This window comes from Lolium rigidum, chromosome 3 (genome assembly GCF_022539505.1).
Source record: "Lolium rigidum isolate FL_2022 chromosome 3, APGP_CSIRO_Lrig_0.1, whole genome shotgun sequence".
NCBI lineage: Eukaryota > Viridiplantae > Streptophyta > Magnoliopsida > Poales > Poaceae > Lolium > Lolium rigidum.
In genome coordinates this window covers 60,529,558-60,601,646 of record NC_061510.1, presented here as the reverse complement: position 1 = coordinate 60,601,646, position 72,089 = coordinate 60,529,558, and the positions used below count along the sequence as shown (strand labels likewise).

At 45.0% G+C, this 72,089-nt stretch overlaps 4 protein-coding genes and 1 long non-coding RNA gene across 5 annotated transcripts; all 5 read left to right on the top strand.

Annotated features, from left to right (window-relative positions):
• The first annotated feature begins 33,191 nt into the window (after nucleotides 1–33,191).
• LOC124701376 (classical arabinogalactan protein 1-like) lies at nucleotides 33,192–33,545 on the top strand. The gene has a single exon (XM_047233430.1). The coding sequence runs from the start codon at nucleotides 33,192–33,194 to the stop codon at nucleotides 33,543–33,545; it is 354 nt and encodes a 117-aa protein (XP_047089386.1).
• Nucleotides 33,546–34,765: 1,220 nt separating this feature from the next.
• Nucleotides 34,766–35,137, top strand: LOC124701066. The gene is made up of 3 exons (XR_007001907.1): nucleotides 34,766–34,828; nucleotides 34,911–34,979; nucleotides 35,070–35,137. It is a non-coding gene; the product is annotated as an uncharacterized LOC124701066 (long non-coding RNA).
• Nucleotides 35,138–53,753: 18,616 nt separating this feature from the next.
• LOC124696358 (arabinogalactan protein 1-like) lies at nucleotides 53,754–54,402 on the top strand. The gene has a single exon (XM_047229096.1). It carries the CDS (start codon nucleotides 53,851–53,853, stop codon nucleotides 54,238–54,240), a length of 390 nt encoding a protein of 129 aa, XP_047085052.1. The 5' UTR covers nucleotides 53,754–53,850; the 3' UTR covers nucleotides 54,241–54,402.
• A 3,636-nt stretch (nucleotides 54,403–58,038) lies between these two features.
• Nucleotides 58,039–58,682, top strand: LOC124696356 (arabinogalactan protein 1-like). Its single transcript, XM_047229094.1, has one exon. It carries the CDS (start codon nucleotides 58,138–58,140, stop codon nucleotides 58,498–58,500), a length of 363 nt encoding a protein of 120 aa, XP_047085050.1. The 5' UTR covers nucleotides 58,039–58,137; the 3' UTR covers nucleotides 58,501–58,682.
• Nucleotides 58,683–71,381: 12,699 nt separating this feature from the next.
• Nucleotides 71,382–71,988, top strand: LOC124696355 (arabinogalactan protein 1-like). Its single transcript, XM_047229093.1, has one exon. It carries the CDS (start codon nucleotides 71,471–71,473, stop codon nucleotides 71,816–71,818), a length of 348 nt encoding a protein of 115 aa, XP_047085049.1. The 5' UTR covers nucleotides 71,382–71,470; the 3' UTR covers nucleotides 71,819–71,988.
• The last annotated feature ends 101 nt before the right edge of the window (nucleotides 71,989–72,089 follow it).

Genomic DNA, 72,089 nt, shown 5'->3' with positions numbered 1-72,089 from the left:
CGGTGTCGGAGCCGGAGTCGTCGGTGTGGTAGTGCCTGCGGCAGGCTGTGTCGTCGAACAGCTTGACGATCATCTCGCCGTCCCCCTCGTAGAGGAAGGTGAGCTGGCAGCTGGGCTCGAGCGTGAGGTCATGGGCGAACTTGTCCTACCCCGTGTGCAGGTACATCTTGCCCTGCCCGTCGAACAGGACTTCCACGGTCCAGCGACAGAAGTTGCAGCTGGCCTCCCGTAGCTGCAAGTGTGCCGGCTTGACACCGTCGACGAACTCGGCGAACTTGTCCGGTAGCCGCTTGATGGCGAGTGGGTCATCGTCGATGCGGAGGAGGAACTCGAAACAGCGCTCCTCCTGCGAGGACGAGGAGGGCGCAGGCGACGGCGAGCGTGGGGCCGTAGCTGCTCCACCACGGCGGCCCCTACCCCGGCCACGGGGGCGCCCAGGGCCGCGGCCTCGACCGTCTCGCCGGCCACCAGGACCGGCCATGGACTTCCTCGCGGGCTTGGCTGCGTCGCAGGAACACCTAGGCGGCGCTACGGTCGAGCTTTGTGGCGGCTAGGGTTTCTTTGGAGGAGTGGATGAGGAAGAAGAACGCATGCCCCCTTTATATAGGCCGGTGGCATGCGGTGGCCGCGTGGCGTCGCCATTAACGTGGTTGACGAAGGTGGGTGATACGTCTCCGACGTATCGACAATTTCTTATGTTCCATGAGACATTATTGATGATACCTACATGTTTTATACACATTATATGTCGTATTTATGCATTTTCCGGCACTAACCTATTAACGAGATGCCGAAGAGCCAGTTGTTGTTTTCTGCTGTTTTTGGTTTCAGAAATCCTAGTAAAGAAATATTCTCGGAATTGGACGAAATCAACGCCCGGGGTCCTATTTTTGCACGAAGCTTCCGGAAGACCGAAGACGTAACGAAGTGGGGCGACGAGGCGGCGACACGCCAGGGCCGCGCGGCCCTGTCGTGTGGGCCCCTCGCGTCGCCTCCTGGCCTGCCCTTCCGCCTACTTAAAGCCTTCGTCGCGAAACCCCCAGTACCGAGAGCCACGATACGGAAAACCTTACTGAGACGCCGCCGCCGCCAATCCCATCTCGGGGGATTCTGGAGATCACCTCCGGCACCCTGCCGGAGAGGGGAATCATCTCCCGGAGGACTCTTCACCGCCATGGTCGTCTCCGGAGTGATGAGTGAGTAGTTCACCCCTGGACTATGGTTCCATAGCAGTAGCTAGATGGTTGTCTTCTCCTCATGTGCTTCATTGTCGGATCTTGTGAGCTGCCTAACATGATCAAGATCATCTATCTGTAATACTATATGTTGTGTTTGTCGGGATCCGATGGATAGAGAATACTATGTTATGGTGATTATCAATCTATTATTTATGTGTTGCTTATGATCTTGCATGCTCTCCGTTATTAGTAGAGGCTCGGCCAAGTTTTTACTCTTAACTCCAAGAGGGAGTATTTATGCTCGATAGTGGGTTCATGCCTCCATTAAATGCTGGGACGAGTGACGGAAAGTTCTAAGGTTGTGGATATGTTGTTGCCACTAGGGATAAAACATTGATGCTATGTCTAAGGATGTAGTTATTGATTACATTACGCACCATACTTAATGCAATTGTCCGTTGTTTGCAACTTAATACCTGGAAGGGGTTCGGATGATAACTCTGAAGGTGGACTTTTTAGGCATAGATGCATGTCTGGATAGCGGTCTATGTACTTTGTCGTAATGCCCAATTAAATCTCACTATATTTATCATATCATGTATGTGCATTGTTATGCCCTCTCTATTTGTCAATTGCCCGACTGTAATTTGTTCACCCAACATGCTTTTATCTTATGGGAGAGACACCTCTAGTGAACTCGTGGACCCCGGTTCTATTCTTTACATCGCATACAATCTATCGCAATTGTTCTTTACTGTTTTCTCGCAAACAATCATCTTCCACACAATACGGTTAATCCTTTGTTACGAGCAAGCCGGTGAGATTGACAACCTCACTGTTTCGTTGGGGCAAAGTACTTTGGTTGTGTTGTGCAGGTTCCACGTTGGCGCCGGAATCCCTGGTGTTGCGCCGCATTACATTCCGCCACCATCAAACTTCAACGTGCTTCTTGGCTCCTCCTGGTTCGATAAACCTTGGTTTCTTTCTGAGGGAAAACTTGCTACTGTCTGCATCACACCTTCCTCTTGGGGTTCCCAACGGACGTGTGTCAACTGCACGCATCAAGCTAAATTTCTGGCGCCGTTGTCGGGGAGATCAAGACACGCTGCAAGGGGAGTCTCCACTTCCCAATCTCTTTACTTTTTTTTGTCTTGCTTTATTTTATTTACTAATTTGTTTGCTGCACTTAAATCAAAACACAAAAAAATTAGTTGCTAGCTTTACTTTATTTACTGTCTTGCACTCTATAATAAAAACACAAAAAAATTAGTTACTTGCATTTACTTTATCTAGTTTGCTTTATTTACTACTGCTAAAATGAATACTCCTGAAAATACTAAGTTGTCTGACTTCACAACCACAAACAATAATGATTTCCTATGCACACCTATTGCTCCACCTGCTACTACAGCAGAATTCTTTGAAATTAAACCTGCTTTACTGAATCTTGTTATGAGAGAGCAATTTTCTGGTATTAGTTCTGATGATGCTGCTGCCCATCTTAATAATTTTGTTGAACTATGTGAAATGCAAAAGTATAAGGATGTAGATGGTGATATTATTAAATTGAAATTGTTTCCTTTCTCATTAAGAGGAAGAGCTAAAGATTGGTTGCTATCTTTGCCTAAGAATAGTATTGATTCATGGACTAAATGTAAGGATGCTTTTATTGGTAGATATTATCCTCCCGCTAAAATTATATCTTTGAGAAGTAGCATAATGAATTTCAAGCAATTAGATAATGAACATGTTGCTCAAGCATGGGAAAGAATGAAATCTTTGGTTAAAAACTGCCCAACCCATGGACTGACTACTTGGATGATCATCCAAACCTTTTATGCAGGACTGAATTTTTCTTCGCGGAACCTATTGGATTCAGCTGCTGGAGGTACCTTTATGTCCATCACTTTGGGGGCGGCTACAAAGCTTCTTGATGATATGATGATAAATTACTCCGAATGGCACACGGAAAGAGCTCCACAAGGTAAGAAGGTAAATTCTGTTGAAGAAACCTCCTCCTTGAGTGATAAGATTGATGTGATTATGTCTATGCTTGTGAATGGTAGATCTAATGTTGATCCAAATAATGTTCCTTTAGCTTCATTGGTTGCCCAAGAAAAACATGTTGATGTAAACTACATTAAAAATAATAATTTCAACAACAATGCTTATCGGAACAATTCTGGTAATAACTATAGGCCATATCCTGCTAGTGGTAATGGTTATGGTAATTCTTATGGGAATTCTTACAACAATAATAGGAGTGTACCCCCTGGTCTTGAAGCTATGCTTAAAGAATTTATTAGTACACAAACTGCTTTTAACAAATCTGTTGAGGAAAAGCTTGATAAAATTGATATTCTTGCTTCTAGAGTTGATAGACTTGCCTCCGATGTTGATCTTTTAAAATTGAAAGTTATGCCTAATAAGGATATTGATAATAAGATTACTACTACAGCAAATGCCATCCAAGTTAGAATTAATGAGAATATAAGATTAATGGCTGAATTGCGTGCTAGGTGGGATAGAGAATAAAATGAAAAACTAGCTAAAGAGAATAATGTAGCTAAAGTTTGGACTATTACCACCACAAGTAATGTTGATTCCTCACATGTTGCTGCACCTCCTACTATTAATGGTAAAATAATTGGTGTTGGCAATGTTTCTGCTCCTAGTGCAAAGCGTACAAAACTGCTTGAAATTGCTAAAACTGCTGAAATTGCTTGTGATAAAACTGCTGAAATTTTTTCCAACCTTGGGGACAATGATCCCATTGCTGTAGCTCATAATGATTTAGATTTTGATGATTGTCACATCTCTGAAGTTATAAAGTTTTTACAAAAACTTGCTAAGAGTCTTAATGCTAGTGCTATAAATTTGGCCTTTACAAAACATATTACAAATGGTCTCATAAAAGCTAGAGAAGAGAAACTAAAACTTGAAACCTCTATTCCTAGGAAGTTAGAAGATGGTTGGGAGCCCATCATTAAAATGAGGGTCAATGATTTTGATTGTAATGCTTTATGTGATCTTGGTGCAAGTATTTCTGTTATGCCTAAGAAAGTCTATGATATGCTTGACTTGCCACCATTGAAAAATTGTTATTTGGATGTTAATCTCGCTGATAATGCTAAAAAGAAACATTTGGGGAGAGTTGATAATGTTCATATTATGGTTAACAATAACCTTGTCCCCGTTGATTTTGTTGTCTTGGATATTGAATGCAATGCATCTTGCCCCATTATATTGGGAAGACCTTTTCTTCGAACCGTTGGTGCTACTATTGATATGAAGGAAGGTAATATTAAATATCAATTTCCTCTCAAGAAAGGTATGGAACACTTCCCTAGAAAAAGAATGAAGTTACCTTATGATTCTATTATTAGAGCAAATTATAATGTTGATGCTTCATCTCTTGATAATACTTGATATACACTTTCTGCGCCTAGCTGAAAGGCGTTAAAGAAAAGCGCTTATGGGAGACAACCCATGTTTTTACTACAGTACTTTGTTTTATATTTGAGTCTTGGAAGTTGTTTACTACTGTAGCAACCTCTCCTTATCTTAGTTTTATGTTTTGTTGTGCCAAGTAAAGTCTTTGATAGTAAGGTTCATACTAGATTTGGATTACTGCGCAGTTACAGATTTCTTTGCTGTCACGAATCTGGGCCTAATTCTCTGTAGGTAACTCAGAAAAATATGCCAATTTACGTGAGTGATCCTCAGATATGTACGCAACTTTCATTCAATTTGGGCATTTTCATTTGAGCAAGTCTGGTGCCATTTTAAAATTCGTCTTTACGAACTGTTCTGTTTTGACAGATTCTGTCTTTTATTTCGCATTGCCTCTTTTGCTATGTTGGATGAATTTCTTTGATCCATTAATGTCCAGTAGCTTTATGCAATGTCCAGAAGTGTTAAGAATGATTATGTCATCTCTGAACATGTTAATTTTTATTGTGCACTAACCCTCTAATGAGTTGTTTCGAGTTTGGTGTGGAGGAAGTTTTCAAGGATCAAGAGAGGAGTATGATGCAATATGATCAAGGAGAGTGAAAGCTCTAAGCTTGGGGATGCCCCGGTGGTTCACCCCTGCATATATTAATAAGACTCAAGCGTCTAAGCTTGGGGATGCCCAAGGCATCCCCTTCTTCATCGACAACATTATCAGGTTCCTCCCCCGAAACTATATTTTTATTCCATCACATCTTATGTACTTTGCTTGGAGCGTCGGTTTGTTTTTGTTTTTGTTTTTGTTTGAATAAAATGGATCCTAGCATTCATTGTGTGGGAGAGAGACACGCTCCTCTGTTGCATATGGACAAATATGTTCTTAGGCTTTACTCATAGTATTCATGGCGAAGGTTGAATCTTCTTCGTTAAATTGTTATATGGTTGGAATTGGCAAATGCTACATGTAGTAATTCTAAAATGTCTTGGATAATTTGATACTTGGCAATTTTTGTGCTCATGTTTAAGCTCTTGCATCATATACTTTGCACCCATTAATGAAGAAATACATAGAGCTTGCTAAAATTTTGTTTGCATATTTGATCTCTCTAAAGTCTAGATAATTTCTAGTATTGAGTTTTGAACAACAAGGAAGACGGTGTAGAGTCTTATAATGTTTACAATATGTCTCTTATGTGAGTTTTGCTGCACCGTTCATCCTTGTGTTTGTTTCAAATAACATTGCTAGCCTAAACCTTGTATCGAGAGGGAATACTTCTCATGCATCCAAAATCCTTGAGCCAACCACTATGCCATTTGTGTCCACCATACATACCTACTACATGGTATTTCTCCGCCATTCCAAAGTAAATTGCTTGAGTGCTACCTTTAAATTTCCATCATTCGCCTTTACAATATATAGCTCATGGGACAAAATAGCCTTAAAAACTATTGTGGTATTGAATATGTACTGATGGCGTGTATTTCACACGTTCGTTGGGCAACCCCAAGAGGAAGGTATGATGCGCACAGCAGCAAGTTTTCCCTCAGAAAGAAACCAAGGTTTATCGAACCAGGAGGAGCCAAGAAGCACGTTGAAGGTTGATGGCGGCGGGATGTAGTGTGGCGCAACACCATAGATTCCGGCGCCAACGTGGAACCCGCACAACACAACCAAAGTACTTTGCCCCAACGAAACAGCTGAGGTTGTCAATCTCACCGGCTTGCCGTAACAAAGGATTAACCGTATTGTGTGGAAGATGATTGTTTGCAGAGAAAACAAGTAAAAACAAGTATTGCAAGTAGATTGTATTTCAAGAAAGAGAATTGGACCGGGGTCCACAGTTCACTAGAGGTGTCTCTCCCATAAGACGAACAAGCATGTTGGGTGAACAAATTACAGCTTGGGCAATTGACAAATAAAGAGAGCATGACAATGCACATACATATCATGATGAGTATAGTGAGATTTAATTGGGCATTACGACAAAGTACATAGACCGCCATCCAACCGCATCTATGCCTAAAAAGTCCACCTTCAGAGTTATCATCCGAACCCCTCCAAGCATTAAGTTGCAAAGCAACAGTACAATTGCATTAAGTATGGTGCGTAATGTAACTAGTGACTACATCCTTGAACATAGCACTAATGTTTTATCCCTAGTGGCAACAAGACAACACAACCTTAGAACTTTCTCATCATCGTCCTGGTGTCAATGCAGCATGAACCCACTATCGAGCATAAGTACTCCCTCTTGGAGTTAAAAGCATCTACTTGGCCGGAGCATCTACTAGTAACTGGAGAGCATGCAAGATCATAAATAACACATAAGCATAACTTTGATAATCAACATAACAAGTATTCTCTATTCATCGGATCCCAACAAACGCAACATATAGAATTACATATAGATGATCTTGATCATGATAGGCAGCTCACAAGATCCGACAATGATAGCACAATGGGGAGAAGACAACCATCTAGCTACCGCTATGGACCCATAGTCCAGGGGTAGACTACTCACTCATCACTCCGGAGGCGACCATGGCGGTGTAGAGTCCTCCGGGAGATGATTCCCTCTCCGGCAGGGTGCCGGAGGCGATCTCCCGGATCCCCCGAGATGGGATCGGCGGCGACGGCGTCTCGCAAGGTTTTCCGTATCGTGGCTCTCGGCATCGGGGGTTTCGTCACGGAGGCTTTAAGTAGGCGGAAGGGCAAGTCAAGAGGTGGCACGGGGCCCACACCATAGGCCGGCGCGGCCAGGGGTGGGGCCGCGCCGCCCTAGGGTTTGGCCACCCCGTGGCCCCTCTTCGTCTCGTCTTCGGTCTTCCGGAAGCTTCGTGAGAAAATAGGCCCCCGGGCTTTTATTTCGTCCAATTCCGAGAATATTTCTTTACTAGGATTTCTGAAACCAAAAACAGCAGAAAACAAAGAATCGGCACTTCGGCATCTTGTTAATAGGTTAGTTCCGTAAAATGCACGAATATGACATAAAGTGTGCATAAGACATGTAGATAACATCAATAATGTGGCATGGAACACAAGAAATTATCGATACGTCGGAGACGTATCAGCATCCCCAAGCTTAGTTCCGCTCGTCCCGAGCAGGTAAAACGATAACACAGTATAATTTCCGGAGTGACATGCCATCATAATCTTGATCATACTATTTGTAAAGCATATGTAGTGAATGCAGCGATGAAAACAATGTGTATGACATGAGTAAACAAGTGAATCATAAAGCAAAGACTTTTCATGAATAGCACTTCAAGACAAGCATCAATAAGTCTTGCATAAGAGTTAACTCATAAAGCAATAATTCAAAGTAAAGGTATTGAAGCAACACAAAAGAAGATTAAGTTTCAGCGGTTGCTTTCAACTTGTAACATGTATATCTCATGGATATTGTCAACATAGAGTAATATAATAAGTGCAATAAGCAAGTATGTAGGAATCAATGCACAGTTCACACAAGTGTTTGCTTCTTGAGGTGAAGAGAAATAGGTGAACTGACTCAACATTGAAAGTAAAAGAATGGTCCTCATAGAGGAAAAGCATCGATTGCTATATTTGTGCTAGAGCTTTGATTTTGAAAACATGAAACAATTTTGTCAACGGTAGTAATAAAGCATATGCATCATGTAAATTATATCTTATAAGTTGCAAGCCTCATGCATAGTGTACCAATAGTGCCCGCACCTTGTCCTAATTAGCTTGGGTTAACACCGATCATCATTGCATAACATATGTTTCAACCAAGTGTCACAAAGGGGTACCTCTATGCCGCCCGTACAAGGGTCTAAGGAGAAAGTTCGCATTGGATTTCTCGCTTTTGATCATTCTTCAACTTAGACACCCATACCGGGACAACATAGACAACGAGATAATGGACTCCTCTTTTAATGCTTAAGCATTCAACAACAGCTTAATATTCTCATAAGAGATTGAGGTTTTATGTCCAAACTGAAACTTCCACCATGATTCATGGCTTTAGTTAGCGGCCCAATGTTCTTCTCTAACAATATGCATACTCAAACCATTTGATTGTGAAAACCGCCCTTACTTCGTACAAGACGAACATGCATAGCAACTCACATGAAATTCAACAATGAGTTGATGGTGTTCCCCAGAAACATGGTTATCGCACAACAAGCAACTTAATAAGAGATAAAGTGCATAATTACATATTCAATACCACAATAGTTTTTAAGCTATTTGTCCCATGAGCTATATATTGCAAAGGTGAATGATGGAATTTTAAAGGTAGCACTCAAGCAATTTACTTTGGAATAGCGGGAAAATACCATGTAGTATAGGTAGGTATGGTGGACACAAATGGCATAGTGGTTGGCTCAAGTATTTTGGATGCATGAGAAGTATTCCCTCTCGATACAAGGTTTAGGCTAGCAAGGCTTATTTGAAACAAACACAAGGATGAACCGGTGCAGAAAAACTCACATAAAAGACATATTGAAAACATTATAAGACTCTACACCGTCTTCCTTATTGTTCAAACTCAAAACTAGAAATTATCTAGACCTTAGAGAAACCAAATATGCAAACCAAATTTTAGCATGCTCTATGTATTTCTTCATTAATGGGTGCAAAGCATATGATGCAAGAGCTTAAACATGAGCACAACAATTGCCAAGTATCACATTACCCAAGACATTTATAGCAATTACTACATGTATCATTTTCCAATTCCAACCATATAACAATTTAACGAAGGAGAAACTTCGCCATGAATACTATGAGTAGAAACCAAGGACATATTTGTCCATATGCTACAGCGGAGCGTGTATCTCTCCCATAAAGTGAATGCTAGGATCCATTTTATTCAAATAAAACAAAAAACAAAAACAAACCGACGCTCCAAGAAAAAGCACATAAGATGTGGCCGAATAAAAATATAGTTTCAGGGGAGGAACCTGATAATTTGTCGATGAAGAAGGGGATGCCTTGGGCATCCCCAAGCTTAGACGCTTGAGTCTTATTGATATATGCAGGGGTGAACCACCGGGTGCATCCCCAAGCTTAGAGCTTTAACTCTCCTTGATCATGTTGCATCATACTCCTCTCTTGATCCTTGAAAACTTCCTCCACACCAAACTCGAAACAACTCATTAGAGGGTTAGTGCACAATATAAATTGACATATTCAGAGGTGACACAATCATTCTTAACACTTCTGAACATTGCATAATGCTACTGGACATTAGTGGATCAAAGAAATTCATCCAACATAGCGAAAGAGGCAATGCGAAATAAAAGGCAGAATCTGTCAAAACAGAACAGTTCGTATTGACGAATTTTAAAATGGCACCAGACTTGATGAAACGAAAATGCTCAAATTGAATGAAAGTTGCGTACATATCTGAAGATCATGCTCGTAAATTGGCGTAATTTTCTGAGCTACCTACAGGGAGGTGGACCCAGATTCGTGACAACAAAGAAATCTGGAACTGCGCAGTAATCCAAATCTAGTACTTACTTTTCTATCAACGGCTTAACTTGGCACAACAAAACTCAAAACTAAGATAAGGAGAGGTTACTACAGTAGTAAAAAACTTCCAAGACACAAAATAAAAAGAAAGTACTGTAGGTAAAAACATGGTTGTCTCCCATAAGCGCTTTTCTTTAACGCCTTTCAGCTAGGCGCAGAAAGTATGTATCAAGTATTATCAAGGGGTGGAGCATCAACATTACCTTGGGCTTTACCCTTACCTGTCTTATTGTTTTTCTTTCCCTTTGGTTTAGGAAATATATGAGTTTCTCCCGGTATAGAGGTGAATTTCAAAGTGCCTTCTCCAATATCAATGACTCGCTCCCAATAGTTTCAAGCAGGGATCTTCCGAGTGTGAGTTTTCCTCGTTTCAACAACAAGATAATCAATAGATATTGTTCTTCCACAAATAGTTGTATGCACACCTGCGGCTATTCCTTTAGGGATTATAGTAGAGTTATCAATGAGATTTATCTCTTCTCCTCCTTCCTCAACTCCCCATAGTTTCAAAGATTTATAAATACTTTCAGGCATAAGGCAAAATTCATACATAATATCACAGTAGGCATGGAGGGTTCGATCACCGATAACAATTTTAACAGCAGGATCCCACAATGAGAGTTTAGAGTTCACTAAAACTTGTTCAAGACGATTACGAACGTGGCAATAGTTATCATTCAAGCGAGATGTACTTATCTCCAGCATTATTTAATCTACTATATATGCTAGTGAGGACTGAATCAAAGTTATTAGCTGAATCATATGATGCAACCAACTTCTTTATGGCATTAAAAGCTTGATCCCCATTGCAATGAAGGAAATCTCCTCCCACTAAAGTATCCAAAGCATATCTATAGCGAACCATAAGACCAAAATAAAAATTACTAAGGAGCAAACTTAGAGTCATTTGAGGTTCAGCTTTACGATAAGAAGTAAAAATTCTAGACCAAGCATCCTTAAAACTCTCCTCATCCCCTTGTTTAAAAGTGAAGACTAATTCTTCGAGCGAAGAAGTAACAGGTTCAGTAGCTAGACATGGTAACAAAAGTAACTAAATTTTTTTGTATTTTTAATATAGAGTGCAAGACAATAAAGTAAACTAGATAAAGTAAATGCAAGTAAACTATTTTTTTTGTGTTTTCGATATAGCAAACAAGACAGCAAATAAAGTAAAACTAGCAACTAATTTTTTTGTATTTTGATTTAGTGCAGCAAACAAAGTAGTAAATAAAACTAAGCAAGACAAAAACAAAGTAAAGAGATTGAGAAGTGGAGACTCCCTTGCAGCGTGTCTTGATATCCCAGCAACGGCGCCGTAAAAAGAGCTTGATGGCGTGTATTTCACACGTTCGTTGGGCAACCCCAAGAGGAAGGTATGATGCGCACAGCAGCAAGTTTTCCCTCGTAAAGAAACCAAGGTTTATCGAACCAGGAGGAGCCAAGAAGCACGTTGAAGGTTGATGGCGGCGGGATGTAGTGTGGCGCAACACCGGAGATTCCGGCGCCAACGTGGAACCCGCACAACACAACCAAAGTACTTTGCCCCAACGAAACAGCTGAGGTTGTCAATCTCACCGGCTTGCTGTAACAAAGGATTAACCGTATTGTGTGGAAGATGATTGTTTGCAGAGAAAACAAGTAAAAACAAGTATTGCAAGTAGATTGTATTTCAAGAAAGAGAATTGGACCGGGGTCCACAGCTCACTAGAGGTGTCTCTCCCATAAGACGAACAAGCATGTTGGGTGAACAAATTACAGTTGGGCAATTGACAAATAAAGAGAGCATGACAATGCACATACATATCATGATGAGTATAGTGAGATTTAATTGGGCATTACGACAAAGTACATAGACCGCCATCCAACCGCATCTATGCCTAAAAAGTCCACCTTCAGAGTTATCATCCGAACCCCTCCAGTATTAAGTTGCAAAGCAACAGACAATTGCATTAAGTATGGTGCGTAATGTAACTAATGACTACATCCTTGAACATAGCACTAATGTTTTATCCCTAGTGGCAACAAGCACAACACAACCTTAGAACTTTCTCGTCACTCGTCCCGGTGTCAATGCGGGCATGAACCCACTATCGAGCATAAGTACTCCCTCTTGGAGTTAAAAGCATCTACTTGGCCAGAGCATCTACTAGTAACGGAGAGCATGCAAGATCATAAATAACACATAAGCATAACTTTGATAATCAACATAACAAGTATTCTCTATTCATCGGATCCCAACAAACGCAACATATAGAATTACATATAGATGATCTTGATCATGATAGGCAGCTCACAAGATCCGACAATGATAGCACAATGGGGAGAAGACAACCATCTAGCTACCGCTATGGACCCATAGTCCAGGGGTAGACTACTCACTCATCACTCCGGAGGCGACCATGGCGGTGTAGAGTCCTCCGGGAGATGATTCCCCTCTCCGGCAGGGTGCCGGAGGCGATCTCCTGGATCCCCCGAGATGGGATCGGCGGCGACGGCGTCTCGGCAAGGTTTTCCGTATCGTGGCTCTCGGTACCGGGGGTTTCGTCACGGAGGCTTTAAGTAGGCGGAAGGGCAAGTCAAGAGGCGGCACGGGGGCCCACACCATAGGCCGGCGCGGCCGAGGGTGGGGCCGCGCCGCCCTAGGGTTTGGCCACCCCGTGGCCCCTCTTCGTCTCGTCTTCGGTCTTCCGGAAGCTTCGTGAGAAAATAGGCCCCCGGGCTTTTATTTCGTCCAATTCCGAGAATATTTCTTTACTAGGATTTCGAAACCAAAAACAGCAGAAACAAAGAATCGGCACTTCGGCATCTTGTTAATAGGTTAGTTCCAGAAAATGCACGAATATGACATAAAGTGTGCATAAGACATGTAGATAACATCAATAATGTGGCATGGAACACAAGAAATTATCGATACGTCGGAGACGTATCATGTACTTATGCACTTTATCTCTTATTAAGTTGCTTGTTGTGCGATAACCATGCTTCTGGGGACGCCATCAACTACTCTTTGTTGAATATCATGTGAGTTGCTATGCATGTCCGTCTTGTCTGAAGTAAGAGAGATCTACCACTTTATTGGTTAGAGCATGCATATTGTTAGAGAAGAACATTGGGCCGCTAACTAAAGCCATGAATCATGGTGGAAGTTTCAGTTTTGGACATATATCCTCAATCTTATATGAGAACACTAATTGTTGCCACATGCTTATGCATTAAAGAGGAGTCCATTATCTGTTGTCCATGTTGTCCCGGTATGGATGTCTAAGTTGAGAATAATCAAAAGCGAGAAATCCAAAATGCGAGCTTTCTCCTTAGACCTTTGTACAGGCGGCATGGAGGTACCCCTTTGTGACACTTGGTTAAAACATGTGTATTGCGATGATCCGGTAGTCCAAGCTAATTAGGACAAGGTGCGGGCACTATTAGTATACTATGCATGAGGCTTGCAACTTGTAAGATATAATTTACATAACTCATATGCTTTATTACTACCGTTGACAAAATTGTTTCATGTTTTCAAAATAAAAGCTCTAGCACAAATATAGTAATCGATGCTTTCCTCTTTGAAGGACCTTTCTTTTACTTTTATGTTGAGTCAGTTTACCTATCTCTCTCCACCTCAAAAAGCAAACACTTGTGTGAACTGTGCATTGATTCCTACATACTTGCATATTGCACTTGTTATATTACCTTACATTGACAATATCGACGAGATATACATGTTATAAGTTGAAGGCAACCGCTGAAAGTTAATCTTCTTTTGTGTTGCTTCAATACCTTTACTTTGATTTATTGCTTTATGAGTTAACTCTTATGCAAGACTTATTGATGCTTGTCTCGAAGTGCTATTCATGAAAAGTCTTTGCTTTATGATTCATTTGTTTACTCATGTCATTACCATTGTTTTGATCGATGCATTCATTACATATGCTTACAATAGTATGATCAAGGTTATGATGGCATGTCACTTCGAAATTATCTTTGTTATCGTTTACTCGCTCGGGACGAGCGAGAACTAAGCTTGGGGATGCTGATACGTCTCCGACGTATCGATAATTTCTTATGTTCCATGCTACATTATTGATGATATCTACATGTTTTATACACATTATATGTTGTATTTATGCATTTTCCGGCACTAACCTATTAACGAGATGCCGAAGAGCCAGTTGCTGTTTTCTGCTGTTTTTGGTTTCAGAAATCCTAGTAAAGAAATATTCTCGGAATTGGACGAAATCAACGCCCAGGGTCCTACTTTTGCACGAAGCTTCCAGAAGACCGAAGACGTAACGAAGTGGGGCGATGAGGCGGCGACACGCCAGGGCGGCGCGGCCTGGGCCCTGGCCGCGCGGCCCTGTCGTGTGGGCCCCTCGCGTCGCCTCCTGACCTGCCCTTCCGCCTACTTAAAGCCTTCGTCGCGAAACCCCCAGTACCGAGAGCCACGATACGAAAACCTTACTGAGACGCCGCCGCCGCCAATCCCATCTCGGGGGATTCTGGAGATCACCTCCGGCACCCTGCTGGAGAGGGGAATCATCTCCCGGAGGACTCTTCACCGCTATGGTCGCCTCCGGAGTGATGAGTGAGTAGTTCACCACTGGACTATGGGTCCATAGTAGTAGCTAGATGGTTGTCTTCTCCTCATGTGCTTCATTGTCGGATCTTGTGAGCTGCCTAACATGATCAAGATCATCTATCTGTAATACTATATGTTGTGTTTGTCGGGATCCGATGGATAGAGAATACTATGTTATGGTGATTATCAATCTATTACCTATGTGTTGTTTATGATCTTGCATGCTCTCCGTTATTAGTAGAGGCTCGGCCAAGTTTTTACTCTTAACTCCAAGAGGGAGTATTTATGCTCGATAGTGGGTTCATGCCTCCATTAAATCTGGGACGAGTGATGTGAAAGTTCTAAGGTTGTGGATGTGTTGTTGCCACTAGGGATAAAACATTGATGCTATGTCTAAGGATGTAGTTATTGATTACATTACGCACCATACTTAATGCAATTGTCTCGTTATTTGCAACTTAATACCGGAAGGGGTTCGGATGATAACCTCGAAGGTGGACTTTTTAGGCATAGATGCATCGTCGGATAGCGGTCTATGTACTTTGTCGTAATGCCCAATTAAATCTCACTATATTTATCATATCATGTATGTGCATTGTTATGCCCTCTCTATTTGTCAATTGCCCGACCGTAATTTGTTCACCCAACATGCTTTTATCTTATGGGAGAGACACCTCTAGTGAACTCGTGGACCCCGGTTCTATTCTTTACATCACATACAATCTACTGCAATTGTTCTTTACCGTTTTCCGCAAACAATCATCTTCCACACAATACGGTTAATCCTTTGTTACAGACAAGCCGGTGAGATTGACAACCTCATCTGTTTCGTTGGGGCAAAGTACTTTGGTTGTGTTGTGCGAGTTCCACGTTGGCGCGGAATCCCCGGTGTTGCGCCGCATTACATTCCGCCACCATCAACCTTCAACGTGCTTCTTGGCTCCTCCTGGTTCGATAAACCTTGGTTTCTTTCTGAGGAAAAACTTGCTACTGGCTGCATCACACCTTCCTCTTGGGGTTCCCAACGGACGTGTGTCAACTGCACGCATCAGTGGGCGGCCGCTCGGCAGCCGAGGCATCGTCGCCATTAACGTGGCACAGAGTGCCAAAGCGACGCAGCTTTGCAGTCGCTGGCGCGTTTGAGAAGACGCATCGACGCAGGGTCGCTGCCAGGCGGGCCCGCTGAAACGTCAGCCAGACGTGAGCGGACGTTTCCGGACGTCCGCAGAGACGCATCCGAGGCGTATATTTGGGATAGGTTTGCGTCTCCGCGGACGGCCCGGTCACTTTGCGTCGCCCCGCTGGAACAGGCCCCAGACGCATGTCCGGTCACGGCGGACGAAAACGGTCGCTCAGCGACCGTTTGGGTCGCGCCACTGGAGATGTCCTAAGGGCATCTCCAGCGGGGCGACGCAAACGGATGTTTTTCGTCCGTTTGCGTCTGCGCGGACAAAAAACGCCCTCCAGCGGGGCGACGCAAACGGATGTTTTTCGTCCGTTTGCGTCTGCGCGGACAAAAAACGCCCTCCAGCGGGGCGACGCAAAACGTCCGCAGTGTCCGTCCTGACGCAAACGTGGACCAAATATGCGCCAGGAATGCGTCTCGCGGACGCGTCCGCGCGTCCGTTTGTGTCCGGTTGGGCTGCATGCAGCTCTCTCTCTCCTTTAATCACGCATGCGCTTATTCCTAGCCACACAAACAGAATCTTTTCCTCTCTCTCCTCTCTAATCACGCATGCGATCAAATAAATGCGTCTCTGCCGCTGGAGAAGGGGCAGACGCATGCGGACATGCGGACGTTTTTTATGTCCGTGTCCGACGCAAACGGACATAAATATGCGTCGCCCCGCTGGAGATGCTATAAGACATGGGCGTGGAGGGTCGCAGCAGCGCGCGTAAACAAGGAAGCGAAGGGTGAAGCAAGGGGAAGGAGGAGCAGCTAGCCCCTGGAAACGTGTGGGGGACCTGCAATGTGGGAGGGAATCTATTCTAGCGCTAGTGTGGAGAGAGGTCTGAAAAGCAAGGCGGGGACGCAACCAGTTTTGGCCCCAAAAGTCGCAGGCAGGCAGGGGCGCTTGATTGATGGGTGCATCAAACAACTAAAGTGCTCACACGCACTACACTACCCCCTAGCCCTAGCCCCAGGACCGAGCTATCTACGACAGCGACCGCCTGCATATATGCTTGCCCTCTTCCATTGGCCGCGCCTCCCTCCCATCGGTCGCTGCTATGCTCTACCGTGCCGTGCCCAGCTCCACCCGGAGTGGAAAGGAAAATATATCACCGGGAAAGCGAGGCGTGCATGGCCGAGCTCCGGCAGCAAAAGCTGAGGCCCGACGGGTGGATGAGTGACAGAAAGTGATGCCCGCCTTGCCCAGGAAAAGGACCCTCCCCTTTTTCATCTCATCTCGTGCACCTCGCGGCTTCTGTTTCTGTTCCCACAAAGAAAACATGCTCGATCCAGGCCACCATCGCGATCTTCAACTTCAGACTGCAGGTGCCGCAAGCAGCCAGTTGTGGTGATGAACTCGGCTGCCCGTTTCGTTTCAACTGCCGAGACCGCACGGCCCGACTAGATAAAGCAGCAGTACGTGCACGACTTCGTCCTGCTACTGAGTACTGAGACTTGCCCAATCTTCTACTCACGCAACTTGTTTGTGCGTACCGATCATGTCCGGTAACAACACGATTTAATGCGCGCGGGGAAGCCGACGATCGACGGACGGTTCGGGCGATGGTGGTGTAGCACGCAGGCGCTGCTAGGGTCAAATCTGGTCCAGGCACATCAGGCTCCACCGTTTTCCCCAACGGACGATAGGGACGGGAGAGGACACGCCGCGCGCGTAGCAACAAAGAAGCGTCTGTTGAGCCGACACTCCACGAGACGAGCGGCGCTGGTCTGGATCATCATCTGCGACGGCGAGCAAGCTTTCGCCACGGAGCAACTCGATATCGATCAGGCAGCTGCTTGTTTCGGTGGATTTATGGCCGGTTGCACGGTCACCACTCACCAGGCGGCACAAGGCATCGGAAAGAAGCGCGCGGCAGCGGCCGTACGTGCGTGCGGCTTCACTGGAATCAATGAAGCCGAAAGGTGCGACCGCCGCATAGTAGGTACGTGTACGTGCGTGTGGTCACCGGAAGCGGACGAACGACGCCGTCAACAGTTGCGCGCGCGCGGCTCTCTGGACGCGGACTGGACCTGGACGGGATGGCGCGCGCTGGACACGGACACGGCCACCGCACGGGTCGTACTACCGTCCTGCATGCGCACACCAACCGAGTGACCACACGCGGCCGGCCGGATCGATCCATCCGCGGAGGCGAAGCGCGCGGCCGGTGCAGTGAACCGCGCGCGCCGCTAGCCGCCGGAGGAACAGCAGTGTCTCGGGGCTGGAGAGTCGCCGTCGGCGAAGCAACCTAGCACGGCGCGACACGTCTCGAGAAAACATTTGCGGCGGGACCGCGGCTGGGCCTGTGCTGCTGGATGGGTCGAGAGACCGGATCTGGTTAACTTCTCCCGGTCTACTGTGGTACGACCACGACTGAAGTCTTTTCTAACCACTCTCTCTTCTATCTTTGTCGAACCGCGCGCGGAGAACGTGTTTCAGCGTCTTGTGATGGCTCCAAGTGAATGTGCCAAACCAGCATTTTGCCGATGCCTCTATTATTAGCATTTTATTTTTCTTTTTTCTTCTTTTGTCCTCATAGCCATGCATGGAACTGGCGGTTCGGAGCCGGCACTCCGGCAAGCAATTGCCTCCAAGGCAACCAACTCCGTTGCGAGCCTATCACCGGAGAATCAGCCTAGAGCCGAGGCGCACCACGGAGCTCGGTAAGCCCAGGAGTCACGGCCATTGATCGTGGCGGCGCCGCGATTGTCCCCAAATCTAGATGGTTGAGGAATCATCCTCGCCTCATCCTTTGGCTTCTCCTCGCATAAGAAATCGGCCTCAAAGGCCCCAAATCGACGGCACTGTGCGTTTCTTCCCCGTCTCTGGTCGAGCGCTGTCGCGCGCCGATCTTCCCCTCCGCAAGGCAATCTCCGTCGCCACTGAACCTCAACCTCCTTTCGACATCCATGAAGACCCCAAACACTTCGTGCGCCTGGTGCCTCCGACCCTCTCCATGGTCCCGGCGTTGCTGTCGTGCCTCGCCGGAGGAATCCGTCTCCGCGCGAATGCGCTGGCCTCCGGGCCTCGATGTCTGTGTGAGTGAAAGAACAATAGGGAATGTTGGGAAAAAGTAAAAATAGAAGCAATTACGAATCTGACATGTGGGCTCTACTGTTAATGAGGGTAGCCTGCAATCCCGGTCGTCATCGCTGCTTTCCCAGTGTGCCAAACACGACTAAAGTTTGGAATAGACCGGGGTTCACAAGTTTGGTGTGCCAATTTCAGGGACTATGAGTTTAGGGTTCCATTTAGAACTACAAGTTTTTTTTTGCGAATATAAGAACTACAAGTTTAAGGTTTGTTTCGGACTTTTTCCATTAGACAAATACTCCACGTCAATTTATAGACGAAGGGTGTACATAACATGAACTTTTATCGTCACTCCACAAACAATTTTCCCCACGGATACAAGCAACCTCCAGTGACATGTTGCTAGTACACAAAGGCCCACCGCATCCAGCCCATGTGCGACCCGAAAAGCCGATTTCACTTTCTGCCGTGAGCGACACCACACTGTAAAAAGGCTACGCGATGTGATTTCTCCACATGCGGGCGAAGCATTCCTGTCCGAGGATGGAATCCGGGACCCACTCGTGCTCTCAATATCTGACCAGATCGGCCGAAACACGTAAGGGCATCTCCAACAAATGGACGCGTTGGATCGTTTTAGTGCCACGAGCAATGGCGGCAAATATAACTAACTGCTTCATATAAAAAAGTTGTCAAAAGTAATATGGTCAATTTTATATCTCCAAATGAAGCTATAACTTTAGTCAAAAAAAAAGACCCCACAAATATGACAATATGTATCTCTTTCTCTCACAAAAAAGCATGCTTTTTTAAAGCTTAAGATCCCACTTCCTGAAGAGGAGACTGCCTCTCATCCGAACCTAATTTGGACCACCCGAACCTAGTTAAAGGTATGAGGCACTAGCTCTAGGAAGTGCATTGGGCATGCCCTTAGGGCATGAGCAATGGAGGCAGCTGTCCAACTAGGCTTGGATAAAACTTTTGACATATGCATGCCATGTTATGGTCCCATTAATATGTCTTTCTCTCAAAAGCTGATTTGAGTTTTCTCTTTCTCTCTCACATTTTCCACTTTATGGCTGAAGAGGTTGCCTCCTGATGAAGAGGCTGCCTCCTCACCCGAACCTACTTTGGACCACCCGAACCTAGTTAAAGGTGTGAGGCAACACCCCTAGGGCTATGCGTTGGGCATGCCCTTAGCCCCTTTGAGTCGTCGCGTGGACATGCGGACATCGCCCTGCGTTCGTGTGTCGTTTGGATTGCACGTTGCGGTCAACGCGGCGACCCATAAGCCGCCACGTGGCTCGTCTTCCCTGAGCGGAAGAACGAGCTCATCGCTCAGGAGGCTGCCCGTCGCCTCGTCCAGATGCCCTCGCCCTACCGGCGCGCCCACGAGGAGGCTGCGGAGGCGGAGCTAGACCGGCAATAGCCGCAGCGTCACCAGGAGGAGATCAAGGATGATAAGGACGTCGGCCACGTCCACCTCGAGGCACGGGACGCTGTGGAGCGTGTTGTGCGGGAGCTCAGGTTGTGCGGGAAGCGGACCATGACGCTGCAGGAGGAGGAGGAGCACACCCGCGCCCAAGCTGCGAGGACGGACAGGAGGAGGGCGGCCGCGGAGGAACGCCGGAGGAAGGCCGTCGTTGGGCCACCCTGCTGGTAAGCTGGAGTGCAATCCTCACGAGTACAGGTCGCTTCGTCGAGTGAAATCCACGGCCGCGACGGCGAGTCGGTCACGAGTCCTGGGTAGCTAGGTTAGTAGGAGGTACTATTAAGAAAAATGTAATATGTTTTATTTTAATTAAAAAACTGAAGTTATTAAGTAACAGTATAACTTAACCACCTAGGAGGCACCACAGCGATTTTGCAGCCTGAACCGTCCGATCATGCACTTGAATGATCTAGATCTCCTCCACATCTCACCCTTCCCGCAGTGCCGTGAACCTGGTTCGCTTCCTTGAATCGCTCCGATTGGGCCAGCCCATCATTGCTGGGCTGCTACTCCGCTGGTCGAGCTAGGAGATTTCTGGTTAATCGGGCCGTGTAATTCTCGTATGGGCCTCTCCACTAGCTTCCTCTGAGTGATTTCCTTGAAAAGCCCGTGGCGCTAGCTTGGACGGACTGCTGGAGTACCTGCTCCAGCGACTATCAATCGTGAATCAATCACGCGAGAAACGGTGGTGTAATCATGGCGATGAATGCCGACGGTAGGCTTTTGGTAACTGCTACAGGTGTGTTAATTGGTGTCCGTTTGCCTTCTTTTGTTTCTGTAATGTTATATACTCCTTCACTTCTACAAGCAACCTCGGTCCTCGGCGTAGCTGTGCTAGGGGCAGTCCGGCAGTGGCAAGCCTTCCATGATCGCCCGTAGCGCCAAGACCAGGGAGTAGGTCACGCCCGCGTAGCTAGCTGTGTTGTGCTAGACTACTAGCTCCATAAGCACATTATTCGACTACCAGAGCTCGTGCCTTGCTGGTCAATGGCTACTCAGGTCTGAGCCAACCTGATCTTCACCAATCTTGTTTGATCTAGCCAACCTCAGGTACTTCCTGTTTATATTTTGCACAAATTGAGATGTACAGCTACAACATAAAATATTGTTATACTGAGACTGTACGACTTCGTCATTACCTGGGATCAAGAAACGTTATGTTGTTTTTTCAGGCCAAACCTTCAGATGTTCAATTGGCATGTTCTTCAATTACTTATTTATACCATTTGTGTTCTAGGGTTATTTTATTAATTTGCCAAAGCATTTTTCATCCCTCCAGTCTGCGGCTTGTCATCTAAAATCTGCTAAGTTGAGAGTCCTGTGACCCGTGTGCCTCGTACTATGCCTTTTTATGAAAAAAGAGGCGCCCCTTATTCTGTTTCACTGCTTTGTGTGCCTTTTGTTTTGTTTGCCAATACAGTTATTGATGATTCAGATATACAATCATGCCGAGTTGGATTATAGATCATATATGGCTTGCCTCTTTGGTCAGTTTTGGTTATCACCACATCAGGTATATCCTTTTTTTTTTCCAAAGAAGTACATATGTTAAAACAGATGCATCTTGAATCATTTGAAATTTCTCACGTATTTGCAGCTGTTGATGATTGCTCGTATTGAGGCTCCAATATTGAGGCTCCAGCTTCGAATTCACCAATTATGAAAGCCTTGAGATTTGCTTATGGGTTGTATTGACTCTATTTGTCATCTCTCATCCTTCTGTTGTTAGAAATTTATCTGGGTCTATTTTGCTATTGTGAACCGTTATAGAAGTTTCTTCACAACAAGTATAAATGTTGTTCCATGATTCTATTTGCATAATTTTCTCCTCAATATAAAGAGCACTCTCTCAAGATGTAGCCGCAGGTGCAATATTCTAGAGTAACTTCCGGCCCATATTTAGACTCACTAAATTGTGGGGGGAAAATTCATCAGTTGCCATCCATTATGGCAACGATTCTTTTGGGTCATGCATTGTTTGCTGCAAAATTGGATCAAGTCTACTACTTATTCCATTTATCGCGCTGGATCATGCTTACTTTTTGAGTGCTCTGTGTCAAGGCGTCTTCTCTGAAGTTTAATTAACCAATTGAAATATATCATACAAAAGCATCTTCTCGGCTCAACAAGATGATATGTACAATAATAATTTCAACATTTCAATTTTTATCTATTTTTTCTATCAAATGTCTATATTATTCTTTACACATACATGGACCGATGCGGTAACAAGCGCCTTCATGTTATTTCATATGGAGAGCTTGTATAGATATTACATCAGCAGCTAAATGAAGAATAACACCGGTTGTAGATAAATAAGTTAGGGAATGCAGGATTAAACAAGACATTGTAAATAGAAATTAGAACCACCAAACAATGCAAACTATAATTAGGAGAGGCGCAGGACACACTTCACTATACATCTCACCCACAATCTACTCATACTCTAATTTTTTCTTTCAACTTATAACCATTTCTAATTTCTTTTTAAATTTTTTAACTTATTATCCTTAGGATGGGCGGGCGCGGCAAAGCGCGCATTCATGGTCTAGTTTTCCATATGACACGCGGTCCAGGGGACGACATGGGAGGACGCGAGCGGGCAGCGCTCGGCATCCGCGACCAAACCTGGCCCAGATTTGGACCGGGTTTGGGTCGTCGCGGACGCCGCGACCATCCTTTTTTGGATGGGTCCATGCGCTGGACCGCAATTTTGTCCGGAGCGACCCATCCGGACGCGCGGACACGCTAGCCGACCCGACCACGTTTGGTTGCTACCCTGACATGGGCGACCGCGTCCCTTTGGGTAGTGACCGTCTTGGTGGAGGCAGGTCTTAGGCATCTCCAACGGGGTGGCGCATTTAAATCTCCGAGAGCGTCGCCCCGTGGATGCGAAAATGACCGTTTTTGTCCGCGCGTTCGTTTGCATCTGGGGGTGGCTCCAGCGGAAGACGCAGTGTTTCTCTCGTCTCCATTTAAACATAGTTCCAAACATTACATATTGGAACATGGTTTTACACAAACTAATACATAATTGGAAACATGGTTTACACAAACTAATACATAGTTTGAACCATGGTTGACACAAATTAAAACATTGTAAAATAAGGAAATCTAGTAGTGTTGGTTCTGTATGTTCGCTTCCAAGAAAGAACACTCTCAGGCACTCCCAGTCACCAAACTGGAAAATCCAGCTGGTGATGGTAGCCTGTTGGTTCTTTTGAGGAAGAACAACCAGAAACCTGAACTACTGGCTTCAACTGGCCCGTAGCCATATTCGTTGCAAAGAAACAACACTCTAACATTTTTAACTATCGGTGTCCGAGCTGGATTCGCCGGTGTGGTAGTGCGTGCAGCAGGCTGTGTCGTAAAACACCTTGACGATCATCTCGCCGTCCCCCTCGTAGAGGAAGGTGAGCTGGCAGCTGGGCTCGAGCGTGAGGACGCGGGCGAACGTGTCCCACCCCGTGTGCAGGTACATCTTGCTCTGCCCGTCGAACAAGACCTCGACAGACCACCGATAGAAGTTGCAGCTAGCCTCCCGTAGCTGCAAGTGCGTCGGTTCGACGCCATCGATAAACTCGGCAAACTTTTCCGGGAGCTGCTTGATGCCGAGTGGGTCGCCGTCGATGCGGAGGAGGACGTCGAGGCAGCGCTCCTCTTGCGAAGACGAGGAGGGCGTAGGCGACGGCGACCGTGGGCCGTAGCTACTCCACCAAGGCGGCCCCTGCCCCGGCCCCGGGGGCGCCCAGGCCCGCGGCCTCGACCGCCTCGCTGGCCACCAGGACCTGCCATGGACTTCCTCGCGGGCCTGGCTGCGTCGCAGGAAGAGCTAGGCGGCGCTACGGTGGAGCTTGTGGCGGCTAGGGTTTGTGTGGAGGAGTGGATGAGGAAGAAGAGCGTGCGCCCTCTTTATATAGGCCGGAGGCAGGCGACGCCCGCTGGACGCGTTGCGTCGCCATTACTACATTAGCAGAGGTGGGCGGCGGCCGCTCGGCAGGCGAGGCATCGCCAACGTGGTACATACTGCCGAAGCGACGCAGCTCATACGCAATCATAATGTTGGTCAACCATCCGAACCGGGATTCCAGTTATTCATACGGCGCCAAGTCGTTGGCGCGTCTGAGAAGACACATCGACGCAGGGTCACTGGCAGGCGGGCCCGACGAAACGTCCGCCAGACGCGAGCAGACATTTTGCATATCCGCGCAGCGTTCGCAGAGATGCATCCGAGACGCATATTTGGAGGGCAGATTTGCTTCGCCCGCGGCGGTCCAATCACTTTGGATCACCCCAGGAACCCCACTGAAACAGGAACCCGACACATTTTTCAGCCCGGGGACGCAAACGTACGCTTGTTCTCTTCGCTGTTTTGAGCTTTTCAGCACGAACACATCCGGACGAAAGGTCAGGTTCAGCACTGTGCAATCACTAGCTAGCTCGTCTCCGATCAGTCCATAAAAAGGAAGAGAGCACTCAGCACTGACACACTTCACTCTACAGTCTACACCGTGCCGCTGTCTACCTAGACTCCTCTCCGCCAATGTACGGTACGCGATAGGTCACCGGGATAAGTGTGTGTGTCACACGCACGCAGTGAAATCCAACAAGTAGCCAAGTTTTTCTTCCCGCATTGCGTACGGTAGCGGTGTGCCTGTTTAGCTTTGGCGGCCGTCATAGTGTCATACACCTGGAAGCCTAGCTATCTAGGGCGGCCACGGCTTGCGGTACAACTACTGCAGTGCTAATTAATTTTGACGTTGAGTGGCCGTTCAGAACAGTTCACGGTTCAATCAGCCAAGGCTCTGGCATCTAGCTTAGCTTGGAGGCTAGCTCGAGAGGTGCTCTGTTCTTCAAACATGGTCCAGAGATAACGCAGCGCCCGTACAATCAATTTGCTATAGTGGTACCGTCTTATCCGTTGTTGCAGAGTCTACACGATCAGTTAATGATCGCAGTGCAAATAACGTAGCGTCAACATTTCACGGGGGTGAAATTTTCGGTTGGTGTAACTAATGCATGTCTCCAAATTCTGTTTTGGAAATTTGAAGTTTTCTTGTTGAAAAGGTTAAATCTAACTTGTTTGCTCAATATCGGCAACATAGTTCAGCTTTGGGAAAAACGCAACAGAAGCTAAGCCTCGTGAAAACTAACTTTTTTTTTCTTAACGTTGAGATGTGTGGTGTTCACTTTTTTTCCTGGATAAACGAAATACGAAGTATATTAATATCATGTTAATACCAATTATAAACAACGTCTGCAACAAGACAATGTTCTAAAGACATCACGGATAAACACAAGAAAAAAAAGAAGATGAAGAAATAACTCCGCTACATTGATCTATTTCTTGTAGCTATAGCACATCCACTACCAGAAGTCCAAGTTCTCTAAAAGTGACACCTCAAAGAAAAAAATGATACACAAGTCATCGTCATCTGATCATAGATCTTAGCTTTTTTTTTATCTTGGAGAAAGTTCGAGCTCAAATAATTTGTACTCCTCATAAGCTACCGCCCCAACTTGCCGATGCTACCCCTACGAGTCACGAATCAACCAGGAAATTCCTCATCGCTCCAAAGACTTGGTCTACCATTACTAGGCACCAAAACCTTAGAATTCACCATGGGAATAGCAAACAACAAAGCTTCACGTCTAGCCCTCCTACAACCAAACGTGCATTAAAAAGGTGCACATGACCGAATCCATCCGATAGTAATCTACATGCATTAGGCGACCAATCGAGATTGCTAACGGAGCCTTACAAAACTCATCACCGACAAGATCAGTGAGGGCATACAACAAGTAGAACACCATCTTGGTGTGAGAACCCAAAAAGTGGATCTCGCGATGCGGACTAGACAGAGGAACGTGGTGGAACCGGCCACCGCACGGGTCGTACCACGTACCATCTAGCGCACACCAACCGAGTGACAAAGTCAAAGCGGCACGTGCAGTGAATCGTGCTGTTAGTCGTTGAAGTGTCTGTGTGTGTGCGGGGGGGGGGGGGGGGTAGAACATATCCCTCTCCTAAAATAACCTAGCACGGTGTGACACGCTTGGCCCCCTCCCATGAAAACATTTGCTTCGGGACCACAACTAGGATGATGCACTGAGACATGTTTTGTCCTAGCTCTCTAGGATGATGCCCTCCACGTTGTATTCAACACGGGTTTTAAAACATCCTTGGGTCATGCTCCAAAGTAACGGCTGAATCAACAGTTTTCGTGGAGCCTAGCCCATTGTCGCCAAAAACTACACCGCCGCATGCAACTGTTGAGAACCATGGGAGACGCCCCCATTATCTCCATGCATACACTCCACTCTAGTCACCGCTCTCTTCTCTCTATCTCTCTCTGTCTCTCTCTCTCTCTTAGTGACACGCACTATCACGCCACATCAACCATCCCTCTGATGTCTGCCTCGACGCCTCCGCCTCCGACCCTCCACCGTGTGCTACCTCAGCCAAGATTTCCCCCTGGTGGGCCGGTAGGAGCCCACTGATTATCCACGAGTTCGAAGCTAGCTAGGTCTGCAACGCAGCCGTGCCGATTAATCTTGTTGTTGTGTCGGTGTTAAATCGACCCCCCCCTTTAGCATGGAGGCTGGCGGCGAGCACGAGACAGGTGGGCTAACAAATACCTCGCACCAATGATTAGAAGACAAAAAGGATCATTGATTCCTGCCAATCCAGAAGGCGACTTCTGGTGGTAATTCTAAGTCATAGAAGTTCGTGAACGTTCCATGAAGGACACAAGCTGGCACGATCAGAGTTGTGTCAAACTGGACGTTCAATTTGTAAATCGGCAGCAGCGTATTACTAGTTGAGTGTTTAATTAATATTTTCAGGGGTTTGTCAAGACCCTTAAAGGCGACTTCCAGAAAGAAGCCGCACTAAGCCGCACCAATCACGGATAGACCCGAAGCGAAGACGGCCTAGACAACTTGCCTATTTACGGCCGCTTCCTAGTTGGGCTTGCACAAGATGAGATCTTGTGAAAGCCACAAATTTGTTTCATATTTTTTGGACATGTAAAAAGTTGAATTTTGTGAAGTGAGTGTGGTATCAAGATATTTTTCAAAGAAAAAGGGGGAGTTGAATCCCCCCTCCTGGAAAAGGTGATTTCACTTTCTGCCGGCAGAGACACAAGACTCCACTGTAAAAAGGGTCATCCGACGTGATCTCTCCACATGCGGCGAAGCATTCCTCGCCGGCTCCGCAATTCGGGAACCGCGCCCGTGCTCTCACCTCTGAGTCTGACCAGATCGGCCGAAACGACGTAACTCACAGTTTTCCTCTGGCCGACCACGCTTGGTTGCTAGCCTGACATGCGCGGCCGCATCTCGCCATTTTCGGTGAGTGGAGGCAGGCCTTGGCTTGTCCTTGCTGCTACTGATAAGCGATAACCATTTCGCTGTTGCGAGCTTTTCAGCACGAACAGATCCAGACGAGACGAATGGTCAGGTTCAGTACTGTGGAATCACTAGATCAGTCCATAAAAAGGAAGTGAGCACTCAGCACTGGTACACTTAACTTCTACACCGTGCCGCCATCTATCTACCACAACGCTCTCGCCAAGCGTACCACACGATAACGGCTTGGATCATCGTCGCCAGGAGCAACGGGTCGTGTACGGCCTGCACGCGGTGAAATTTAACGAGTGGCCATGTTTTTCTTCAGGCGTCGCGTACGGTAGCAACAGTTATAGATTTGGCTAGAGTCGGACCGCCGGTTTGGCGGCTGTCATGCACCTGGTGGCCTAGCTAGCTATCTAGGGCCGGCCAAGAGTTGCGGTAGAACAGTACAACTACTGCACTGCTAATTAATCTGACGTTGAGTGGTCGTTCAGAATAGTTCACGGTTCAATCCGCCAATGGCCAGCTCGGGAGCCTAGCGTAGCTTCGAGGCTACCTCCAGTTCTTCAAACATGGTCCAGAGAAAAACAGTGCCCCGATGGTCGGACAATCAATTTGCTATAGTCGTGAGTACTTACTACCGTCTTAGAGCAATTCTAATAGTACAGCTGGGTGCTGGCTATAAGGCCAGCTATAGTCAGTTTATAGCTAACTTGTATAGTAGTTGGCTTTAAGGATTGATAACTTTATGTATGAAAGGCCCACCACACATACTCACAAAGTCTCTAGGAGACGCGTACAGTAGACTTCGCTCTTTCATGAGAGCCCATCTCTCTTCTCTCTCCACTTCTCTCTCATCCACCTAAGCAAAACAACACTATTTTAATTCTTATAGCCTGCTGAGTCAGCCTTATTATACTTGCTCTTATCCGTGGTTGTGGAGTCTACACGACCAGTTAATGGTCACAGTAGAAATGACGTGACCTGAATATTCTGCAGAGCTCTGGAAATCGTGTGTAGACATGCATGTTTTTCCAAGTCGCTGTCTTCGACCTGAAGAACGTGAAACGCAGCGTAACTTCCAGATCTACATACTGGACATGACACGAAACGGTGACAAGTTAAGGTACAGACACGAAAAGTCCAAAAGTGCTACGGGCATGCATACTCAAACCAGCTTCGACATGATAAGGGCATCTCCAACCGGGCGACCCAAACGGACGCGCTGGACCGTCCGTTTTAGGCCGTTTGCGTGCCCGAGCGGACGCGCGGACAGCGCCCCGCGTCCGCTCGTCCGTTTGGGTCGCGCGGCGCGCCCAACGCGGCAGATTTGGGTCGCGGCGCCCTATGGTATGTTTTTCTTGTAAAATTCACTAGAAAAACGCAAAAAATATTATATAAAATATATAAAATAGTACAAATGCTCAAAATGTATTACACATTACATAGTCCATGTAATCAAGGATAAAGTATTATTCAAATAAAATGAAAAAACGATACAAATGCTCTAGGCTTCGGGATTTCCTTCATCATTGTTGTTTGCGAGCATTGTTGCCTACGTGCTGCCACATGTGCTCGACCAAATCAGCCTGAAGCTGGTTGTGTACAGCTAGATCTCGAATTTCATGGTGCGCATGAAGAATGTCCTGGAATGATGCCGGAGCACCTTGCTCCTTGGCCTTCCCAGTCATTATCAAAGAGTGAATCATCCCGCTCTACCTCAACAATCATGTTATGCATGATTACACAAGCGGTCATCACCTCCCACAGAGTTTGCACATCCCGGGCTGCGGCGGGGTGTCCGACGATAGCCCAACGAGCTTGGAGGATGCCAAACGCCCGCTCTACATCTTTCCGGGCTGCCTCCTGCTCTTTGGCAAACCTTGCCTCCTTGCTCCGAGTTGGGGTTTCGGATTGTCTTCACGAGTGTAGCCCAAGGTGGATAGATACCATCGACAAGGTAGTACCCTTTCGTGTAGTGGTGGCCATTGATCTCAAAATCCACATCGGGGACGCGACCGTACGCTAGCCTATCAAACACCGGAGAGCGCTGCAGCACATTGATGTCATTGTGCGAGCCAGCCATTCCGAAGAATGAGTGCCAAATCCATGTGTCATGTGAAGCAACGGCTTCAAGAATGACTGTGCACCCCTCGGAATGGCCGATGTATACCCCCCGCCAACCAAAGGGGCGGTTCTTCCACTCCCGAGTGCATGCGAGTCTATGCTGCCAAGCATCCCAGGAAAACCCACAGAAGCGTTGATCGACAACGGACGAGCTGTGTCCCTGCGCATTAGGTTGCCGGAGGTGCTGTTCTCCGAACGAACCGATCACGGCTCTGCGAGAACCCGTACATCGATTCCAAGCCGGATGACTCACTCATGCGCGTGTACTCATCTACGAAATCACCGGCAACGCCATATGCGAGCATCCTAATCGCTGCCGTGCATTTCGAGTACGAAGAGAGGCCTACCTTGCCAATTGCATCCACTTTCGCACGAAGTAGTCTTCGTAGATTTTCACGGCATCCATTATCCGGCGGAACGGCGGCTCGGTCATCCGAAAACGACGGCGAAACATGGACGGCACGAACAATGGCTTGGGTTTGAAGTAGTCGTTGTAGAGCTGGTCGTGGCCGCGTTCTCTTTTGCGGTCCAAGGCGGCCGCGCGCCCCGGCAAGGACCCCGATGCACGGGGATTTGCGAGACGACGTGCTCGTGGATGAGCGGCGCGAAGCATCCGTGAAAAATTCGTCGTCGGACTCCTCTTCGACGACGTGTCGATGTTCTTGAAGTAGTACTCGTCGTCGCTGTCCACCATGATCCGAAAAGGGACACATTTTAGTTCGAGCATTTGACCGAACACCTCGCGAGGCGGAGGCGATCCAAATGCTTACGTAGGGACTGCGAAGCGGCCGTCTCGGACGACGTCCGGTCCGGATACACGGTGCGGGAGAGCTCACCTCCGGCGGAAACGGCGCAGCTGCGAACGGCGGGAGGTGTCGCGACGGTGAGAGGACAACAGCGCCGGCGGCGGCGTCCTCCGACTCGCTACGACGTGGCGAAAGCGTAGCGGGACCTCGACCTATGCTTCCGCCCGCTTGCCGGCGTCTCGACGACGATGGCCGGCGGCGACGCGCTCCCAAATCGCCGGTCCGTGGGTGGCGGCGGAGCGGTGGGGAGATGTGGGCGACGGTCTTGTGTTTTGGGAGGCGAGACAGGGCGGGCCGGGGGCGGACAAGGGAGGACGCGAGCGACCAGCCTTTCGCGTCCGCGGCCACGCAAACTCGTCCAAGATTTGGGCCGGGTTTAGGTCGTCTCGGACGCCGCGGCCATCCGTTTTAGGGATGGGTCCGCGCGCTGGGCCGCGGTTTTGTCCGTTTCAACCCATCCGGACGCGCGGGCCCGGTTGGAGATGCCCTAAGTCCCAGAACAAATGGACAATCAACTAGTCCAGCTCTTGGCGCCAGCAGACGGTTCACTCGCCAAGTCTCTTAAACAAGGGGGCCTTGCTAGCACAGATCACTGGGCCAGATGCAGCTATGTTCCACAAGTACTTTGATGGCTGGCCCAAGCAGAGGCCGTGAAACCTCAACATGTGATTTGACCTGCAAGGCTGCAATGCTTCTCCAAGGGCCGAGCAACTCTATGAGCCCGTGTGATTCATGCTGTGCCGTTTTTTTCTCCTGGGCGGGCCTTTTGCGTCTTCTCAAGAAACCATTTGTGAAGGTCAGAAAAAAAAGGAAAAGAAAATCCTGTGTCTGATCTTTGAATATATATATTTATTTTTTTTCGGATTATTATTGAACATAATGTAGATTTTAAAACAAATATTAGATAGTCAAACTAACGTCCAATTTATACTAAGTTTCTATATTTTTTATGTAACGTTATACTCCCTCCGTCCATAACAAGATGTCGGAGATTAGTTTAAATTCAGATATATCTATACATTAAATAGTGTCTACATACATCTAAAACTGATATAAACTTGCGACATCTTTTTATAGACAGAGGTACTACTAGAAATCTCTCTATTAAAATATTTGCTTGAATATACCCAATAGATATATATATATACTAAATTAAAAAAAGATATTTAGTGGTTCATGTAGATGCAGGAGACGAGGATGTGTAAAATTATGTCAATGTCTACACGTTAGAAATTAATAAAATTTTGATATAAATTATAATTGTTTACCACACGATAACTGTAATAATTAATATAATTTACAATAAAAAGAATGATACAATTAATATTATTAACATTTTATATTTAATTAATTATGTGAGAATGTATGGTTATTAGTTATTTAGCAGTGTGTATAAAATTTTAGTGTAAGTTGTATTTATTAAACTCGCTTGTTGGAGCGGGCTAAGTCCATCCACGAAGAAAAACACCACTCAGTCTGAGACGGTCTGCCCAATTACACCGGGGAGTCATGAAGTTAGTTTGTGAGTTGTTGTTTGAGCATGACGCTTAATGCATGTAGTTAGTGAGATGATGTTTGAGGATGACGCTTAGTGCATGCACTGGACAATTCGATTCTGAAACTACCGAAGAAGATTGTGTTATATGTGCCCCCCCTTTTCCCCAGAATGAATTCGCCCGACATGACGAATCATGCTCTCCTGTCTTTCTTTCTCATTTAATGAACCACTGCTAGGGACGCCCCTATGCCTATGAATTCAATGATTTATGTAAAGATAACCTTCGGTTAGATCTTAATGGAAATGAAAAGCAAATCTTTTGCGCATTAGAGAAAACAAAATAAGCGTGTGCACGTTGCAGCTAGGTATTTTTTGCACAATAATAAAACTTCTAATACAACTTACTCGATCGCGTTCCAGCTCTGAATGAGTTTTTTTTCCACAATAATAAAACTTGTAATTGTACGGTGAAGCAAATGCCGGACGAACCTCAATATTCCCGAATCATCGCGCCGAACCGTGGAGTGGGGACCACGTAGAAAAATGCTATCTGTCAGGACAGCAACGGAACCTACCACAACGGCTAGTCGTCGTCCGGCCCATCGCCCAAGGGTCACATCCCATCTCAACGGGAAGACACGGGTGCATCCGGTACGTCGTTGCCGATCCAACAGCGGAAGGATCCGCCACGTGGCACCGAAACTAGTCGTTAAGACTCCGCGACGCGGTGCCGCGGCCCAAAAGAGTGGTTAACTTGGCCGGCGCTTCTTCGTGCTGATCACGCGGCGGGGGAGACTTGAACGTCACAGCTGTTTTTGCTTAGCCCTCACCGGACGTGCTTCTCCCGCTATAAAAACCAGACTCCTCCCCTGCGTCCCAATTCACAGCTCGCATCGCAGCTCAAGTCTCCCGCAGCTTCTACACACAGAGCCAGAGCACTACTCCGTAGCTTGTTGCCGCCGCCCTCCTCTTCCCCGAGTCCCCGTTCACCACGAACCAGATGGCTCGCTTCGCCGTGGTCGCCGCCATCGTCGCGCTCCTCGCCATAACAGCCGCCGCGCAGAGCCCCATGCCGGCGCCCAAGATGGCCCCGCTGCCAACACCGCCGGCGAGATCCCCGGTCGCCACGCCTCCAACCGCTGCGGCGCCGACTCCGATGGCCGCCTCTCCGCCGTCCCCGCCAACGGCCGGCTCGGCCACCACCGACGCTCCTTCCGCAATGACGCCCTCCGCGGTCTCCGTCGCACCGGCCGGAGCACCCGCCGCAGGCGCTCCCGCGAGCTCTGCTGTGTACGCCTCCTCCGTCAGCTTCTTCGCCGTCGCTGGCGCAGTCGCTGCCGCCGTCATGTTCTAGATGGAAGCCATATCTTCGCTCCACGGCCTAGGGACTCTGCTTCAGTGTATACAGCGAGATTCTTTCCATCTACGAGTATTATTCTTTTTTAGAGGCTGCGGACAGAGTTTATTAGTGGAGTACATCATCTCCTACTGCAAGCCACGAAACTTCAACGGTCAGTTGTGTCGATCGAGCGCTGCCAACGCGAGGTGTAGCCCTGTTAGTAACCTATGTTGTTTGTTCTTTTACAGTGCCGGCATGAGGGCATGGTCACATGGTAGCATGAAATGCTGCTGGGTAACTTTACTTTTCCTCGTGTTCCTTGTATCCGGTTGGGGTGTGCTCCGGTGTCCCCCCCTGGTGAACGACGTTCAGGTGGGATACCCGTTCGAGACGGTGGGGCCGTATTAGTTGCGTATAATTATACTCCACGTCATTTTCCACATAGATGATCGGATGCCACGTAGATATTGTACGTATCTTAGGTGACGACGGTTTCCGCCGGCCCCACGTCATTAGAATAGGAGTTGGACCCGAAAATTACGTCGATCAGGTGGAGTTGATGCCGGCGATAGGCGGTGGTTACGGGGAAAATATTTGAATCCTTGCGTGTGCGCCATTGCTGGTTTTCCTTAGGGTTTGAAAGGTTCTATCGGGAGGGAGACGGCAGGGACGACGACGTTGGGAACGGCAAGGCGTAGCAGTCTCGTTCGTGTGCGCCATAGCTCATCCTCGTTAGGGTTTGGAAGGTTCTGTCCATCGGGAGGGAGACGGCAGGGAGGACGACGTTGGGGCGGCAAGGCGTAGCGCACGGCGACGAGGAGTCCGGGCAAGGTCGGACGTGGAGGCGGGAGGCGGATCCGGCGACGAGGAGTGCGGGGCAAGGTCGGACGTGGAGGCGGGAAGCGGATCCTGCGACGAGGAGGCTGTGCAAGGTCGGACGTGGAGGCGGGAGGTGGATCCGGCGACGAGGAGGCTGGGCAAGGATCGCACGCGGGTTGTTCCTGCTGCTACAGGCGGCGTTAGGGTTTGGCGGATCATTGTTGGTTCGTGGTAGGTAAAGTAATTGCATGTTCATGATTTGGTTGATGATAGGGTTTGGGTTTGGAGCTCCTTTTTTGAGATGTACTTATTTTGGTTGTTACTTTGAACAGGCGATGGACGTTTCAGATTTGAGTGCAAGTTCAATGGAGTACGAAAGCGGAAATACAGATGAAGAGGAATTCAATATTTCGTACGCCAACTATAATGCACCTCGTGAAGATGAACAAAGTTTGGGAGACGATGATGTCGACGAAAGTGTGAGTGAAACGGAAGTACTAGTTTTATTTAGTACTTGCATGTAAGTAGTTAAATACTGATTGTGCATATTTTTGCTAATAGATGGATGCAGATGGTGTTGATGTAGAAGATGATAATGTAGAGCAAGAAGAAGATGTTGACACTGATAATGTGAGTTTGTAGTAATAATTGTGTGATTGCATAAAAATATGGAATGTCTGCTAATGTGAATTGATGTTGACATGGTTTAAAATGAATTAGATTCAGAGTGATGTTCTGGAGGAGGCAACTGATGACGAGAGATTGGACTGTGGTTTTGTTGATGAGGTATGCATTTTAATTTTATTAGGTGATATGTATGTTTAATTTATATTTAATAACTGAACAATGCATTTTATATAGTGGTGACATGGCCGTTAATATTTCTTGTTTGGTCGGGTCTTAGTTGGCGATAATTCTTCTTACGACTATTACGGTGATTCAGACTTGGAGACTATAGAAGAACCTTGTTAGAAGAAGACATGTAAGATTTATGAATTTATTCGTTGTATGACTCGCGGCCATGGCGTTAAAAAAATTGTTTTAAATGTTATCCAATTGTGCATGCAGGTGAAATCAGTTGGTAAGAAAAAGAATGGATCGAGAGGATGAAGATGAGAGTGATACGGAAGAAAAGAGAAAGTTTTATCGGGAAGTAATGGAGAAGACCTTTGTGTACGAGGCAGCTGCATATACTTTTTATAATGGATATGCTCGACAAGAGGGATTCAGTGTAAGAAAGTTCAAGTTCAAAGAGACTAAGGGTGCTAACAAAATAGTTCGCGAAGGCGGTTTGTGTGTTCTCGGGAAGGAAAACGTAACGACAAGTTTCGACTATGGACAACCGCACTCGTAGGTTGAGACCTTTGTCACGTTGCAATTGTAAAGCGGAGTTGGATGTGAAGCTTGATAGAGGTTCGGGGGTTTGGAGAGTTGCAAAATTTGTTTACAAGCACGAGTCATAAGTGTGCGAGAACCGAGCGAGAGCCCATTTTTATGGTCACATAGGAGGATAAAAGATTTCCAGAAAGCGGAGATATTAGCATTGGCAGCAGCTGGGGTTAGGAAGCATGTGATCATGGATACCTTCCTCAGCAAGTATGGTCGGTACACCACTGTTGGGTTTACGAGGAAGGACTTGTACAACATGTGCTGCGGGAGAAGAGAAAGTTACTTGCAGGTGGTGATGCTAGCTCAGCCATTGCCATGATGGAGAACCGGAGGAAGAAGTTTGCTGATTTTTTTTTGAGTACGACGTTGATAGTAAAGGTCGTTTGAAAAGCTTGTTCCGGTGTGATGCTCGATCCGGCGGGATTACAATGATTTTGGAGACGTACTTGTGTTCGATAGTACATATAAGATGAACCGATATGGTATGCCATTTGTTCCGTTTGTTGGAATTAACAATCACCGGAGGACGACAGTTTTTGTGTGTGCCATCTTATCAGATGAGAAGGAAAGCACGTATGTATGGTTACTGAAGACTTTTTTGAAAGCTATGTTGCAGCGAAACCCAAGTCAATAATCACCGATGCCGATAGTGCGATGATTAGAGCTATTCGAAGTGTGTTTCCGGAGCGGTCGCACCGTATTTGTTCATGGCACATTGAAAAGAACATGGCTCGGCACCTAAGTTTCAAGTCGTTGAGTGAGTTTCGGGCTCGTTGTATTACACGACCACACCGGATATATTCGAGGAAAGATGGCACGCTTTTATCCAGAAATGGCGAGACGGAGAAAACACGAGACGTGGCTGAAAAGAATGTACAAGAAGAGGAGATTATGGGCAGCGGCGTACCTATCTGAGGGGTTCTGGCTTGGTATGAAAAGCAATCAGCGAAGTGAAAGTCTTAACTCATGTCTTCACCTACACCTAGACTACGGTATGACACTAGTGGATTTGATTTTGCACTACGAGAATGCTATAGTGCGCATTAGAGAGACGGAGGCAAAAGATGACCGCATCAGTTCACGTACATCACCTGTACCGAGTAACCAATTTGAGGAGAATTGAGAGAGCTGCTGCAAAGGTATTCACTCCGGCAAACTTTTATATATTGCAGCAAGAGATATATAAAATAGAAGGCATTGAGGTTATAGATCGAGTATAAGGGAACAAAAGGTGAGATGCAGTTTGTTGTTGCTTGGAAAAAGAGAAAGCATGCAAAGTTTTATGTTGACTATAAACCGGCCAACTCGGATAAATTAGTAGAGTGCAGCTGTCGAAGGATGATCCGGAGGGGACTTCCTTGCAAGCATATTCTGCATGTACTTGATGTGCTGGATTTGGATGAAATACCGGGTTGTTTAGTTCTTCGGCGATTCTCTAAACAAGCTAGGGGTGGCTTGCCGGCGAGGCGCACGAGCGATCTACATGATTGGGGTTTTCCCGTAGCGGAGGAGCGACAAAGATTTACGGAGTTGAATGTGTTACAAGCTGAAGCATTGCAAGTTGCATACAAAGATCCACTGTTGTTCGAGCGGACCAAGGCATTTTATGCTGACATTATTTCAAACAAGATGGAGTATGATAATGTACCCAACCGTCTCACAAACTCGCTGAATACTAATGTAAATGAATTGGGTGACCACTGCTCAAGTTGCTCCTCGAGGTGCGCCTAAGAAACGAAAGCGTAGAGATGATGGACAAGGACCCGTGACAATGAATGGAAGGCCATTATCGTATGACGAGCGGGGTAGGGGGATTCGATGTACCGAGATGCAAAAGGCTGGACACACCAAACGTAGCTTGAAGTGTGACCTGAATCCTAGGTGAGTATAAATTTTTCGTGGCGATCAAATATTTATGCATCATTTTATACTTTAGTTATTTACTTTATCATCTCGTATTGTTAATTGCGGGCATGTTGCGCATATGTTAGGAGGTCAGGATGATGAATGACTTATTTTGAAGGACGAACTTGGCACGACATTATGAAGATTCAGTTGGCATGCCGATATGTTTTATGTAGTCATTGGCTATATGAAGCTGTAGTCATTGCTAATTATGTGTTGTATTTGAATATTTTTGATGATACTGATATTTTGATGGTGCTATTACTACATTATTTGATGCTGATGATATTTCACAATTTTGATGCATACAAAATGTTGGCAGACCATGGTTTTAAAGTTATGTTATTTAAAGATCTGTTATATGAAGGTGGAGTTGGAATGGTGACATGGGTTTTAAAGGAGATAATTACAAAAACCCACGACAATTGCGGCTAGTGTTTAAAAAAAGCACCGCCTTTCATATTTTTGACAGAAAACCAACAGTTTGATCTAACAGCGTGACAGATACCCACCAATTCGCGAAATGAGCTCGGTTTAGCGGTTTAAGCATCAAACTGACAGGTGGGGTCCGTAGTCAAGCTGACGTGGCAACGGAGATAGGTCAAAACGACCCGGCCGGCCCGTTCGTTGGGTCATTCCGTTCTTTTCTCCCCTTCTCCTGTCCGCCGCCGTCGCACGTCCGCCGCCGCAGGAACGCCGCCGCCGCCATGCCGTCGTGGAACGACGGTGAGAGCAGCAGCCAAGACGGTCTGCCTCTCGAGTTCGCACATGGAGCCGATCTGAGCCCAACGTCTCGGGTACGTGTTGAGCTAGGGTTAGGGTTTGGTAAAATTTAGGAATTAGTTCATTTACTCTGTTGTATTCGAATTGGTTGCATTTTATCTTGTGATTTAGGTCCCAGAGACCATGTATGACCCGGATTACGCCGGTGTTCATGTTGGTCCGGAGCGCTGCCACCATCACCTGCCGTGCCACAAGTATGTGGCATTCGAGGGGACGAACACGGGCCGGAGGTTCTTGGGCTGTGGATGCAAGGTAGGAACATCTCTTCAATATCTTGTGCATTTACAAATCCTTGTGCATTTAGAAAATGTTGTGACAGTTCTTGTGTTGTGCATGGATGTAGCAATAGAAAACCTTGTGTCATATTTAGCACCATATTTTTGAGCCACATTGTTTCATGAACACTTGTACTAAATTTTGGAATAAAAATAATTTTCAGGAAAATATTTGTGAGACGAGTATTTTGGGTGGATCACGAGTGGCCACAATCTCTCAAACATGCATTGCTCCGGTTGTGGCATTCATTTGAGGAGGAAAAGGAAACCAGAATCTCGGTAATGTAGAGTATGCTACTGCCAATTACCGGCTAGTGATTGAGAAGAGGGAGTTGGAAAAGAAAAACCTTGAAGCTGCATAAACAACTTGGTAACTCGAGTAGTGATCAAGAAGCAATGGTTCCAAAATCTCGCTGCTTGAACTTGAGAAGGTTATGAAGGAGAAGGCAGAGCTACGGATTGCCACTCTAAAGGAGGAGAAGAAGAAGGCTGGAGTATTACGTTGCAGATCTCTTCAATATTAGAGATAGAAACCTGAAGAAGATGAAGGCCATACAAGAGATTTGTGCAAGTTGGGAGTGAAGCATGCCAGTATGTTGATGTAATAAATGTAGTAGATGTTCTATCAATGTAACTGAACCAAGTACTATGTATATGTTGTATCACTGTGTGGAGAGATCTACTGTGTGGACCAAGTACTAAGTGTTGTTCTATGAAATAACTGTTGTGTTGGTTACTCCTTATGAAATGCATGGTTTAGTAGCTACATTGTTTGCCAATGTGTTATAATGGATTGAATATGTAGCAGTATGTACATTACAATAGCTAGTGTGTCAAAAATATGAAAGATGGTGGTTTTTTGAAACCGTAGCCACAATTGAGGTGGCTTTTTGTACTTGGGCGCAAGGCCGGGCTGAATTACGGATGGTCCGTCCATGCTACTATGGTTGATGCATTGTCATGTAAGTGCTCGTTGAAATTTTGGTAACAAATTTTTTTGTGTAACACTAGTAGCTTAATATATAGATCAATCACACTAGTAGATCAATCACGGTAGTAGCTTAATATATAGATGAATACTTAAAATCACACAATCACAGTGACTTGCCAACCGTATTTAAATGTCATACATATAGATTCACGAAGCCGAGATTGACACAAGTTGGGAAACCTTCTACGGGACTAAAACCCAACCTATGATCACTTGCAGCTTTATCTACTTAGTAAATCTCTTGAAGATCCGGACAACCTTCGATTTCACCGTCTCTAACAGATTTGAAGTTGCTAGAACTATCCGTGCGTTAATGAGGTTCCTTGATCCGTTTATCATCTCCTCGCAAACAATAGGCATCGATTATTCATTTTATGTACCACGGAACAAAGGTGTTTGGTCGGCATGTAGTATATCGAGTACTGTGATATTTCTTTATTCCATTTATCTCCATCCCAATGTTCCATGCATTGAAGAACAAATAAGCCACATGAATTGCTGCACAATTAATTCGGTTCATTGAGTTAGTACATGCAATAGTAGCGTAATAAGTATTTAGTTGTAGTTTGCATGTACTCGACCCATCTTTTTGCTGCGGCATATCGTATGATTTTATGTTCCAAGATATCACATCGGGGAAAAATCCGGATGTAGATTTGTTGTACTCTTGGATGTCAGCAGAAATTTGTTGTCTCTATACAAATATAGATAATTAGATGTTTGTGTACGCATGCAATTTGAAGACACTATGTAGTAGAAGAAACAATGACCGAGCCACGACGGTGTCTATGGTCACACTTAATGGAAATAATGAGTCAAGAACTTGGAATTCTTGCTTGGGTGTATGCATGATCACGTTAGTCCAGTTGATTGTTCGATATGTTAAGCTGGAAAATATGCACGTGTCACGGGCAAAATTGTTAGTACATGCAATGTAAATTAGTATTACTACTAAATTTTGTCATATTGATGGAATACTTTACCTTCTCCCGCCTAAAATATTCGTCGATAACTCATTGAATGGTTCCAGTTCTTACAGCTAGGTGATCATTGTTCTTATTTTTTTTTTGTTTTGTGGCCCTTGCGATGTGCTTCTAGCAGGAATGATGACCTCCACGCTGCACATAAGTACCGATCATCCCCAACACGACGAGACAAATCTCCAATGTAAGCATCGATAACCTGAAAAACAAAGGTTTGGTCTAGTTAACACACAAACATACATGTGCATAATTCATACATTAAAAGTATGTGCACGGTTGAATCGTCGACAATATACTTACATCATCCGTACACCATTTATGGTCTAGAACCACTTTAAGCCGTTGTGATGTCAACGTGACGCCAATATCATTTTTGTAGATAATTTTTTTCCCATTTTCCTCACTCTTGCAACATAGTTGAACAAAAATCTCTGGCTGCTGCAATGTGTTCCGCTGTTAAGGCAGTAGAGTCTTGCGGAATTTCAACTTCATTGCTGGACGGAGTAGCTGTACACAAAAAATGCATTGTGTTAAGTATCACATTAGTAATAAAAAATTTAAGTACATATCTTCCGTGGAATACCTATTGCGGGAGTTGGCTTTTTTCGAGGTTGTCGTTTCGTTCGATTCTCAATGATATAAGGATACTGCAGTTTAAGAGGGAGCTTTCGCTTCCTCTTTCCATGTACATCTTCATTCTTGCCGGTTGCATTGTTGACGCTTTTTGATCCTTCTGAGGCAGCCTCTTTGTGTTCGTCTTCTTTGTTCATATTTTTGAGGGCAGGTTCAAAAATATTTGATGGCACCTCCGATGAAGAGGCCTCCTTAAAATCTTCAGACAAGTTGCCATGGATTGTCTGGTGTGCCATCCCCTAAGAACTCACACTTGGTCTTTGCAGGTGTTATGTAATCCTCTTCTTTATTGTCCTCTTTCGACACCTACGGAAAGGAAACATACAAGCACGTGAGGCAGGTGAGAGCATGTTAATCTGCATTATTCACAATAGTGGAAGCATGTTAATCTGCATTATTTGTTGTGAAACTAACCTTGTCAACATCTTCTTTAGGTAATGACACACTCCGGGTGTCACTTTTTTTTGTCGTAAACAAATTCTTTCCGTTCAGGTACTCCGTTGAGGTAAGATCCGCAGCCTTCGTCATAACAGTACTGATCTGAAAGTGTTTCCGCGGATGGCTTGTACCTAACACCTGATTTGTTTAATAATTTGACAACATCCTGCAAGAAGGAAACAAATTTTAGGATTTCAATAATAATTTTGTTGTTCATAATTATTTCGGCCTAATCACCTTCGCGCATCTCTCTGGTAGTTCTTCCATCATATCCCTCTTAAAATCCTGCATCATCCTCTTCATGGTGGTTTCCATCTTTATTTCCCACGACGGGCCGGGTTTTCTCGAGCTAGTAGCCTTCCCGAGTGCTCCTTCCATTGCCCTTTCCATTGCTCCTTCCCAGTACCCGGTTTTTTAATTTCTGCACCCATGTTTTTGTTTCCATCTGGTTTCTTCCTATATTCCTCTGTGATGTTATCTTCAATCTAAAATTAAGAAATTTAATATGTCACTACGATATGTGACAGTACATAGTTATATGCAAAACAACTATAATAAATGAAATGGCCGGTACATGTATGCTTACCTTAAGGATACCTTTGCCCCGGCCATTTTCTTGATCATAGCTATCTCTCAAGGCTACAGCAGCTTCTGTCCAGTTGATCATAAGTGGGCGTGAAGAGATGCGAGCATATAGTGCTATCTCGTCAAGAGGTTGCACTTTCTCCCAATACAAGTACTACATGTAAAAAAAATATAAACGATAGTTAGTATATGTTACAACAAATACAAAAAAAAAACTTTAAACGACATGTACCTCTAAAATTGCAACATTGCCTTTCGGCCACTGCCTAACATATATTCCTCTCCGGCAAGGGCTGATCTGGTCGATGACATATGCAAGTGTGAATTGGTTCCAATTCAAGTTGTTTAACTTGTACATTGTTTCCACAAATGCATAGAACGGCTTGTAAACCGTAGCTGTCGAAGTAGGAGCTAGAACAAGCCCTATAAGAATTAAGACAGCTCTTTGAAGGAAGTCGTCATTTGTGGCTTTTGATGTAATGATTTCATTAATCATATCTTTCATGACTAAATTGCCAGTTTTTTTACTAAGAAATCTAGTAGGTATGTTTGTTTTCCATTCTTCTCCTTCCTCTTCCAAAATATCAGCAGAGAACAAGCCTTCATCCTGTAATCCTAGCAAGCATTCCACATCCTCATTTGTTGCCGATATTTCACCCACCCTAGGTTCAATGATGAACCTACCCTTTTCCTCGTCATAAACCTGCATCATGTATTTGACCAATAGTGGCCGTATCTTTCTGGATGGAATTTGCATCATGCATCGGCCAACAGCACAAGTGCGTAATTTGTCTCGCTGCTCGTCGGTCATTGCTGCAACGACTTTCTGCCACCTAATTATGTCACAGAAAATCTCCCCATCCGGGTCTTGCATCCTGGTTTCCAATTGAACAACGTGAAATTAATACGAGGTACGAAATAAAATTGAACAACTGCATCACATGAAACTAGGCGATACACTATACGAGGTAGCAAATAAAATTGAACAACTGCATCACATGAAACTAGGCGATACACTATACATAATAACAGATTTCAACATCATGTGACGAAGCGATTCGAACTTCACGTGATAACAGATTTGAACTTCATGTCATATCATATATGAACTTCCTGTGAAAACACATCTGTACTTCGTCTGCTAACATGTATGAACTTCATGTGATAACAATGATGTATTCCGTCTGCTAACATATATGAACTTCATGTGATAACAATGATGTATTCCGTCTGCTAACATATATGAAGTGCAAGCTAGCAATACAAATAAATTAACACCTCAGTTACATAGACAAACATGCATGATTTCGTGGAGATACATGACTATCGGGATCGTTCATTTGTGTTGCATGTGATGAGGACTATCTATACCGCATGTGGTGATGAAATTAGGGTTGAGGGAGGAGGATGCGACCGTGAGAGAGAGTATGGTCGCGTCACAGATGATGGTGGCCGCGGCATACCTGCGTTTGTCGAGGCAGAGACGGTGGCTGCCCTAGATACGAGGATGCACAGCCGACGGTGGCCGCCACAGAGATGTGCGTCCACGGTGGCCGCGAGCGGACACCCACGGTGGCCGCGGGAGAGATCTTGATGTCGATGCACGAGACGACGGCGGCCGCCACGGAGATGTGCGTCCCGGGGTCGGTGATGTGCGGGGTGCCGGACGGTGGTTCAGCTCGGGGCGGCGGACGGTGGTTCAGGTGGGGGCGGCGGACGTGGGAAGATGGAGGTTGAGAACTAGGTCAACGAGTCCACGACCGGCACTATTTCTACCCAATCACCCCGCACTACTCGCACGTCATGTACCAGATCAACGCATTCATGAATCATTAAATGGGCCGAAAGCCCATTAAGTTGTCCCAACTCATAATAATGCAATTTAAGTCCCATATTTGTAATTATTATTTTCAATGCAAAGTTTCAAATTGCATTCTGGTTTTTACAAATAATAATTTCCAAATTTTATTTCATGCACATTACATCTACACCATGGGGCCACCATGGTGCCAAGTCCAAAAAATCAAAACCCATAGCAAACAAGGTTTCACATCACAAGGTGGTCAAGTGTGCCAAATATTGGCCCATTCCATGGTGGTTTGCTCGGTTTTTGGCCATTCCCCCCTCTTTTCGTTCGAAAACCCCTCTCTCGACACATCTACACCATGGGGCCACCATGGTGCCAAGTCCAAAAATCAAAACCCATAGAAAACAAGGTTTCAAATCACAAGGTGGTCAAGTGTGCCAAATCTTGCCCCAATCCATGGTGGTTTGCTCAGTTTTTGGCCATTCCCCCCTCTTCTCGTCCGAAAACCCCTCTCTCGACACATGTACACCATGGGCCCACCATGGAGCCAACTCCAAAATGGGAAAACACTGAGCAACCAAGGTTTCACATCACTAGGTTCACAAGTGTGCCAAATCTTGCCCCAATCCATGGTGGTTTGCTCGGTTTTTGGCCATTCCCCCTCTTCTCGTCCGAAAACCCCTCTCTCGACACATCTACACCATGGGCCCACCATGGAGCCAACTCCAAAATGGGAAAACACTGAGCAACCAAGGTTTCACATCACTAGGTTCACAAGTGTGCCAAATCTTGGCCCATTCCATGGTGGTTTGCTCAGTTTTTGGCCATTCCCCCCTCTTTTCGTCCGAAAACCCCTCTCTCGACACATCTACACCATGGGGCCACCATGGTGCCAAGTCCAAAAAATCAAAACCCATAGAAAACAAGGTTTCACATCACAAGGTGGTCAAGTGTGCCAAATCTTGCCCCAATCCATGGTGGTTTGCTCAGTTTTTGGCCATTCCCCCCTCTTTTCGTCCGAAAACCCCTGTCTCGACACATCTACACCATGGGGCCACCATGGTGCCAAGTCCAAAAAATCAAAACCCATAGCAAACAAGGTTTCACATCACAAGGTGGTCAAGTGTGCCAAATATTGGCCCATTCCATGGTGGTTTGCTCAGTTTTTGGCCATTCCCCCTCTTTTCGTCCGAAAACCCCTCTCTCGACACATCTACACCATGGGGCCACCATGGTGCCAAGTCCAAAAATCAAAACCCATAGGAAACAAGGTTTCACATCACAAGGTGGTCAAGTGTGCCAAATATTGCCCCAATCCATGGTGGTTTGCTCGGTTTTTGGCCATTCCCCCTCTTTTCGTCCGAAAACCCCTGTCTCGACACATCTACACCATGGGGCCACCATGGTGCCAAGTCCAAAAATCAAAACCCATAGAAAACAAGGTTTCACATCACAAGGTGGTCAAGTGTGCCAAATATTGGCCCATTCCATGGTGGTTTGCTCAGTTTTTGGCCATTCCCCCCCTCTTTTCGTCCGAAAACCCCTCTCTCGACACATCTACACCATGGGGCCACCATGGTGCCAAGTCCAAAAATCAAAACCCATAGCAAACAAGGTTTCAAATCACAAGGTGGTCAAGTGTGCCAAATCTTGCCCCAATCCATGGTGGTTTGCTCAGTTTTTGGCCATTCCCCCCTCTTCTCGTCCGAAAACCCCTCTCTCGACACATGTACACCATGGGCCCACCATGGAGCCAACTCCAAAATGGGAAAACACTGAGCAACCAAGGTTTCACATCCCAAGGTGGTCAAGTGTGCCAAATATTGGCCCATTCCATGGTGGTTTGCTCAGTTTTTGGCCATTCCCCCCTCTTTTCGTCCGAAAACCCCTCTCTCGACACATCTACACCATGGGGCCACCATAGTGCCAAGTCCAAAAAATCAAAACCCATAGCAACCAAGTTTTCACATCACAAGGTGGTCAAGTGTGCCAAATATTGCCCCAATCCATGGTGGTTTGCTCAGTTTTTGGCCATTCCCCCCTCTTTTCGTCCGAAAACCCCTGTCTCGACACATCTACACCATGGGCCCACCATGGAGCCAACTCCAAAATGGGAAAACACTGAGCAACCAAGGTTTCACATCACAAGGTTCACAAGTGTGCCAAATCTTGCCCCAATCCATGGTGGTTTGCTCAGTTTTGGCCATTCCCCCTCTTCTCGTCCGAAAACCCCTCTCTCGACACATGTACACCATGGGCCCACCATGGAGCCAACTCCAAAATGGGAAAACACTGAGCAACCAAGGTTTCACATCACTAGGTTCACAAGTGTGCCAAATCTTGCCCCAATCCATGGTGGTTTGCTCAGTTTTTGGCCATTCCCCCCTCTTCTCGTCCGAAAACCCCTCTCTCGACACATCTACACCATGGGCCCACCATAGTGCCAACTCCAAAATGGGAAAACACTGAGCAACCAAGGTTTCACATCACTAGGTTCACAAGTGTGCCAAATCTTGGCCCATTCCATGGTGGTTTGCTCAGTTTTTGGCCATTCCCCCCTCTTTTCGTCCGAAAACCCCTCTCTCGACACATCTACACCATGGGGCCACCATGGTGCCAAGTCCAAAAAATCAAAACCCATAGAAAACAAGGTTTCACATCACAAGGTGGTCAAGTGTGCCAAATATTGCCCCAATCCATGGTGGTTTGCTCAGTTTTTGGCCATTCCCCCCTCTTTTCGTCCGAAAACCCCTGTCTCGACACATCTGCACCATGGGCCCACCATGGAGCCAACTCCAAAATGGGAAAACACTGAGCAAACAAGGTTTCACATCACAAGGTTCACAAGTGTGCCAAATCTTGCCCCAATCCATGGTGGTTTGCTCAGTTTTTGGCCATTCCCCCCTCTTCTCGTCCGAAAACCCCTCTCTCGACACATCTACACCATGGGCCCACCATGGAGCCAACTCCAAAATGGGAAAACACTGAGCAACCAAGGTTTCACATCACTAGGTTCACAAGTGTGCCAAATCTTGGCCCATTCCATGGTGGTTTGCTCAGTTTTTGGCCATTCCCCCCTCTTTTCGTCCGAAAACCCCTCTCTCGACACATCTACACCATGGGGCCACCATGGTGCCAAGTCCAAAAAATCAAAACCCATAGCAAACAAGGTTTCAAATCACAAGGTGGTCAAGTGTGCCAAATCTTGCCCCAATCCATGGTGGTTTGCTCAGTTTTTGGCCATTCCCCCCTCTTTTCGTCCGAAAACCCCTCTCTCGACACATCTACACCATGGGGCCACCATGGTGCCAAGTCCAAAAAATCAAAACCCATAGCAACCAAGGATTCACATCACAAGGTTCACAAGTGTGCCAAATCTTGGCCCATTCCATGGTGGTTTGCTCAGTTTTTGGCCATTCCCCCCTCTTTTCGTCCGAAAACCCCTCTCTCGACACATCTACACCATGGGGCCACCATGGTGCCAAGTCCAAAAAATCAAAACCCATAGGAAACAAGGTTTCACATCACAAGGTGGTCAAGTGTTCCAAATCTTGCCCCAATCCATGGTGGTTTTGGTCACTTTTTGGTCATTTCCCCCTCTTTTCCCGCGTTGACACATCCCCACCATGTTAGCAACCACAAAATATCAAACCCCATGCCATGTAAAGTTGTATTCTATTACAAACAACTATATCAATTCTTGTTCTTTCAATAATTATGATAAAAAGATAATTCTACAAATAATAAGTATAAACATACTAGGTTTCGTGTGTACGGCCACTTTCGAGCCCACTCAAGAACATGACATCAAGCCCATGCCGACTACTTTCCTCCTAAATAATCAATGTGCTGCTTCTACTTTCGACTAAGTAAAGTACATTTATTACAAAATTTCCAAATTCAAACCCAAACAACACAAGAACATGGTACATTTAACCAAACCATCTCATCTCAACCAAGATCTCATGCTACTAAGTTTGCACGTGCAATGCTTGTCTCGGCTAATGTGGACACAATAAATTGATAAATTAATAACTATCAAAGTTATTTTCATACAAACATCATGTAAATTATGATCTCCACCGTCGTAACATAGGCAATGAGCAAGATAAAGACATGAACAAGTTGGATGTTTCCTGTAATTACGACCTACTTTTGAGATGATGGCAACCATCAGCATGCAATGTGCACATACATGCAAACACCATCACTCCAAATCATAGGCAGAACTAACCATCATCACCTAAATAATAATTCATCACAGAACATAGTTTCACACACATTAATTAATTAAGACCATCACTATACTAGATGGTCTGACAACATCACATTAAGTAGTTCATCACAGAAGCAGATGTTCAACACCAAATCAAACATTGTTCAAGACACCTTACAGCACAAGTTCAAACATCATTAACCAAAAGCAAAGGTAGCACATCTTCCATAGCATGCATCATCAGCAGTCCACAGGAACTAGTCAGCATCCTCCATAGCAAGCACCATCAGCAGCCCTTGATGCTCTGCCCTTATCTGCTTCGAGGTGCCAGTATGGGCTAGCTCCTCGCAGTCGTTGCCTCGAGTTCCGAAGCATGCCACCCTTAGGCTTCATCTTGTGCCATGGACAGAAGTACTTCCCCTCTTCTTGAAAGGGAGGTCCCCGGCATCCAGCTTCTGCAGTAGCTTCCTCTTGAAGGAACCTATGTTCCCGTTGTCCACTGTACTCGGCTGAATCTCGGGAGTCATACTCGGAGAACAACAAAGTGTCAAAAAAGTTACAATTACGGATACAAAGCAAACACAATGAAATACATGCAAGGGTAGATTAAAAGCCGTAAAGCTCACCTCAAGGGAGCCATCCGACTCCTCCAACTCCGCATATGGATCGGGGACAGGTGGAGCAGCCAATGCTCGGAGCAGAGCGGACCTGGAGCAGGCACCTCCTGGATTGGAGGAGGGACAGTACTTCCTCCCGGATTGGAGGAGGGACATGTACTTCCTCCTGGATTGGAGGAGGGACGGGTTCTAGCTCCTCCTGGATTGGAGGAGGCACAGGCTCCTCCTCCTCGCGCTTCCGCTTCCTCGACCCTTCACCAACCTCGCAAACAAAATACATAAGTCCTCATTTCCTAGCCTTGACAAATAAGAAAGGAACAACCCCCAACAAGTGGTAAAATTTGCTACGAGTTGCATCACTTTGGCAATCATAACTTTGCAAACATGTATCCTCATACAAGCAAGTTATGTATCACTAATTTTGCTAATTTCAAGCTATTTGTACCTGTGCAACATATCAATATCAACCTATAAAATGTAGTTACTTGATATCAACCTTTAAAATGTAGTTGACAAAGCATTGAAGAGATCAATTTAATTTTTCTGTCTCAATAATTGTCACTCTACTAAATTTTAAGTTAATTCTTATGTCACCAAATGTTACTTGTAACCCACATTGCAACTCATAACTAGCATAAATCAGGAAACAAATCAACATTTCTGCTATTTTTCTCACTTACAACTCATATTGCAATTCATATCCAGCATCAATCATGAATCAATACAACGGGCTAGGTTATTTATTGCATTCACAACCCAATATAAACCTACAAAAATCTCTGTTCAAACAAAAATTCGATCATAGGTACCAACTATTTCTTTCTTACACATTAACCGGCATAGCAAGATATCTCTATTCCTATTCATACTTTTAGCAGCAAAAGAACTACGCCCAAGATCCATCGATGTCCAGCAATTAAAAAACATACAAAATCATTCGTTCTTCCTAGGTCTTTTTCATCTCCAAGGCACTCCCCCATGCATCTGTGCACCCATTCTAGCCTGGTAGACCCGCTTAATCGAAAGCAAAAAGAAGGGACAGAAGAACTTACCTCCATCCGCATGTCCGCCCGCACCTCACTTACGTCGCCGGCAGCCGGCGCAGCCACCGGATCCGCCACCGTCTTCACCGCCGCCGAGGATGAAGCCTCCTCCACAAGATCCGCCGCCACCTTCACGGCTGCGGCAGGCATCACCGCATGCAGATTCGCCCGCATCCACATCGGTCGTTGCCGCCACGGAGGACTCCACGGCGGTGGTCCTCGCAGCGACCGCCGACCCGATGACGGAGGACTCCACGGCGGTGGTCCTCGCAGCGACCGCCGACCCTCCAGCACCGCTTTCCCCTCGAACCGCCTGCGGCGATGGATCAACTTCCACCACGGCCACCGTCTTCACATCGTCCGCGGCAGCTCCCCCTGCTTCCATCGCGTACGGATCTACTGGATCGCAGACAATACCTAAACTACGGGCGGGCGGAGTGAGGGAGAGGGAGGCGGGTTTTTGGCGGAGTGAGGGAGAGGGAGAAGATGGGGAACGGGGGAAATGGCAGCGGGCGTGCCGGACGGAACCTTTTATAATCGCCGACGATTCCGCTCCCTCGCCACGTCCGACTACACGTCACCGACGCCTCCTCTCCCTTGCCACGTTGCTCGCCACGTCTTTCCCGTATACGTACGGAATACCGTACAAATGAATCCCGCGCGGCCCGCTATACACAACGCCGAAGGGGTATCGGGTAATCTTGACCGTCCTTGTGTTTTTCACCTGAACGTCGTTCGCCAAGGGGGGGACACCGGAGCACAGGCGGTATCCGGTTAGGATGAAGCGTGACGCGCTGGAAAAAAAAAGAGAGAGAACGGGAATTCGAACGAAGACCACGCCTACAGTAGTAGCCTGCACAACCTTTATCTTTACCTAGTCCGATCTTCATCTTGTTTAGAATTTTGCGAGGGTACTACGTGAAAGGGAGCCAAGGTAGCCAAGGTAGCCATGGTCATTTGAGATCTTCAGCGCACCCAAGATGTCATAAGGGAAAGACACCAAAGGGGTTTTATTCGTCTTTAGCCACGTTCCAAAAAAGGGGTGACGATAGCTTTTTGGCACACAAGACTGCAGTAAGTCTCCACATCCACTTTCTGATCTTGTAAAAGAATCTTCCATCTTTAAAATGTGATGAGAAGTTTCCTCCAGACCCCTTTAATGTTTGTCCACAAAACACTGTTAAAGATCATATCATTCTTGTATGTATTTCTACAATGTCTTCATAGGAGCAGAGCAGGTAGTATGTGTAGCAATGTTTTTGTTATTACAGACCCAAACTCGAGCTATAGATTCAAAAGAGTCTCAGTTCTAACAGAAAATAAATCAAAAAATGATAGACCAAGTGCTTTGAGCAACAATACAACTAAACAGAAGGTGTTGGATTGTTTCATTCTCAGAAGTCATAACATAGGAGACAATACCGAGGCTTGATAATTTTCCTTTTCCTAAGGCCGTCTCTTGTCATTACGAGAGACTAGCCAAAGGAAGGAGGTGATAAAACCTAGAGAGAACCCCCTAAAGGTAATAATATGATAAAGAGAACTCATGGAGTAGGTCCCTTTGTTTTCCAGTTGCCAAATCAGGGGTTTTGTGTCAATGGAAAAGGAGATACTAGTAGCTATTGCTATTAGTTCTTGCCATAAAATCATGAGCCTTTATGCTAACATTTCACCTAAAGGTTCACTTCAGTTGTGCGCCATCCCAAATATTTGAAATGGTAGAATTTTATTCACTTCACCCAATATTGAACAACTATTAGAGAGGTACCAAAGGAGGTATCCTCCAGAAATCTGATTTTGATTCTATCCCCTACCACCCATCTAAATCCACATTTAATTGCCTTAGCCACTTCTAAAATCCCTTCCCATAATCTAGATGCCGGGTTGAGAATTACAGACAAATAAGTTTGGAGAAAAGGTTCTATACTTATGATCTACAATGGTCTATCATAGTTTTCCATCACGCGGATTAAATCTATTAGTCCATGATCCTAACAAGCACATGTTAACCTCTTTCATGTTGGGGATTCCTAAACCCCCAATTCTTTTTTTATACAAACTGAACTCCAATTTGCAAGGTGAAGCTTCATATTTCCTTCGAAGTCATTCAAGAGATAATGGGCCATATCAGTGTGTCAATGAGCGGGCCCATTTTAGCAATTTAAAGATAGGAGGTAATTTGAGTGCTAACAAGACATGTTTAATAAGGAGAAGTTCGCCTCTTAAACCAGAAATTCTTTGTAAAAAAATTGTCAGCAAGAGGTTGGACATCCTCCCTCTTGAGTTTTTCATAATGCAGTAGAACACCTAAGTATTTGATAGGAAAACTAAGAACATCACAACCAACAATGGAAGTGAAAACTGTTAATTCTTCAGCAACCATTTCTACGGGAGTAAGCTCACTTTTGCGACAGTTGATTTTCATGTTTGAAAATCATCCAAAGCATGTGAGAATCCCCTTCAAATTACTAGCTTTTTTCCACGTCATTTTGAACAAAGAGTATGGTGAAATCTGCATATTAGAGGTAGATCACACCCCACGACAACCATCTGGCACAAAACATGAATCATGTCCCAGGAAGCTGTTTTTTTCAACATTTTTTAAGAACATCAACCACAAAGTTCAATAAAATTGGGGAAAAGTGTTTCGTTGTCTTAAACCCTTGCTAGTATGAAAGAAATGCCCTTCAACCCCATTTAGTTTTACTCCTACTAACTCCAGTCGACTCTGGCCACCTGCGCATGGGAGGTGCTTAAGTGGGGATCACGAAAGCATGGTCTCTTGGTAGGCATATATTTTGTTTTTTGTGCCAAACAAGTTGTGGTAGATGCCTCGATGACAACTAACTATGTAACACACCAAAATCCTCTTAGGCCAGACCCTAGGGCGGCCTCCTCTAGGTTGGGCGAAACTATCCATCCAATGAATCCTGCCATGCGAGAACATGATAGGGCACACACATGATCCTACGAGGTTCTAAGCGGGGCCGATTGCTGCTGGTGATGAATTTTGAGGCGCCTAAGCTAAATTGCAAACCATGCTCCGAAGGATTGAGCCTAGCTTTGGAACACATCCAATTCTCTATTATCTTTGAAATTGAGTGCATACAACCAGTATCGGCCATCTTAGAATTTTTGGAGGATCGCTCGCTTTACCAACACCTTTTGCTAAAGCCTTATATATTTGCTTAGTCAGAAGGTTCAATGCAAAATTATAAAAGTGGAACCATCCGCAATTTAGGGTTAGCCACTACTACTGGGCTAGGCCCCAATCCCGACATCGTATTGCGTGAGATGGAACGTGATCACTATGTAAACCCTGAAATCCTCTTTTATCTAGTACTAGAAAAATAAGAGTCCCGTTATTGAAGAGAGTAAAATCTCGTTCCTCGAAGAAATGAGGCATGTGGCCCCGGAAGTGGAACTAGCCGTTACACCGTTAGCTGAAGGGTCAACTTCCATGGGAAAAAAAAGGTCAACTTTGGCCGGGCGCGGCGCCGATCCGCCAAGTGGGTGGGCACACCGCACACGCACGGAAGCACGGCGACAGTCTGGTCTAACGCGTTGTTGCCCGGAGTACGTGACAGCAACCGCGCTGATGCCGCGCCGTCTCGCCTCGCGAGACTCGAACGTTTACAGGCTGACGACGAGACAGCTGTTGCTTAACCAACAAATTACGCGTTCATTCTTGCTATAAGTACCCGCCAATCCCCTCGATACCAGCACAGCTTCTCACACAGCATCGACGCATAGCCTGAGCAATCTTGCTATCACCCCAAGTTCTCCACATCTCAGCCAAAGTCTTCCAGGAAACACCAGCAGCACCGACGTGAGAAATGGCTCGTTTCGCCGTTGTCGCCGCAATCGTCGTCCTCCTGGCCGTCACAGCCGCCGCGCAGGCCCCTGGAGCGGCGCCCATCCCGGCGCCCAGGATGGCCCCGCTCCCCGCTCCGCCGGCGAGGTCCCCGGCCACCGCTCCTGCGCCGGTCGCCACCCCACCCACCGCCCCTGCGCCAGTTGCCACCCCTCCCACGGCTGCGTCGCCGTCACCGATGGCCTCTCCCCCGGCCCCGCCTACCGACGCTCCCTCCGCAATGACACCTTCCGCGGTCTCCGCCACACCGGCCGGCGCCCCCAGTGACACCCCCGCGAGCTCTGCTGTCTACACGTCGACCGTCAGCTTCGTCGCCGTCGCCGGCGCCGTCGCCGCCGCCATCGTGTTCTAGACAGATGGAGCGGGCAAGACTCTGTTTTGGTGTTAATTTACGCTACCAGATTCGTTTTGTGATTCTTTTGTAGAGATTGATGACGAAAGATTGCAACGACATTGCGATGTAATCTGGTTACATATCATGCATATTAATGAATATAAATTCTTTCATTTATCACCTTCCTTTTGTTAACTCAGCTTATATACAGCTCCCACCGTTTCACGAAATTTTTCTTAATTTTGTTTCAAATTGGATGTATTTATTATTTAGTGTTTAGATATAATTAAAATTTTAACGAAGTTAAGATAGGTTTCATGGAAACAAAGTAGTCTGAGACTACAGTGGGATCACCACAGGAGGGTAATTTTGGGGGAGTGGAAAATTATTCCTTTTTGTAGCAGCGCAGAGGAAGCGGAAGTTATTGCATGTCTAGATGGACCTCGTCACCTGGTTCATCTCCGACAGTGGTTGGAGTCAGACTGCTTGTATGCTGTTAAGTCTATCTCGTCGGATTTTGTAGAACAGTCACCCAGCTGGGCTATCATCTTAGAAGCTAGAGAAATTCTCAAGGTTTACAGCGAAATTGTTGTCTCAAAAGTGGATCGTGTAAGCAACGGTATTGCGCATGTGCTGGCGCAATTAGGCAAGGCTGGGCTTAGTGGTTTCCTTAGCAATGACGCTCCAGATTGTATTAGGGAGGAAGTTTTGACGCACTTTTTTCCTTACCAGGGTATCTAAGGGGATTGGAAGATTTTTAATGAAGCGGCTTGCTCGCTTATATTGAATATAAAAGAAAAGTAATCCGAGACTAAAAATTTGTTCTACGTTTCTTTTATTTGAGGCAGTGGAAAAGATTGCTATGTACTTCCATCTATCACACCAAAGTTATCTTCTATTTGACAAACATAAATAAATCTAAAACGAACTTAATATGACGGAAGAGTACTATACTAAGATACAATATTGCTAGAAATCATGCAGCCATTATATTATGATTGGATATACTACTATGGATACAATTCATTTTTTTTTGATGTAACCATATATTTTTTGTATTATGGATACAATTCATTTGAGATCAAGAGTTGCACTAAGCCAGACTTTTTTTTTCTGGGAATTATATCGGCCGAACGCAAGCGAAGGCAGCCACCGCCTTGAAAAAGTTCCCATGGTTATTATTTATTAATTTGTAGGGTCTTTAACTTGTAGGGTTCGGTAACTTTCTTTGTTTATAAAAGAATTTCTTAATTTTTTCTAAATTTGCATGTATCTACATGCTAAAATATGTCTAGATATATGTATATTTAATAAAATTGAGACATCTTTTTATAGATAGTGGTAATACGTACTCCCTCCGTCTTTGAATATAAGCCATATAGTTTTTCGAGAAAAAATCCAGAATATAGGCTTTAGTGCGACACACCACTTGTATGGAAATTTATTTTAGGGATTTAATTATATTTTCTCATCTTATGCAAAGTCTTTTATTTTCTTAGGTCAAATGTATATGAATAATCCCGCCTAAACCTGGTACAATTTTCTCTCAATATGTGTTCTTTAATTTCCGTGCCAAAAACTATGTGGCTTAGGTTAGTCATAGTGGGGAGTAACTGAAACTAGTAACATATGCCATGTTACTACCTTCATGGTGGGTAGTAACTTAAATGTGGTGCCATGCATTGTGTCATTTATTATGTTGTAAATTCATCTTGCCTTGGGTTGTGTGATGTTATGGTAACATAGCTAGTTACCACCTTACTTTATTTATTTATTTATTGGCATGCCATGTCACCAAAATATCGTGAGATGTGTGATGTTACTAGCTATGTTACTCCCACTATGAGCAGTCTTAGACTACTCATAGTGGGAGTAACATAGGTAGTAACATCACACATCTCAAGCCATTTTGGTGACATGGCATGATAATAAATGATGAAAGAGAATGATATGGTAACTAGCTATGTTACCATAACATCACACTTTCCAAGGCAACATGAGTCTACAACATAATAAATATTAGTTTGCATGACACCACACAAATGTTACTCTCCACTATGAAGGTAGTAACATAGAGTAGTAACATGTGCATGTTACTACTCTAAGTTACTCTCCACTATGACTAGTCTTAGACTACTCAAAGTGGAAGTAACATACTAGCTACTAACATCACACATCTCAAGATGTTTTGGTGACATGGCATGTCAATAAATGAAAAAAAAAGTGAAGTGATAACTAGCTATGTTACCATAACATCACACACCCCAATGCAAGATGAGTCTACAACATTTTTTTCAACATAAGAGGGGTCAACACAATATATTGCACCACATATAAGTTACTATCCACTATGAAGATACTGTAGTAACTTAGACTAGTAACATGTCATATATTACTAGTCTAAGTTACTCCCCACTATGCCAGCCTTATATTTAGGAATGGAGGGAGTTTTTTTTTTCTTTCTTTCATGACTACATCCACCCATGCAAGTTGATTCTAGATCGCTTTCTCAGTACGCATCCCGGCAGTGTCAAAGTTCGCACGTTCGCCCGTGATCCTAGTCCTTCAAATTTATCCAAGTACCTAGATTATATATCAACATTTACAAGATCAAATTAGTTTGATGAAATATAGCATACTATATATTTTTAATAATGTCATAAGTGTTGATAATAGCACATATTTGAGCTAACATTTTATATTAACATACTCAAGAGTTGGATCAAACCTAGAGCATTATTTATTTATTTATTTTGTAAAAACTTCACATTCTATTGATAATCATTCATACAAGAAAGGACCGAATTAACAACAAGATACTACGTGATAGGCAAGAGGTGACACCGGCTGACGAGAAGCTAGTCCAACACCGACAAATAAGGTGATTTGGTCATATCCAACGGAGTCATTCAGAAACACCAAACACCAGTAAAATTCTAAAGAGTATCAAAAATACGAGGAGAGCTAGAGGTATGGAAAACACTGAAACCAACGATTCATGTACCGAAATCTTATTTTGCTTGTTATTTTTTTTCTCTCTCTCTCGCCTTGTATTGGTATCCTTATGCTTCCGTTGGCTTTTATATCTAGCCTATCCCAATTTATTTAAGAAAAAAAACTTTAACATTGTCGTTATTGTACCTTTCTCAAGATGTTGCTTTTGGAGAATCTTCTCGCTTCTCGTGTGTTGTTAGTGCAGCGGTGACGTCGCTATTTCTATGTGTGCTTTAAAATTTGGATTTATAATAACTTAACCGTGTGCAACTTAAATGTCTTGAATTGCATGTGATATTAAGTTGCTACAGAGATTGTGTAGTGAATTTGTATTCATACTGTATAAGGAATCCTTGGTGGGGGAAAAGAGCTGTGAGCCTGTGATACTGTGAGTATCTTAATAAAATTCGAAACGCGAGCAGCCGCCTGTATCTCCCGAATTAACCCTCTGCTTTTTGACTTGCTCTGCCAAAACTGAAATTTACGCTTCTTGTATGCGAGACTAGACTAGAGTAGACTGATGGCTGACGCGAAGCTTCAGTGCGTGCTTGCACGGTGTTCAACGGTCGGAAGTCGTGATTAGCGCCGGGAGGCCAGGACGCGGTGCCTCGGCCCCAAGCATCAATCTTTGCGCCACCCATCTGTACACTCGCAGCCTGGTCTCACGCGTTGGTTTGGTGCCCTGGCGACAGTGAAACGTGGGCCCATGGCAGCTCGAGACTCGAACGTTACAGCTGTTGACTAAACCGACACTTTAGACGCGCCATGCCACTATAAAATACCCGGCTCCTCCCTCCATCCCAATTCACAACTCAAACAGCTTCTACGCACACTGCCTCAGCATTCGCTTTGCCATCTTCTCATCTCCTCTTCAAATCTTAGCCAAGTCGATCGTTAGTAGCCATCATCGCCAACAGCCAGATGGCTCGCTTCGCCGTGGTCGCCGCCATCGTCGCGCTCCTCGCCGTCGCTGCCGCCGCGCAGGGCCCCATGCCGGCGCCCCGGATGGCCCCGCTCCCAGCGCCGCCGGCGAGGTCCCCTGCGCCGGTCGCCACTCCGCCCACCGCCGCGTCGCCGTCCCCGATGGCCTCGCCCCCGGCCCCGCCCATGGAGACCCCGACCGAAGCTCCCTCCGCGGTGACCCCCTCCGCGATGACCCCCTCCGCAGTCTCCGCCACACCGGCCGGCGCCCCCAGCGACACCCCCGCGAGCTCCGCCGTCTACACGTCCACCGCCAGCTTCGTCGCTGTCGCCGGCGCGGTTGCCGCCGCCATCCTGTTCTAGATGGAGCGGAGACTACGCTTCTGTTCTCGTGCTGTTCATATTACGAGATCCGTTCTACAGTATGATTCTTTATTCATTAGAGACAGATCGATCGGGGAAAGGGTTGACACCGCATCGCGCGCGATGTAAATCTTGCTACACATGCATGGGATTATCTTCAATGCAAATTCTTTTGTTCGTTATACCTCACCTGCCATATATACATGTGCTCTGTCCTACCGTGTGAATCTTTTATGAGCTTACCTACTGCCACGAAGATAATTCTTCGAGCAATTTGCTTCCATAAAACCACGAACGCGCGCGGCACTTTTTATGGGCTGCCTGCCCAAAATATATATAGAAAGACACGACTCGAAGAATCATGCCAACGCAGTTAACCACACTCGTCAGAACGTTGGCAGCACCCAAGTCCAAATATTCACGGGCGCCGAATTAGACACGAATGTCTGCCCAAGCCAAAACCGATTTTGCATTACGGATACACGGCTGACCGCTCTAGTGCATCCGCAACGCAATTGGTGATATAACTACAAATCACTGTGATAGCCTGACTGGAGATGAAATGGCTGAGAGCATCTCCACTCGTGTCCATGTATTTTGGTCTTTGCAATTTACAATCAAAATAATTTGAACTTTTGGAACGCATAAACATGAAGTTCAACATATTTAAAGTTCAGAAATTTCAATGTTTAAATTTAAAGAAAATAACATAGTGCACATAACATAAAGTTCAACAAATAAGTCGAACACAAAATCAATTATTTTTGTCATGCCACTTTTCACGATTCCTCAAACAATTCAGCCCGGAGTTCTCCATGCATTCCCGGTCTTCGATCTCCCGATGCACCCTGAGAAACCTTTGGATTCAGCCTTCGGCTATTCTCTTGGGTCGGAACTTCTTCTCATGCACTCATGAGCATAGGGCACATCATGGCATGCTCATCCTCTATGATCGTGTTGTGCAGAATGATGCACGTAGTCATAATCTGGCTGAGAGTCTTCTCATCCTCGAATTTAGTTAGTCCCCGCACAATGGCAAAAAGGGGTTGCAACACGCCAACACCACAAATGATGGCTCCACATCTTTTCTAACATCATATAGCATAGTGGTATAGAGAATCTTCTTCTTATCTTGGGAGTTTGAAGTTGGCTTCACAAATGTTGCCCATTTGGGGTAGATCTTTTATGTAAGTAAGAAAATATGCCCATTTGATGACCCACAAGTATAGGGGATCGCAACAGTCTTCGAGGGAAGTATTACCCAATTTATTGATTCGACACAAGGGGAGACAAAGAATACTTGAAAGCCTTAACAGCGGAGTTGTCAATTCAGCTGCACCTGAAAACAGGACTTGCTCGCAAGAGTTTATCGATAGAGTAATCAGTTTTATAGTAGTAGCGAGTGGTGAAATAACAACGAGCAGAGTAACAAAGACAGCAGTAGTGATTATAGTAAACAACAGGATTAAAATACCGTAGGCACGGGGACGGATAACGGGCGTTGCATGGATGAGAGAAACTCATGTAACAATCATAGCAGTGGCATTTGCAGATAATAATAAAACGGTATCCAAGTACTAATCAATCAATAGGCATGTGTTCCAATTATAGTCGTACGTGCTCGCAATGAGAAACTTGCACAACATCTTTTGTCCTACCAGCCAAGTGGCAGCCGGGCCTCAAGGGAAACTACTGGATATTAAGGTACTCCTTTTAATAGAGTACCGTGAGCAAAGCATTAACACTCCGTGAACACATGTGATCCTCACGTCACCGCCATTCCCTCCGGTTGTCCCGATTTCGTCACTTCGGGGCCATTGGTTCCGGACAGCGACATGTGTATACAACTTGCGGGTAAGATCATAAACAACGAATATCTTGATGAAACAATAACATGTTCAGATCTGAGATCATGGCACTCGGGCCCTAGTGACAAGCATTAAGCATAACAAGTTGCAACAATATCATAAAAGTACCATCTACTGACACTAGGCACTATGCCCTAACAATCTTATGCTATTACATGACCAATCTCATCCAATCCCTACCATCCCCTTCGGCCTACAAGCGGGGGAATTACTCACACATGGATGGGGGAAACATTGCTGGTTGATGGAGAGGCGTTGGCGGTGATGGCGGTGATGATCTCCTCCAATTCCCCGTCCCGTGGAGTGCCGAACGGAGACTTCCGGCTCCCGCGACGGAGTTTCGCGATGTGGCGGCGTTCGGAGGGTTTCGGCGACTTCGACTTCTCTCCGTGCGTTTTTAGGTCGAGGCGAATAAGTAGTCCGAAGGGGGGCGTCGGAGGCCGACCGAGGGGGCCACACTACATGGCCGCGCGGGCCTCCCCTAGGCCGCGCCGCCATGTAGTGTGGGGCCCTCGGGCCTCCACTTCAATTGCCCTTCTGGCTCCGTCATTATTCTGGGAAAATAGGCCCTTTCGTCAAAATCCCGAGGTTTTTTCCTGAAAGTTGGATTTCTGCACAAAAACGAGACACCGTAACAGTTCTGCTCGAAAACAGCGTTAGTCCGTGTTAGTTGCATCCAAAATACACAAATTAGAGGCAAAACAATAGCAAAAGTGTTCGGGAAAGTAGATACGTTTTGTACGTATCAACTCCCCTAAGCTTAGCTTATTGCTTGTCCTCAAGCAATTCAGTTAACAACCGAGCGATAAAAGAACTTTCACGAACACATTTGCTCATATGATGTATATATTCTCATGATATGGCTAATACTTGAGCAGTTCATAATAAGGTACATGCAAATAAGATCATCTAACAGACTATGTCAATCATGAAGAGGTACCAACAATTAATAATAAGCATCATGAATTATGTATATAAGCAGGATTGCAATGTTCATAAGAGAGTATGATAAAGTGGTATCTCGCTTGCTCGTATTTGATTGGCAAAACATAAATGCCCGGGCACCTTTGAAGTTCATAGAAAGACTAGAAGTAGTGATTGTCAAAGATAAAAGCATCAAAGTTATACCACAATCAATCATATTTTGAGACAAGCATATTATACTAAGAATGACAGTTGTGCTCTCAAGAAAGTGCTCAAAGAAAGGATGGAGACACAACATAAAAGTAAAAGATTGTCCCTTCGTAGAGGGAAGCAGGGATTAACATGCGCTATAGCTTTTCATTTGTAAAGCAGGAGTAAAATTATTTTGAGAGGTGTTTGTTGTTGTCAACGAATGGTAATGGGTACACCAACTACCTCGCCAACCGGACTTTCAAGAGCGGCTCCCATGAATTATTTGCATTTTTATGTGGCACTCCTTCCAACCTTTCTTACACAAACCATGGCTAACCGAATCCTCGGGTGCCCGCCAACAATCACATACCATGAAGGAGTGCCTTTTTATTTTAGTTTTATTATGATGATGACACTCCCCCAACCTTTGCTTACACAAGCCATGGCTAACCGAATCCTTCGGGTGCCGTCCAACAATCACAAACCATGGAGGAGTGTCTATTTAAGTTAATTAATTCGGGACTCGGGAATCCCATTGCCGCTCTTTTTGCAAAATTATTGGATAAGCGGATGTGCCACTATTCCATATGAGAGTCCGTCAAAAGTAAATGACAAGGTTGAAAGCTAAACACCACATACTTCCTCATGAGCTATGAAACATAAACACAATTTGAGAAGCATTTTGAAGGTTTTAAAGGTAGCGCATGAGAATTTACTTGGAATGGTTTGAAATGCCATGAATAGGTATTTATGGTGGACACTCGAATAACTTGGTTTTCATGTGTTTGGAGGCACGAGCAGCGTTCCCGCTCAGTACAAGTGAAGGCTAGCAAAAAGACTAGGGAGCGACAAATCAAGAGAGCAAGAATCGTCATAATCATGCTTGCGGCAAAATAAATTAACCGAGGCATAAAAGTGATACAAGAACTCGAAGCAATGTAAATCATTGAGGCTTAATTGACTCTTGTTCAGTCATATGCATGCGTGAGCATGTGCCAAGTCGATATAAATGAATTATTCGAGAGGAGGATACCACAATGCCATACTTACTTATGAATAAAACAATGCAAGCAAACATCCATGACATGCTACTCATATTAATAGATTGGAGCTAATCATGAGAGATCATGAACTACTAGACTTTCTCAAATAACATATACCTCACATTAACCAACTAAGCATGCTCACATGGATGAGTATATGTACAAAAATGAAAACAAATAGAGTTCATACCAGCCTCTCACCACAATCAGATTGTCGTAGATCGTCATTATTGCATTTTCACTTGTGTAGCTTGGATAATATGAAATGAAAACCACGCTCCAGCCACCGAAGACCATTGAACTCATGATGAACTTTACAAACCAAAGAAGAACAGCAAATATTTTTGGTGTTTTCGAATTTGAGAATAAGAACAAAAGGAAACAAGCAAACAAAGCAAAATCTTTTGGGTTTTCTTATAGCAAACTAGCAATAGCAAATAAAGCGAAACAAATGCAAAAACCAAGATAAACAAATGATGAAGAGAAACAACAGAAATATTTTTGGTCTTTTTGTGTTTTGGAAAGAAACAAAGTGAAAACAAGAAATAGCAAACTAAAAGAAACACAGAAAAGCGAGATGGCAGAAATCTGCCAAAACATGACAGCAGTACAGAAATCGATTTTTACAAAAATCTTACGTTGCTCAGTTAAAAAAGTGTTCAACTAATGAAAGTTAGATAACAACCTGGGGAACATGCATAAAAATTTTCAACTCAAAATAACGTTCTGGCTGGGCGCACGAATTTTTACGGTAACAGCCCAGAATCTGTTTTCAGGCAGCACTTCCCCAAATATCATCTTCCTCTCATTAGAAAACCACTCAAAGAGACTAAACAAGTATATACAAGTATCCAGCAATCATAATATGCAAAGAATGAGTGATGCCGGTATACCTCCCCCCAAGCTTAGGCTTTTGGCCCAAGTGGAGTTCAATCCCATCGATCCCATGAAGTAGTATCTCCGTAATATGAAGATGGGTCGTATTCTGGGTATGTGCTAGAAGAAGCACCCGGATATGTGACGGTGTGGTCGTAGGAGGTCCCGACGTCCTCGGAGTCATGTTGCTGGTGGAACTCTTGTATCTTCATATGTTCATCCACCTCCTCCTTAGTGCACGACCATGATTGCCTGTCAATACTGAGCAAACCTGGTTGGGGAAGAGGAATTTCTTTCTCATCCCCGTCAGAAAACAACATTCTATAAACCATATTATCTAAAGTAGAATCAGTAGTCACAAAATGATGACTCTTCATAGCAACAATATCAAGTCTCCTAGGGGCCAATGGCACATCATTAGGATCAATAGGAAGATTTAGATATGTTAAAACACGCAGTGCAATAGTTCCTCCAAAAATAGGTCTCCTGGTAGTCAGGCGGCGAGCAATAAGAGAACCAAGATGATAGGATGTTTGACCAGTAAGTGCAATAATAATGAAAGCAAGATGGTAGCTAGAGATATTACTAGTGTTCTCCCTACCAAGAATGCTAGTAGCAATGTAATATGCAAAATATTTAATGGCGGGGAGTTGAATGTTCCTTATCTTGCCCCGCTGAATGGTGCGACAGTCATCATTGGTGATCCCTCGATAGAGCTCCAACAAGTCCCGAGGGTTGTTATCGATCCTCCTTGCTGTACCTACAGGGGCAATATCCAATGCACGACAAAATTCATCCAATTCCATAGTAACAGGTGTACCATAGATCTTGAATGCGACTGTCGGATTATATTCCGCGTTTTGGAACTGGAAGCTCTCAACAAAAATCTTGGTGAGCATGTGGTATTGCTCCCTTTCATCGCCAACGTAGGTGGCTAAGCCCGCCCTGTTGACAAGGGTGAAGAAATCCTCCAATATTCCTGCATTCCTTAGAAAATCATAGCATGGAAAAGTAGAAGCATTAGGAGGCCCGTTGTCCTCTTCGGGCGCGAAGCTAGGCGCGAGGATGTCTTCATTGTACGACCGCCTAATTTGGGTGGAGGTCCTAGAAGGCCTCCCGGTGCTGGTTATTCCCTTCTTGAACAATTCTCCAAATTTGAACTTCTTCATTTTCTGAAATTTTCAACAAACAATATAAAACTTGATTTGGTGACATACAATTGAGGAAAACTACCATAGGAACTTGCTAGAGTACTAATCATGCATCAAAACTAATTTCTACCAATTAGAACAAGCATGCAAGCTCACCAAACATGTTACCTACAGCAGCAAAATATTCAAGATATACTCAACCAAACAAAATTCTACTTGGATGGGTGGAGGAGTCACATACCAAGGAGCAAATGTGCCAAATTTCAGCAGAAATCCGAGCTGAGCAAAGAGATCGAGAAATCTGGAGTTCTTGAGCAAAAACGCGAGTGAGAGGAAATGTGTTCGAGTTTTTTCGGGAGAGAGAAGATGCTGGGAGGAAGAGATGGCAAAGTGGGGCAAGGAGGGGCCCACACCACATGGTGGCGCGGCCACCTCCTTGGCCGCGCCGGCCTGTGGTTTGGCGCCCTCCGGTGCCCCACAGTCATCCTCCGGTGCTCCCAGTGCCTCGTCGAAAAATAGGACCAACGGTATAATTTTCGCGAATTTTTGAAAATTTTGAAAAATGCACATTTTCCGGGTATTAAGTTTATTATTACTCGGCCAGGAAAATTTTTGAAATCTCAAATCAACTAAGAAACTTTGCAAATTAAAAGTGCTACAAGCAACTAAAGCAAGTGGAGAAAGAAAGAGATGTTGTTTACCTCCTCTATGCATATAAAAGGTATTTGTTAACAAGGTTGATCAAGTCTTGCCACCAAATAAATTTTACATAGCATATGAAGAAATAAACCTCAAATCAATCATGTTACCTTGAATTGTATTGATATGGATCCAATCACAAGAGTTTGATATTCTTCTTTAGGCTCATATATAGGACAATCGATGGTTCCCACTTTGATAGTTCTCACATGAGAAATTGTATTAACTCCGCACGCTTTTTCAATCCTCTTGGGGAAATAGACGGTGTGTTCCTTATCATCAACATTGAAAGTAACCTTTCCTTTATTGCAATCAATAACAGCCCCTGCGGTGTTAAGAAAAGGTCTCCCAAGAATAATAGACATATTATCATCTTCGGGCATTTCCAACACAACAAAATCAGTTAATATCAAGCAGTTATTAGTAACTTGAACAGGAACATCCTCACATATACCAACAGGAATAGCAGTAGATTTATCAGCCATTTGCAAAGATATATCAGTAGGTATCAATTTATCTAAGTAAAGTCTCTTGTATAGAGAAAAAGGCATAACACTAACACCGGCTCCCAAATCACATAGAGCAGTTTTAACATAATTATTCTTAATAGAACAAGGAATAGTAGGTATACCGGGTCGCCCAATTTCTTTGGAACTTTGCCATTGAAAGAGTAATTAGCAAGCATAGTGGAAATTTCCTCATTGGGGATTTTCCTTTTGTTAGTAACAATATCTTTCATATACTTTGAATAAGGAGGCAATTTAATAGCATCGATCAAAGGAATTTGCAAGAATAAAGGTTTCATCCAATCACAAAATTTATTATAGTGTTCCTCTTCCTTTGATTTTAGTTTCTTAGCAGGAAAAGGCATTGGCTTTTGCACCCAAGGTTCTCTTTCATTACCATGTTTCTCAGCAATAAAATCTTCTTTAGTATACTTTTTATTTTTAGCATGCTTTTCGAGTTCTTTTTCAACCTCTTCTTTATCGTGAGTATCATTCTTATCATTATCTTTATCATGTTCATTACCACTTTCAGCTTCAGCATCGAAATAGAAATACTATTAGGATCATTAACAGGTTCAGAGGATTCTACAACATTTTTATGTTTCTTCTTCTTTTTCCTAGAATGAGCTCTAGGTTCAATGCATTGAGAATCTTGTTCAATTCTTTTGGGATGCCCTTCAGGATATAGAGGATCCTGGGTAGAGACACCACCTCTAGTTGTTACTTCATAAGCATGTTTTTCTTTAGCATTATTTCCTAACAAGTCATTTTGCACTTTAGTGAGTTGATCAATTTGAGTTTGAATCATATGAAAATGTTTAACAAGCATCTTAACATCATTGGAGGTTCTCTCCACAATATCATGCAATTGACTAATAGCTTGAGAATTTTCCATTAGATGATTCTCTACTCTCATATTAAAATTTTCTTGCTTAACAATATAATTATCAAACTCATCTAAGCATTGCGCAGGAGGTTTTGAATACGGAATATCTTCCCTAGTAAAGCGTTGAAGCGAGTTTACCTCAATCATGGATGAAGGGGGAATTATCTCACATATATCTTCTATTGGAGGTAGATTCTTCACATCTTCGGATTTAATACCTTTCTCCTTGAGAGACTTCTTGGCTTCCCTCATATCTTCATCATTCAATTTAATTAAACCCTCTTCTTCACTATTGGCGTTGGAGTTGGTTCAGGCGTATTCCAATCATCATAATTCCGGCCTATTTTAGCCAATAATTCTTCGACGTCGTCCGGAGTTCTCTTCCCGAAAACACAACCAAGCACAACTATCCAGGTATGCCCTAGACTCAATGGTTAGTCCACTATAAAATATATCAAGTAAATCATGCTTTTCTAGATCATGGTCAGGCAAAGCTCTAATAAGAGAGCAAAATCTTGCCCAAGCTTCAGGCAATTTCTCTTCATCTCCCTGATCAAAATTATAAACTCTCTGCAAAGCAGCATGTTGAGCACTAGCAGGAAAGTATTTCCGGAAGAAAACAAGCAAGCAATTCTTTTGGACTTTTAATAGAGCTAGGTGGCAAACTATTATACCAAGTTTTAGCGTCATCCTTTAATGAGAATGGAAAGATTTTAGCAACAAAGTAAGTACGGTTCTTAACATCATCGGAAAACAAGCTACTCGAAGTAGATAACTCAGTCATGTGTTCAACAGCACTTTCTTTTTCAGTACCACAAAAGGGTGTTTTCTCAACAATAGCTATATGAGATAGATCAAGAGAAAAATCATAATATTTATCCCTAATGTTTATAGGAGATGTGGCAAATTTAGGATCAGGAGACAGTTTATATCTAACAGTATGTTCTGCAAGCAACTTTTTAATTTTTCTTGCATCGTAGTAGCATGGCATTTTTCAATAAAATCATCATCAAGTTCCACATAATCTTCATCAAGATCATCACTAGAGTATTCAAGTTCGAGTGAATTAACAGGTGTAGTAACATCGGGAGTTTCAAGCATTTTCAATTTGTCTAGACCTAGCAATTGTAGTATCTAGAAAAGTTCCCAATGAACCACTATCATCAAGCACAGCAGAAATATTATCAATATTATGAGAATTTTCAGATTCAGCAGAAGTACCAGCATTTGAAGCATGTGGCGGTGAAACAAGTTTATCAATCACAGATGGTGAATCAAGAGCAGCAGAGGTACTCAGAGTTGTACCTTTTCTTGTAGTGGATGGTAATATGGCGACCTTAGTATCGCGAGGTTTACCCATGATGGAGAATTTGCAGCGAACAATATTGATCCAAGTGAACTTCCAAATAAAGCTATGCTCCCCGGCAACGGCGCCTGGAAAATAGTCTTGATGACCCACAAGTATAGGGGATCGCAACGAGTCTTCGAGGGAAGTATTACCCAATTTATTGATTCGACACAAGGGGAGACAAAGAATACTTGAAAGCCTTAACAGCGGAGTTGTCAATTCAGCTGCACTCGAAAACAGACTTGCTCGCAAGAGTTTATCGAGTAGTAACAGTTTTATAGTAGTAGCAATGGTGAAATAACGAGCAGCAGAGTAACAAAGACAGCAGTAGTGATTATAGTAAACAGCGAGGATTAAAATACCGTAGGCACGGGGACGGATAACGGGCGTTGCATGGATGAGAGAAACTCATGTAACAATCATAGCGGGGCATTTGCGAGATAATAATAAAACGGTATCCAAGTACTAATCAATCAATAGGCATGTGTTCCAATTATAGTCGTACGTGCTCGCAATGAGAAACTTGCACAACATCTTTTGTCCTACCAGCCGGTGGCAGCCGGGCCTCAAGGGAAACTATCTGGATATTAAGGTACTCCTTTTAATAGAGTACCGGAGCAAAGCATTAACACTCCGTGAACACATGTGATCCTCACGTCACTGCCATTCCCTCCGGTTGTCCCGATTTCTGTCACTTCGGGGCCATTGGTTCCGGACAGCGACATGTGTATACAACTTGCAGGTAAGATCATAAACAACGAATATCTTGATGAAACAATAACATGTTCAGATCTGAGATCATGGCACTCGGGCCCTAGTGACAAGCATTAAGCATAACAAGTTGCAACAATATCATAAAAGTACCATCTACGGACACTAGGCACTATGCCCTAACAATCTTATGCTATTACATGACCAATCTCATCCAATCCCTACCATCCCCTTCGGCCTACAGCGGGGGAATTACTCACACATGGATGGGGGAAACATTGCTGGTTGATGGAGAGGCGTTGGCGGTGATGGCGGTGATGATCTCCTCCAATTCCCGTCCCGGCGGAGTGCCGGAACGGAGACTTCGGCTCCCGCGACGGAGTTTCACGATGTGGCGGCGTTCGGAGGGTTTCCGGCGACTTCGACTTCTCTCCGTGCGTTTTTAGGTCGAGGCGAATAAGTAGTCCGAAGGGGGCGTCGGAGGCCGACCGAGGGGCCACACTACATGGCCGCGCGGGCCCCCTAGGCCGCGCCGCCATGTAGTGTGGGGCCCTCGGGCCTCCACTTCAATTGCCCTTCCGGCTCCGTCATTATTCCGGGAAAATAGGCCCTTTCGTCAAAATCCCGAGGTTTTTCCCGAAAGTTGGATTTCGCACAAAAACGAGACACCAGAACAGTTCTGCTGAAAACAGCGTTAGTCCGTGTTAGTTGCATCCAAAATACACAAATTAGAGGCAAAACAATAGCAAAAGTGTTCGGGAAAGTAGATACGTTTTGGACGTATCACCATTCTGTACTTGTGCTTGTTGAGGTCAAAATCATAAAGAGGTGCCTCTCCATGGGTTAACTTGGAAAACAATGTTCAATGGTGCACTACATTGATAACACTGCAAGACATGGACATACCAGAATAAGCATGCCAAATCTAGGATAAGCATGCCCATCACATCTTGACTTGTTTTTAGGGACTTTAGCGGGTTTTATTCAGTCATGTGTCAATTTAAGTGGTCTGCTTGAGATGCTCATTGCTTACATGGTAAAAGTCTTACCTTGATAGGTTTGCTCATCATTCAAAAATATGATTTGTTACAAGTTGTGGATCACCGGAGATGCGAAAGTATGAAATATAATCTTAGAGTGTGTAGCTCCACCCTCCATGATGGACGAGGTTACACACGTATTGCATCCAATACGATGAATAAAACTTACAAATTTAGCCAAAATTGAAAGCTTACAAACTTTGATCAAATATAAATAAGAAAATAAAAACATCTATAACATGAGACAAATATATTACGAAACTAATATTGATTTGGTGTCATAAATCTGCATATTTTTTCTGTAACATTGGTTAAACTTAGAGGATATTGACTTTTCACTAAATTTATACGCCTTAGTTATTGAAACGGATGGAGTATGATAGGATCCCTTGTTCGGTGTGGAGGGAATCCTAAAGCAAGAAATTATGAGTTATGAGAGACCGAGCCAATATAGTTATGTGAAACGCTATGTAGGTTGAAAAAGAAACACGAGCGTTTGGTTCATATTAATAGGGTGTGATTTGTTTCGATAGTGATTTATGCTTCTTCTTTTTTAGCATTTAGTATTTTTGCTTTTATTGTGTGAATGAAAGTAGTTGACACACACCCAGGTCTACAGTAAGTACATCGCGGTTTCCCCGACCATCGTTAATATAAACCGAAATCTATGGGGTTCATGAAGTGCTCAACACCAAAACCCGAAGCTATAACATTCCCACTTTCTTCTTCCTTGGCCATTTTTACGTAGTGCTTCTTTGATTCATAGGATAGAAAAATGATAGGAATATAAAATAATAGAATTTGGATGTTATGCCTACTTAAATTTTATGGGAAGATGAATTATGTTTGATTGTAGCAAGGAATTTTTCATGATGTATGATCTAATATTTTTTCTTATAGGATTTACACTAAGAGATTTCTATAGGATTGGTTCTTATAGCTAGGATATATTCCTATGAGTCAAACAATTTGGTTAATTTTTCTCATAGAATTAAAATCATACATAATTTTTATATAAATTCTATAAATCAAAAGAACACTTAAGCTGGGAACTAGAGACGTTACCTTCCTTAGGATCATCAGTCTTATAACCCACGTAAACCCACTAGTACGAAGGAAATGTTTTTCTTAATTTTCTTTTTGAAAAGATAAGTTTGGTGCTGAGAACTGCTGATGAGTTGTGCATTGCCTCGTTTTCCCTTTGCTGTTTGGCTTACTCTTATGAAGTCAAAAATTTACACGACTTGTGCAATAATGCAGGTTTTAGTGTTGACGAGTACCACCAAATTGGAACATACGTGGTGGAGCAGGTAACGCAAAGTGTCGGTAGAAAAATGGAGTAGATCACATCCCACGTCTTTGAGTATCCACAACGTGGCTCGAGGCTACTGGTCGTTAGGCAGAGGACGCGGTGCCTCTCCGCGAAGGGATCAACTTTGCACGGCGCCGCCCCGCAAAGAAGTCTCCACCTGTGCACTCACAGTCTGGTTTCACGCGTTCTTAGCCTTGACGGCAGTGCAAATGTGAAATACGGCCCACGCCAGCCCGAGACTTGAACGTCGCAGCCGACATTTCCAGTCGCCTCCCGCTATAAAATCGCGACTCCTACGTCTACCAAATTCACAAGTCCTAGTTCTACACACCGAGCTTAAACATCCGCTAGCCATCAACTCCTCTCCTCTCCAAATCCTTGCGCGCCCAGTTCTTCACCATCAACAGCAGCAAAATGGCTCGCTTCGCCGTGGTCGCCGCGATCGTCGCCCTCCTCGCCGTCACCGCCGCCGCACAGGGCCCCATGCCGGCGCCCAGGATGGCCCCGCTCCCTGCGCCGCCGGCGAGGTCCCCTGCCACCGCACCTGCGCCGGTCGCCACTCCGCCCACCGCCGCGTCGCCGTCGCCGATGGCCTCGCCCATGGAGACCCCGGCCGAAGCTCCCTCTGCGATGACCCCCTCCGCGGTCTCCACCACACCGGCCGGCGCCCCAGCCGACGCCCCCGCGAGCTCCGCCGTCTACACGTCCACCGTCAGCTTCGTCGCTGTCGCCGGCGCGGTTGCCGCCGCCATCGTGTTCTAGATGGAGCGGAGACTACAATCTGTTTTCGTGCTGTTTATGTTACGAGATTCGTTCTAGTATGATTCTTTATTTATTTGAGACAGATCGAGGAAAGGTTTGACACCGCATCGCGATGTAATCTTGCTACACATGCATGAGATTATGTTGAATACAGATTCTTTTATTCGTTATAATTCTTGCTCTACTTCTTCCAACAAATTGCTAGTACCATAAAAACACGAAGGCGGCATTTTTATGGGCGGCCACCTACTGACCTACCGAAGACACACTC

Bases quoted from the DNA above. Each gene is read 5' to 3' on its own strand.
- LOC124701376 (XM_047233430.1), top strand. From the start codon at position 33,192: ATGGCTCGCTTCGCCGTGGTCGCCGCCATCGTCGCGCTCCTCGCCATA.
- LOC124696358 (XM_047229096.1), top strand. From the start codon at position 53,851: ATGGCTCGTTTCGCCGTTGTCGCCGCAATCGTCGTCCTCCTGGCCGTC.
- LOC124696356 (XM_047229094.1), top strand. From the start codon at position 58,138: ATGGCTCGCTTCGCCGTGGTCGCCGCCATCGTCGCGCTCCTCGCCGTC.
- LOC124696355 (XM_047229093.1), top strand. From the start codon at position 71,471: ATGGCTCGCTTCGCCGTGGTCGCCGCGATCGTCGCCCTCCTCGCCGTC.